The sequence below is a fragment of the Lontra canadensis genome, unplaced genomic scaffold, assembly GCF_010015895.1.
Source record: "Lontra canadensis isolate GAN:19392208 unplaced genomic scaffold, GSC_riverotter_1.0 scaffold65, whole genome shotgun sequence".
NCBI classification, from domain to species: domain Eukaryota; kingdom Metazoa; phylum Chordata; class Mammalia; order Carnivora; family Mustelidae; genus Lontra; species Lontra canadensis.
Window position 1 is genome coordinate 1,183,044 of NW_022631059.1, and position 68,676 is coordinate 1,251,719.

Genomic DNA, 68,676 nt, shown 5'->3' on the forward strand with positions numbered 1-68,676 from the left:
AACACATATAAAACCACCGAACTCTGCAAATTCATGGAAACAAAACATATTGGACCGAGAGATAGGTTTTAAATATTAAAATATATTTATACACACATCATTTTAACTGAGGACACCCGCCAACAGACACTCCGCGAAGTCCCATGTGACCTGCGGCCGCGTTCCCATGAGCCTACTGAGGGCGCCACTGGGGTCAGAAACAAACCCTGCGCACGGGCTGATGCCAAACACGGGTCCGTAAATGTCTGCTTACGCACCGAGCTCCCATCCCGCTGCCGCTCTGAGGACGGGAGGGGAGCTGGCTGGACACCCCGAGAAGGTGGCTCCCGCGGGCCCACACCCCTGCGGATGGCCTCACACCTGTACCCCATTCTCAGGAGGAACCGGGACGTCAGGCCCGGCGGGCTGGCAGGGTGTCGTGGACAGAAGCCGCTGGGAAGCGCGGCCGTCGGTCAGCCCCGCGGCGGGGGCCAGAGCATTCTTTCATCCAGTGCTTTCGATGGAGCCACGCATAAGGCCCATGTGCGTGGGGAAGGTGGGGGCAGGGGGCTGCTCCCCAGGCTCTGGGACAGGACGGTGACCTCCGGGAGCCACGCCCAGGCCTGCAGGCCACTTTGCATCTTCTACAAGGAGCAGCTCAGGTAAGGTTGCAGAGATGGTTCTGACGTGTTGGGGGAAATTCAGTGGCTCGTGGCTGTGTCCTTCACGGGGCGGGAAGTGGGAAGGGAATAGCTGCTGGGCCTGGTCCTTCCTGAGCTGGAGGGACCGTCACCCGGGTCCCCCGGGTCTGGGCCGGAGGTGTGCCATTCTCCACGTGCCCTGCTTGCTCTCTCCCTGGTGTCTGTGACTCACACGCGTCCGCCACCAGCTCAGGACCCCTGGAATCCAATGGGAGGTTTCTGGGGGGTCCTCAGAACGGAAGGGGACCAACCGGTGAGGGGCCAGCCCTTCTGGGGAGAAATCCCACAGCGTTCTTGGGAAGTGCCCGTGGGTGGAGGGGTGGGCCGTCAGACGTCGCTCTGCAGCCGCGGGGCCGAGCGGGTGCCCTGGAGGTCCACGGGGCTGTCCGAGGCTGAGGACTGGCTGGGCAGAGAAGCTGCCAGGCCATCGGGAGACCCCGAGGGGGACTTGTACAAGAGGCAGGCGGTGGTGAAGAACAGGAAACCCAGCACCTGGGGGAGAGGAGGAGCTCACTGGACCGCGCCAGAGCGGCCCGCCCCGCCCTAGCCCCGGGCACCCCGTCTGATGAGCACCCTGCTTCCCTGCAGAACCCTTGTGAGGACCCCAATGCTCGTGGTGAGGGAACGAAAACACCATTTGACTAAAAGCAGGACCCAGAGGAGGCGGAGGGCTTCAGGGGCTGAACGGCGCCCAGCAGAGATGCCCCAGCCCCGATCCTCAGAACCTGCCGCTGGACACAGGTCTTCGCGGATGTCCCTTCAGTTAAGGATCTTGAGATGAAATCACCCTGGATTTGGGGTGTGTCCACCTGGCATGCCAGGTGCCCTTATAGGAACAAGGAGACACACAAGGAGAAGGCCACGTGACCCGGGGGTTGGGGCCGAGAAGACGCAGCCCAGATCACTCCCCCACCTCCACCCGCCGCCCCAGCAGAGCTCCCTGAGGGAACGGACCCCTGTGGGTGTGGGGCCTCTGACCTCTAGAGCCAAGGAAACAGTAAATATTTGCAGTTTTCAGCCCCGCGTTTGTGGCCCTCGCTCAGCGTTGCCGAGGCTGCTTTACCAGGCCCCAGGCGCACGGAGCTCACGGCCCCACAGGGCTCCCACGTGGAGGGCACTGGGCACGCAAGCTGGCCCCCGGGTACACGCGTGCGTTTTAACGTGTAAATGCCGGGTTTCAGTGGGAACGCCCATGCTGCTTGTTGGAGTGTCACTCGGCCTGACAGGCCTGAAGCCGCTTCCACTTTGGGATGGTGACCGGCTGGGACGCAAGAACCTGTCTGCTCCTCCGGCTGAAACTACCCCAGACGTTCCAGCCCTCGTGCCGACGCCCAGGTGTGGTTGTCTGGGTGGATGGACGTCCCAGGTCTGGCCCGCTGCTCTGGGCAGAGGGACCACAGGGCACAGAAGCAAGGAGCAGCCCCCTGAACCGGGTGTGACTTCACAGCTGACCAGTGCTGACCTCCAGAGCTGCACAAACCCTGCTCACACCCGGCGACATCAACCCAGGGGCCTGAGGAGCCTCCAGCATCCTCAAGGCCCTTGGAGAAAAGCTCGAGGCAAGAGCACCCTGGAGCAGCCCTCCCCCCACAGAAGGAAATCAAAACGCCCTTACGGACTGGCCTGAGCATTTCCCGTTAGTTTGAAGGTTTTGGGCCTTTTCCTCCAGTCGGGCAAAATTCAAACTATTAACAATACGCTTGTCCCCAGGCATCGTGAGCCAAGGGTCCCAGCAGGAGTTTCTCCTAACGGGGTCGAGCTGAGGAGAGGGACAGCAGCCTAAGGCCCAGGAAGGCTAGACGAAGAGGGAGCCGCTCCTGGATGGACCCAGCAGGCCGCCCCTGCCGAGCCGGGAACAGGCCTGCCAGAACGCACTCACACAACAAGCTGGCTTTCGTTTCTGCAGAGCCGCAGCTGACCGGAGCCCCAGGGCTGCCCACCAAGCTGTGGGGTGAAGGCCGGACAGTGGGGCCGGGGAGTGTCCCCAGCAGCCCGGCTTGGTGGCCCCAACCACGACTGCTCTAACTTGGAAAGGACCCTGCTCCTGGACACAAGCCCGGCAGGGTCGAGCAGGGGGTCTGAGCTGCAGAAAGGCCCCCGTGGGGCGCCTGGAGCCCTGAGCTAGCTGGAGAAGACACTCGGCCTCCTGGAGCAGACTCTGGAGCTCCCTCGGGGCTGCGCGGGCCAGCTGCCGCCTCTCTCACCTTGTACACCAGCCCAGTGATGAGCATGTAGCGGCTCATGGCCGAGTTCTGGTACAAGAAGCAGGAGCCTTGCTGCCCACACTGGTCCTGCCAGAGCATGCATGCCTTGTCAATCACCCAGCCGAAGGCGATGGGCCCTGGGATGCCCCCTGCAAAGAGAGGCCCGTCAGTCCTGGGCATGCGCCGGGCAGGCAGGGCAGGCGGGCCACACCGAGACCCCGACTGTGTGGGTTCTCAGAAAGGGGGCCTCGGTCTTCAGTGATCTCAGGGGTGCAAAGTGGGCTTCAAAGCTCCCTTCTGGGGGGACCTCTGTGCCCTGTGTGTTAAGGAGAAGCCACCCTCTGGGCAAATCAATGACCATGGGTCCCTCTAGTGGACTGTTAGGGAATGGCGTCCTTCGCTCACTGGGCAAAGGCCACCTGGGATGCACACCAGCCAGGTGAGGAGACACATGGTGGGTGCCCTTGTGCAGTGAACACACTGTGCAACTGTATCACTCCACAACGCAGTGCACAATACCTAGAGTTCTAACCACAATCCACTGGATTCCCAGTGCAAAGGATCTCTGCCGGTCACAGACACACCTGAAACGGAAGACAGCAGCATCAGCACTCAGCGGAGGGTGGCGGTGTACCATGTCACACCCCCACGCCTGCAGCCAGGTCCTGGCCCAGCCCCCGGCTGCGTCACTGCCTCCCGGGGTGGGAAACCCGGCACAGAGGCAGCTCGCGCTCGTGGGGCCCCGCACGTACCCTGCGGGATCTGCAGAGCTCCACTGCAGCGTGCTGCAAGGGAAGGTTCTGGACCAGAGAGAAACCCAGGCCCGGGGCTTACCGTAAGGTTGCCGTCAGTGCAGGAATGCTGCTGAGGAATGTAAAGATAATTACAACGAATATGAAAACCAGAAGGAGGGGCTTTCTTTGACAAGTTGAAGTGCATTTCCCTGCAGTAGCATGGCCAAAACCAGAGGATAAATTCTGAGGGACACAGCTACAGTCTCGGTATACCTGGGGAGCGCAACAATAGCGCAGATTACCGGAGGGAGGGGCAGGGGCCCTCCCGGAGCGCGGCGCCCTCGGCTCGCGGGCAGCAGCCGGACTCACCTTCCGGCCGTCCGCGCCGGGCGCTGCCTCTCCGGGGCAGCCCGCGTGGCAGGGGGAGTAGTAGGTGAGGCCGTTGGAGCCGCACACGGGGCTGTAGTGCTCGGGGCGACAGGCGCACAGGGCGTTGCAGGCGGCCGTCAGCTCCAGGTGGCCTTCGGGCAGGGGGCTGCGGGCGGGAGACAAGGCGGCGGTGGGATGGGGGCTGGCACTGGAGGCGGGCGGGGGGGGGGGTGTCCCGCCTCAGGACTCGTCCAGGCGGCCACATGGGCTCCAGCCGAGGAAGGCGCTTCCCACACGCGGCATCGCTGGGAACGCTCACGCCACACGCGCCACGCCCTGTTCTGCTGCGACTCCCCGGCCGCGTGCGCGTCCCTGACTTGGTCACAGCAGAGGCAGTGTGTGCCTGGGGCTCGGAACACAAACACCACGAGAGAACCCAGGCCAAAGCCCTCCGCTGTGGCGCCAGCCCCCCAGGCCGCGGCCGCATGTTTGCACAGATAGGGGTGTGCACACACAGCAGCGATCACGGACACAGACGTTTTCCTCTTTTCCACTCAAACAGGAAACACCATCCCGCCATCTGGTTCTTCCTGCTTGCCCTCGGGCACTATAACCTGCCGCCAGCCGCAGGCCCAGCTCCCGCCTCCCTCCCATGGTGGCAGAGCCCTCGTGGGGGGACACGGCGGTGGAGCCGGTCCCTCTCCACCAGCCCCGAGAGGACCGTCCCACCACGGCACGCTTGCGCTCTGCGCGACCTGTCCACTCGGCAGGAAACCCCGGGAGGGGCCCGCCCAGCCCACGGCAGGCCATCCACACCTGCTTATGCTCTTCCCCAAGGGCCACCGGAGGGCTGTTGCTCTCACATCCCTATGACAGGGGACACGTGAGAGCTGACCCTGGGCCACTTTCCGTGTGCACACGTGGAGGGGAGCTGGGCAATCACGGTCTCACTTTCCAGACCAGAACACTGGGCTCAGGGCTTCTTAAGGGCTGACGCTGGGCTGTCTCTGAGTGACCGTGAGCCGATGTCTTGCTGCTGTGACCCTCTCGAACAGTGACCAACGGCCAACCCCACCTTCCCCATCCCTCACGGCCACTGGTGCCCCCGACAGGTTCCCCCAACCCCCAGTGCCGCCCGGCCCTGACCTGCCGTTGTAGTTGGCCGTGACCCCCGCCACGGGCGCGCTGGGGCACTGGGCGAAGAACACAAAGGTGGCCAGCAGGCTGGTCAGGGTGCAGAGCGCACACAGCTTGACGACACCCGCACCGCGGAGCCCGCACTTGTTCACAAGGAAGCCGCCCAGAAACGTCCCACCGCCGCCTGCTGGCACCACCAGGTACCCTGCCAGAGAGAGGGGCTCAGCGTGGTCCTGGGGGTGCAGGACGGGGCCGGCAACCACTGGCTCTTCTTGTCCCCAGGCTACGGGCGGGGAGACAGAGGCCCAGAGCTGTCCATCTGTCCATGCAGCAGCCGCTGGATGGGGGCCGCTGGGGGAGCTTTGGTCCTGGGACCCCAGGAAGGACACTCGGCCACCTGGAGGCGGAAGGACGCAGGGGCAGGGCAGGTCTGGGAGGAGGAGAGCCCAATGGCCCCTGCCCGCCTGATGGGGCGGCCAGGACAGCGTGTTCCCTGGCCCACCCAGGCTCACGGGCATGGCCAAGCCCGAGTGTCCAGCTCTTCAGGGGGGCACCACCGCCTAAACCCTTTCTGCAGTGAGCCAGGGACGATGAAGGCTCAGGCCCTGGGGGGAGCACAGACAAGCTGCCCCCCCCCCAGAGCAGATCCCCTCCAGGAGGGTCTGCCGAGAGAACTGGCGGGCACGCTGTAGTCGGCACCCCCACCTCTCGGGAAGGACCATCGGGTCCACGTGACGGCACCACTGACTGGCCCACTCCTGCTCCCGGGGCGTTCCCTGCGGGACCACAGGCCCCACGAGCCCACACGCTAGAGCTGGACTTCCCAAAGATACTGCAAAGACCCCTCACCCATCTGAGAACTCACGACAAGGCAGAGGACCCTCCAAGATGCCACAAGTGTTCTCACCAAACAAGGTGGCAGCTTCTGAGGCGCTCAGGCTAAGCTGGGACTCCAGGAACTTGGGGCCAAAGGTGGACATGCCGGCGACAAGCGTAGCCTCGGTGGCCCCAGCCAGACACAGCAGGACGAATGCAGGGTTTTTCAGGAGGAGCCAGATGGAGCTGGATGGAGAAGAGAGAAGAGACAGAGGGTCAAAGTGGGCAAGAGCAGGGTGTGTGGAAGTACTGTTCCCGGGGGCCGTGGTCCCATCCACCTGAGTATAGAGAGGCCCTGGGTCTGAGAGGGGAGTGGAATGGGCTGTGAGCTGTGACCACTCTGCATTCATCCCAGAGAAACTGAGAGAGGTCGTGAGGCTGGGCTTTGGCTGGTGAGGAACGGGCTCTAGGAAACAGCTGCTAAACTGGGGAAGAGCCTTATCAGTGTTCTCCCCCTCCAGTGGGGGGAGACCCCAAGTGCATGCTTCAGTCACCTGCGGGGCAGCTGTGACGACCCAGGCAGATGGCCTGAACCAGGAGCCGAGGGCTGGGGGAGGTGCCGTCCCACGTCCAGGACTCGCCAGGCCCCCACGGAAAGGGAATGGGCACTGGGGGGTGGGGCCCCTTCCCAACTACCAGCCCTGGAGAAGGGGGGACAGAGGAGCCCCTCCAAGGAGGCTCCGGGTGGACATGGCCGGTCCCCCTGTTCCTCTTGGTGCATACTTGGTGGGGGCGGTATTGCCGGGTCCCGAGGGAGGATCTTGGCATTGCCCCCCCAGACCTGACCCACTGATTCCCCAGGGAAGCTGGCCTCACTCCCTCGCTGTGGACAGGGAGTGGGACCCCTGCATGGCCCTGGGGGACACTTGGCCTCAGGTCTCACTGTGGCCAACTCTGTGAGTGTCAGGTGTGAGCTCTGGTTGCTGTACCCCCATGTCCCTGCCGAAGGACGGGCTGGGCACCGAGGCCTGCCCCACACTGCCTGGCCTTGGGATGGACACCAAGTTTCTTTGAGGTCCACTTGCTCTAGCTAAACTGGGGTTCTGCATCTTGGGGTTCAGGCCTAGCAGGGCCTGAGTGTGCTGATCACTGCCGAGGAAATGTCAAGAATGGCACAGAATGGGGCACCTGGGGGGCTCAGTGGGTTAAAGCCTCTGCCTTCGGCTCTGGTCATGATCCCGGGGTCCTGGAATCAAGCCCCACATCGGGGGGGGGTCCCTGCTCGGCGGGGAGTCTGCTTCCTCCTCTCTCTCTCTGCCTGCCGCTCTGCCTACTTGTGATCTCCGCGTGTCAAATAAATAAATAAAATCTTAAAAAAAAAAAAAAAGACTGGCACAGAACAAGAGAGACTCCTTACAGAGTCTTTCCTCTGAGCGGAAAACATGGAAATCCCAGCTGTGGGGGCTGGAAGTAAAGACGTTCAGCCTCTGTGGGGGGCCCTCCCGCCTGCCTGTCCCGACTCCCTGAGCCGTCCCCAGCCATCTGGCCACTGAGCAGCAGGTGCCTGGACTAGGGCCCCAAGGTGTTTGCGGGTACGGTTGTCCCTGACCCCGGGGCTGGTGAGCGAGGTGGGCTGGGGGCAGAGGTCTCTCTGGAGCCCCCGGTCCTGGCACGCCGGGCCGTCTCACTCCTGCACCGAGGGAAAAGCAGATTGTGGCCATAAAGGAAACCATCCAACTGCGGCTGGGGGCAGCTCTGAGTGGCCCCCCTGGGCTGAAATTCTCAAGCCTGTAGCTCAGAGCTGTTCTCTGAAGAGAGCAGGTGCCAGTGCTGTCCTCGGGAGCCCCAGCCCCAGAGACTCAGCTTCCAGGGGTGCCTCTGGTCACCCCTGCGCCAGCCGGGAGATGGGCACTCTCATCTCAGTGCACTTGTCACAGCAGCTGCAAACACCTTCATGCTCAAACTCTCTTTTTAGGACGCAGGCTGACAGTAAACTGGACGTTGGAACCTGAAGCTATGATTAGCCTTTGCACGGAGGCCTGGAGCAGCGGCCAGGAGGGAGTTAAGGACAGACACTCCCCTGGGCCCGGCATCTCACAGGGGGCGGTGCTCACACTCACCCCGGCGCCATCCCCCACCCTGGTTCTCAGCAAAATTGATTTTCAGGCTTGAAGACTGATAACAATTCTCTTTTGTTTGGCACTTGGGTCCCACGTCCAGGAAGGGAAGGAGATGCCCCCAGAGTGGGTGCTGGGGGACAGGGGCTTGGCTGGGTTCTGCACCTGACCCGGCCCCGGACCTCGTCTGCTGGGCTCTTAGGTGTGGGGGATGCCCTGGGTTGGGCTGGTCCCCTCCCCGGGCCTTGCTCAGACCCACCCAGGCTTGGGGCGCTCGGCTGGGCTCGAGGAGGAGGCCACTCCCACCTGTGGCGTGCACACATCTGAGTCTCTTCATCCTGTGAAGCTAATAGGATGTCTTACCAATAGCTGGTTTGGCGAGCTAAGCCTGGGCACAAACCTCTCGGCCGCCATCCCCGGGGCTTCTGACCCGCTGGGGCCCCAGCGCCGGGTGCAGGGAATGGAGGTTCTGCTCCGGTGCGGGCAGACTGGCTGGGCTGGCCCCACACAGACGGTCTCGTACCCCTGGCCCCTGCGGCCCTGGGCCAGCTCAGCCTGCTCTGGGGGCGCCCTCAGGAGTGGGCAACGCTATGCTGGTCTCACAGGAAGTGGGAAGCTGGAGAACCAAGCCCTAAATGGGTCAGGGACCAACCCCCAACCCGTAGCAGGACAGCCCTGATTCCTCTGCATGAGGGAAGCAAAGCAGCAGACAGTGGACAGCGTGGGGCCCTCCCCGGAGGCCACTTTTGATCCTGATACCCCTTCACATCGCCATGGCAAACACAGGCAAAAGGGACTCATTCCCGCCACTAAGAGCCCCCAGCCCCCTGAGGCTGGTTAGACACGACTGTTCCTGAGCTCAGGCCCCGGAGTCCTGGAGGGGCAGGCAGCATGCAGTGACCCCGAGGACCCAGGCTGGCCACCGTCCAGGGGGCTCCTTTCCCACCCGCGGGAGAGGCCTGCTACAAAATGCCTGGGCCCGTGAAGAGGGGTGCTGGGCAGCCAGGAGCCGCCGACCCGCATCTCTCTGAGACCAGAGCAGGCCAGGGATCTTCCATCCCGACTGTATGTGCGGACCGCAAAGCCGGGCCAGGTCACACACAAGGAGGAAGGGAGAAGCACAGGAGGGCAGGGGCCGGTGCAGGGCCGTGAGGGCAGAGCCGGGGACAATCCTGTCCTCCCAGGGTCCTCAGCGACCTTGAGGCACAGGGGGGCACGAGCCTGGAGCCCAGCAAGTGACACTTCCTGAATGGTCAGAGAACACAGAGGAGGGAGGAGCTGGTGCTCCCACAGGACAAGCCCTAGGAGGAGGGCTCCGGCTGCTGCTCCCTAGTCTCCATTTTGGGACAGAGACCTGAAGTGCCCCGGGTCATGCAGGAGTTTTAGGATCTGTGCGCTGACCACGTGGCCCTGGACGGCTCACACGGACTCTCCTAGCTTGGGCTCAAGATGTGGCAGGTGCAGACCTCCCCAAGGGTCCTCAGGACACGGGACACAGATGAGAGGCACACATCACCCCCCGTAAGGGACTTACAGAGGCAGATCTCTGATGGTTTTCCCGAAGTCGGGGTTGCTGGCAGCCTTGTGACTGCCGTCCTCTAACTGGTGTGTTTCAGACACTCTCATGACCACGTAGCGTTGGGAGCCTGGAAGGACAGAGAGGTCAGGGGGAGTCAGAGACCGAGGGCGTGGCTTGAAGCCCCTCCCCACTCCCAGGTCTGGGAAGGTCCCCTGGATGAAGGGCGCAGGGACAGATGTGGTCCGGGGCTGCAGCACGGTGGCCGCTGACCTGCTGGCTGAGAAGAGAGAGGTGGGAGAGAGCCAGCAGCAGGACACACCCCAGGACCAGGGGGAGCAGAAGGAGCTTCTGACATGGAGAAGCCGCGGGGGGATGGTGCCCGTGGCCAGTGGCAGGGGCCAGGCCAGCCCTGCAGGATGGGGGCCCCGCCCGGACGGTCCCGGGTTCCCCGCCAGCCCAGAGGAGGAGGAGAGGGGCGCACCCACCTGGCAGCTGCCGGGGGTAGCCGAGGATGGGGATGGCGGTGAGGAAGGCGGCGGCCCCCGCCCCCAGGAAGCCCACCCACCAGGCGCCGACCCACAGTGGGTTCTCGGTGGTCAGCTCCGTCCTGTGAGGAGAGGCACGTGGGGTCAGCGTCCCATCCACGGGCACTCAGGGCACCCGCGCCGGCCATCCTTCTGCACGCGGGTCCGTGAAAACCTAAGCCTCCAGGTGGGTGGCCGTGGGGTGTGGAGTGACTGGAACCCGCACCCCCCACCTGCCCTCCTCCAGCTGGCCGCTCCGGGCCTGTAATCTGTCTAATAAACGGGTCATCTAGTGAGTGAGGCACCTTCCCGAGTCCCGTGAGCTGTTCTAGTGGCTCATCTCGCCCAAGGACGGGGTCGTGGAGCCAGGCCGGACGGAGGCTGCGGGCACCCGGCACCCGAGGCTGGTATTGGCCACGGGGGGTCTCTTACGGGCTCTGCACTGACTCTGGGAAGTCTGTCAGAACTGGGTTGAATTTGGGGTGCCCGGCCAGCGTCAGGGAGACCCCCACAGGGAGGAGTCACCCTGGCAGCTCAGAAGTCCACAGCCGCCCCGCACTGGGCCTCAGAGAGACGGCTCCCGGTGTCGCCTGGCTCCGGGGAGCCGCCGATCCGCCACGCCGTCCCTGCCCCCAGGCCCCCAGTCCACCAAAGGCCAGGGAGGCCCCTCGGCCCCCATGGCGCCATGCTGTCCCTGGGGGCAGGCAGAGTCAGGACACTCACCGGCGGCCAATTTCGGTGTAAACGTTCAGCAGGGCGCCTCCGATCAGGTAGCCGGCGGCTGGGCCGAGGATGGCGGCCGTGTAGAAGACGGCTGCGGAGAGAGGAGGAGCTGTGGAGGGGCCTCGTCGTGCGGGCTGGGGGCTCCGCTCAGCGCCGCCAGTGCCCCATCGCAGTGACGGGACCCCGTGTCCCTGGGTCGGCACTGCTGAGCCGCTTGGAGGGACAGAGCCCAAAGTGAAAAGGAGGAGGCCAGAGTCGGCGGACGAGGTGTGGCCAGGCCCCGGGTGCCGGCTGGTCTCCCTCGAATGTCCCTGAGCGCCTGTCCCTGGCAAAGCCTGGCCTGGCAGGAGGGACGCGGGGACGTGGTGGGCACGTGGCCAAAACCCAGAAACTTCACTCCATGTAAACGTGGGGATCTTGGCAGGAGCGGGAGTCTCGGGCCCAGCTCCTTCGGACAGCGAGGGGCTGGCTGACCCTGGCCCCGGGGGAAGGCCCGCGCGCACCTGCGGCCTCACCCGTGACCACGCGTGGCCAGCGAGGAGTGAGGACGTGCCTGCCCCATGCCCCCCGCAGCTGCACTCACCGATGTAGACCGGGGAGTAGCTGGACTTGACGTTCTCGTCCAGGTAGGTGACGCCCAGCGTGTAGAGTGGTGTGGCGCCCACGCCGTGCAGGAACTGGCCCAGCATGAAGACCAGCCGGTATCCGGACAGGCCCGAGGCGCGGTCCCGGCACACCACGCTGCGGTTGGCCCGGCACATCCCCACGCCCTCGGCCCCCTCGGCCTCGTAGGCGCCCGCGGTGAAGTGTGGCAGTGCGAACAGCAGCGAGCCGGCGCCCAGGACCAGCACACCCCAGCCCAGCCAGCGGGGCTTGTGTCCGCCGCCCCCGAAGTAGCTGACGAAGGTGAGGCACAGGCAGGCGGCCACGTCGTAGCAGCTGGCGATGAGGCCGCTCTGGTGGCTGTGCAGGTCGAAGCGGCGCTCGATGGAGGTGACCACGGTGTTGACGAAGCCGTTCACGGTCATGCCCTGCAGGAAGGCCGCCGCACACAGGAAGAGCAGGAAGCCGCGGGGCGTGTTGAAGGCCTGCAGGCACCTGGGAGCGAAGGCCCCCCAGCCGCACGCCGCGCTCTGCGGCCTGGCCGCCACGTAGCGCATCTCGGGGGGCGCCCGGGGGCCGTGCTTCTCAGCCTGTGGCGGGCACAGTGGCTGGCTGCAGGCGTCCAGGGGGCTGCGCATGGCAGGACCCAGGGCGCCGTGGCTCCGGGGTGAGCCGAGGGATGCCAGCCTGCTGGGGGGTCCGTGGCTGCACCCGCCGTCCGCGGCTGAGGGTTGGCTTGGGAAGACCAGCTGAGGCTTGTCCCCCATCGAGTGCCGAGGCATCTCTGCCTGGGGGGCGCAGGGGGCAGCTACAGAAGCCTCCCGGTGGTAGTCCAGTGGCTGGTTTGTTCTGCGAGAAGAGCTTCTGGTTAGAAAACTTACGTGGACGCTTGACCACACCAACATCTCAGAGAGAACACGCCCCGTCCTGGGCCTGGTCCCTCGGGGCAGCCGGTGGCTCCGCTGCCCACTCCCCAGTCTCATGGGGCTGACCTTCTGCCCCACCTGCATCCAGGGCCACACCTCCCAGACCCACACACCTGAACCAGGCCACAGTCGATGCCCGTGGTGGCCCCGGGACCACCCTGACCCACCCAGTCCTCTGTGGCCTCTGCTCGGTGGGTGTGAGCTGTGCTCGCTGCTCTGGAGGGACCGCCCTGGTGGACAGGGCCCCCATGCTGTCAGCCTCAGGTCCTCATTAAACTCACAGGCTTCCAGCACTCGTTTTAGTCGAGTCTGGAGGGCAATGAGGGAAGGGGTGGCAGCAGGGTCGCAGCACTTGCTGCCACGGCAGGTTTTCAAGATGTCACTTCGAGACACGTGTGCGGCGACATGGACAAGTTAGGAAGAAAAGGCGCCCGTGCTCCCTCTGTCTGCCGCTCCCTACCCAGCCCCGTTCCGGGGGCCCTGCCTGGGCTGGGGTTGGGTAATCCTGCCTCCCGAGGCTCCAGGGGCCCTGTCAGAAAGCGCAGCACCGACGTGGGTACACGGCTGCCTCCGCACGTCCCAGGCAGCTGGTTCTCCCACCAGAAACCAAGCAGCAGCGCGCTCGCACGCGCGGTGGGAGAAGACATCCGACCTTCGCTGTAGGCGCGCGGCTCCTGGGCCCTCTCCGCCAGGGTCTTCTGCAAAGCCCACCGTACTTCCCCCCGAGTGACCTCTGGTTATGGGCTGAGCTGTGTCCCCCTGGAGGAGACACTCTGGAGCTGTCAGCCATGAGAGTGCGGGGACACGGCGCCTTTGGAGAGGTGAAATCCATCAGCATGGGCCCCGATTCGCTGGGACTGGGGTCATAGGGAAAGGGGAGGCCTGGGCACAGGCGCTCGCACAGGTGGACAGCATGTGAGAACGCCGTCCACCAGCAAGGACAGAGCCTGGAGCAGGGGCTCCTGCGTGGCCACCCCTCCCCCTCAGGCATCCCGTTCCAGAGCTAGGATAGTCAAGGCCTGGAGTTTCAGCCACGGGTCTGTGGTCCTTTGTCTGGCAGCCCCAGGACTCTGACACACCCTTCCCCCTTTGCGTTGGGCCACTTCATGCTCAGAGGCTCCCAGCAGGTGTGAAGCCTGGCTTTGTCCAGAGCCCTTCTCCGGGAGCCGCGGAAACAGCACAGGCTTGAGCTCTGAGGTTTGGGGAGCAGCCCAAGGCAGGGACCCCGTTGGTGGTGACTCAGGACCACGAAGTGTCCTGAGACCCAGGTTCACCAGGCCAGCCCTGCCCCCACCGTGCACAGTCCAGGGTGTTGGGTGGACGCCGGCAGGGGCTCCTGCCATCCCGTTCTGTCAGCAGAGGCTCCTTCCTGCAGCCTAGCAACGCTCGGCTTTGTTGGGCCCTGGAGAGGCCTGGAGGGGATCGAATGGTGGTCTCCCCAAAAGACAGGTGCACCCAGACACTCAGTGTGACCTTATTTGGAAGAAATGTCTTTGCTGATGTGATTAATGGGTTGAAATGAGGTCATCTGGGTTTGGGTGGGTCCTAATCCAGGGACAAGTGTCCATAGTAGACAAGACACAGAGAAGTCGCATGACAACAGAGGCCGAGACCGGGCGGACACAGCCACGAGGAAGCCGGGGGGTGGGGGGGACAGGAGCTGGACACGCGGAAGGACCCCAGCTGGAGCATCTAGAGGGAGCGCGGCCCCATTGACACCCTGGTCTCAGGCTCTGGCCCCCAGCGCTGGGAGAAGCGCCCGGTTCACAGAGCTCTTTTTGGCGGCTGTGGGAAACTCACCAGCCTCTGGGGACGCCATGAGCTGTCCCGTGTGGCCCGGTTTCCAGGAGGCCACAGGCCTGAGGGGAGGTGGCCGCTGAGCTTAACAGACCCCTCAGAGCCTGTGGGCGTGCGACTGGCCGTCCCCCCGACACCGCAGTGAAGGAACCGGGACCAAGCCCGCGGTGTCCGTGTCCGGAGCCGGCCGCTCACCACGGACACGGGTCCCCACAGGCTACCTGCGGCCAAGTGCCGAGGCCGTGCGTGTCTGCAGAATTCCATGGCTGCCGTCCCCGTTGGCCATGAGAGCACTAGGGTCTTATCACAGAGCCGCAAGGCCAGCAGGTTCGAACATGGGCAGAGCTGGGGGGCCGCTCCTGGAAGAAGCTCTGGCCGGCTGGCAGCCCCGCACGCACAGAGACCCAGCTGCTGGAGCCTGTGGTCACAGAGGCCACCTCCAGCACGCACCACATCTGCACCCGACCACGGCAGAGCCCCGCAGACCACAGCCCCCAGCACGAGCCCCAGCACCACCCAGCCCCATGGCTCAGGCAGGCTGCCAAAACAGCACACGGAGAAGCACCGCAAAGGTTCGATGTTACCCCAGATTCCAAGGCCCAGAGGCCACCCTGTGCTTACGGCACCACCGTGTGTTTTCCTCTAGATGCGTGCTCGTGTGCACACACGCATGTGCAGACCCACACGCCCACGTACGGCCATCTGCAACCCCCCACACACAAACACCTGCTTGCACGTAAACCACACACGCGATGCAGGCCCAAGAGCTGGGACGGGCCCTGGAGCCCCGGAACCTCAACCAGGCCGGGGCCGTGGGAGCCACGGGAGCTCCGGGAAACCCCCGCAGACTGTGGCGGGTGAAAGGTCAGTATTGGGCCCGTGGGAACGACTCATGGGTCGGTGTCCCCAGTAAGTGGTTGCAACACCAGCCGCCATCAGACACCTGCTCATCAGCACCCGGCTTGCCTGGCACACTGGGCTCTAACCGTTGGTCCTGCCTCTGCAGGAGCGAGGGCTCAGGAGGGGGCCGGGCAGCTGGCTTCTGTGACTACGGACGGCCACAGCAAAGTTCTCCCTTTAGAAACCGGGAGCCACAGGAGCACAGCACTGTGCGGCTCCAAGTCAGTGGCGAAGTTTCCCTGCACCGACTGCTGAGGGTCTTGGACGTGAACATACGATGCTTACGCCGGCGCGCCGCATTATTTAAGGCAGAAATCCAGTCCGGGGTACCCTCAGCTGCATGACGCACTGGTGGCCGCCGCCTGTGCCTCAGAACTGAACAGCAGCCCTCGGAGCTGTGGGCCGCGAGCCTCCTCCCGGGCGGCCTCCTCCAGCGGCTCTGGTCAGCAGCCTGACTGGCGTGCGCCCCCTCCCCACTGTGCGGTCCCCTGGCAGCTTGGCAGCCAGGACGGAGCCTCTGCAAACTGTCCGTACGCCTGGAGTCCTGCCGCTGCCCTGCCTGGTCTGGAAGGCTCTTGGTCAGACACGGGATGGTGGGCCCCCTGGGGACACGGCGTAAGGAGGGGGGTGGTGCCCAGAATCGTCCCCTCCATCTGTAGACTGGTGGCAGAGCCCAAACGAGTCTGGAGACCTGTGACACTTGGAGTCTCCTAGCCACCAGGATGGTCCCTAGAGTTGTGGGACATTTCTGAGTTTGCACCAGGATCTCAGGTGGATCTGGTGCCAACATGTGCGCGGGGTGCCAGAGACAGCTCTGGACGAGGGTGCGCCGATGGTCATGCCAACGCTGGGTCTGAGGTCAAAGGAAATGCTGTGTGCCCAAGGACACCATCTCCCGTAGAGGCCTGTTGGGGGGCCCGGCCCACGGGGGGCCAGCAGCCCTGCCTGAGAGCCTCACAGCTGTAGTGGCCAAGCCCAGCGGCACACACCGGGACGTGCGGGTCCAGTGGGCACAGAGCTGCTCTGTCTCCGTCTCCTGGCCCTCAGGTCCCTTGTGAGAGGTCCTTTGGGATGTGGGCATGTGACCCAGGTTCATCATGGGCACTTTCTTTCCAGGATCTGCTCCCAAGATGGGCAGAGGGACACCCAGGTGGTCAGTGTGGTCACCCGGGAGAAGGTGACTTCCCGGCTGCCCTTCCTGTTGACCACCCAGGCAGTGTCAGCTGACCCACATTAAGGCCAGGCCGGTGGCTCTATGGACACTGTCTCTTGTTTGTATCTTAGGCCCCAGCGGGGAGGATGGGCAGAAGGTGTCAGGGGCTAGAGGACCCAGCGGCCCACCACACGGGGAGGGACTGGCCCCTCCGCGGAGGACTGGGCACCACTGTGCTTTCTCCTGGAGCCCTGAGAGCATGTCCATCACAAACCAGTCTGGACCAAATGTGTGCCTGCTTTCCACCTGCTGATGAAGCCTGGTGGGCACCTTCTGTAGGGGCCAACATCACGGTCAGTGGGTGCTGAGCCGAGCTGGAGTAGCGGGCCGGGCAATGCAGCAGGAGGCAGAGGCAGGAGGCAGACCCATGGGGAGCCAAGGGTCCCAGACAGTGCTTAGCAGGAAGGACAGGCCGAGAGGCTGCCCCTACCCCTTGGGGACTCCAGGTACCATCCGCTGGTATCCTCCCCTGAGAGAGCCCCGGGGCCTCTCCCACCTGGCGACCCCTTCTCAGTCCTCAGCCCGGAGCTACTGCTGATGCAGCCGGATGGTGGGCCCACCTGTCAGTCTGGTGGGCAACGCATTCCTGGTGTGTCTGCAAGGGTGTTTCTAGAAAGATTAGTACTTGAATTGGCGTACTCAGTGCAGGTGGGCCTCGTCCGATCAGTTGAACGCTGAGAGAGAGTAAAAGGGCTAACCCTTCCCCGAATTTCTCCTGCCTAACTACCTTGGAACCAGGACATCATTTTTCCCAGGTCTTGAACCGGCGCTCAGGTCCAGACGACCAGCGCACGTCTACCTCTCCTCTCCACGGCCCCCAGCTCACCGCCGCAGACAGCGGACCCGCCAACTCCTAACTGCATGGGCCAGGTTTCTAGTAATAAATCTTTATCTGATAAATAACCTATAAATATATAAAATATGTGTATTTATATATGTAATATATAAATTTATATAAATATATAATATTCATAACACATTATTTGTATTTTATAATATATAATATATTAACTTATATATAATATAATTACACAATATATATTTATATATTATATCAATAAGTTATAATATAATAATATAAATACATATAAACTCATATAAATAATTATAGAGATATAAAAACATGCATAGAAAGATCTAAGTACATACAGATACATATGTATCTCTCTGTGTGTCTGTCTCTCCTCCTGATAATTTCTGCGGAGAATCCCGAGGGACGCAGCGGGTAGTTTCACACCGGCACCTGCTGTCCGCAAGGCCCGTGCCGGGCAGTGGCGTTTGGGGACCTCCAGGACCCGGTCCTATTCGTGAAGCGCTCGCAGCCCCCTACGCCCAGGGAAGTCATGTTGGCGCCAGCGGCCAGCGGTCCTGGGGCAGTGAGGACAGCAGAGCCAGCAGACGCAAGAGGCAGAGCTGGCCTGCAGGGGCCCCAGTCGCCCTGGCCCCGTCGCCGTTCACAAGCATTCTGTGGCCGAGTCCTCAGCCACGCGCCCGTCTCGGGGGGGCGGGTCCTCCCCACGGAGCCAGGGTGTGGCCCCAGGATGAGGGACAAGGCCTCCACGGGAATGCCAGCAGCAGGAAGGAGCCCCCTACCTCCCCATGATTTGAGCAGGCTGGGGGCTCTGTCTGGGGTGCAGCTCACACGTCGGGCCGGCCCTTCCCTGCTGCCGTCCCCGTCGTGGGGGAACAGCGAGGCTGTGAGCTACCCTGCAGGAGCCCCGGCTGGCTTTCCAGACCCGAGACGCACACACTGGACGGCCTCCCCCTCCTCCAGCTCCTTCCCAGGGAGCCCGGGGTCCTGGGACCTTATCCCACCCTCCAGACCTGTCCCTGGTCCCACCGCAGGGAGGAGCCCTCCGTCTGTTCCAGCCGGGAGAGGAGCCCTTGGGGATTAGGCGCCCAGGATTAGCCTCCAGAATAATGTGTTCCCTGGAGCCTCCCGCCAGACGCTCTGCACCTGGGGCTGCAGTGGGAGGGGCAAGGGCGTGTGTGCGCATGAGCACGTGTGTGTGTGTGTGTGCGTGTGTGTGTGCGCATGAGCACGTGTGTGTGTGCGTGTGCGTGTGTGTGTGCGCATGTGCACGCGGGCATGCAGGCTCACTCAGGAGGAGACCACGGGTCTACATTGGCCTGGCCGTCAGCCACACCTCCAGAGTCTGAGCCACTAGGCTCCTAGAAATCCAGGTCCCACTTCCTCCTCCCCCACCCCCTCCCATAGCCCCCCCCACTCCGACAGCCGCTGTGTGAGAAGCCAGTGGGCCCCTGGGTGGGTCACCATAGCCCCGTCTCCGAGAGCTGGGCCCTGGTCTCAGTCCAGGGGGGCCCCCCTCTGCTCGCCACAGATGCCTGCACAGGGCTGTCTGCAGACCTAGCAGGTGGGAGGGACACAGGGTCCCTTGACGCCACGATATCGGGTCCTCCTCTGCCGGGCTCCCAGGAACAGTCTGGCTCTGGCCCAGCAAACGCCCCCAGGGAGGCCCGGGGCCAGGGTGGGGGAAGCAGGGCCCCTCCATGTCAGGACCAGGGCGCCCCCAGTCTCCCTCCGGAACCCCACTGGCTGGGGTTGTGGCAGCTGGGGGCATAGATGGGTTTCATTTCTGCTTCCTCTCTACACTCCGGCCAGTAGGACCCCTTCCGACTGCACCGGTCGCTCTGAGGTTGACAGCCACAGCCCATGTCACGGTGACATGTGCCACACGCCACATGGCAGCCCGGCCTGAGCTCCCACACCACAGGGCCCCACCCTCTCCTCCATCCTTCTCCTGCCCTCGCCCCCTCACACCCTGGGTGCTTCCCCTACTCTGTGACCCCGGGTCCTTCCCCGGCCCTGCCTGTGACCCTGGTTCCTTGCCCCACACCCCATGTGTGACCCTGGGTCCTTACCCCCCATGAACCTGGGTCCTTCCCCAACCCCTCCCCGTGACCTTGGGTCCTCCCACCCCTTTAACCCTGGGTACTTTCCCCCCTTACTGTGACCTTGGGTCTCCACCCCAGCCCCAACCCCACGCCACGACGCTGGGTCCTTCTCTCCGTGACCCATGGAGGTCGTTCAGGCACCTCTCTTCTCCTGCCTCCAAGGCCCATCCTGGTGTCTCTCCCTCTGACTGAGGGAGCGGGGCGGGGGGCTTTCGCTTGTTGAAGAAGGGGCTCGAAGCTACTTAGAGAGCGGATACCGGGTGGCAGGATCTGGGGTGACTACAGCAGTGCCTGGCCCCCCGTATTTGCATGCCTAGTGACCATGCAGAGCTGAATGGGCGGGAAGCTGGCCACTTTGCATGGAGGCCAACAATGAAGGACTGTCCGAGAGAGAGACGGAGGACCTGCCCCTCGGCGGGTGTCTCGCCCAGACGTCCTGCCCCCCACCCAGTCTCCACCAGCAAGCAGACACATGGGGAGGGCAGGACGAGCCAGAGAGAGGCACACGCAGGTTCACTCGTCTTCCCCACCCATAACGACTGCTCCGAGGAGGGGACGGAGAGAGGCTGCGCTGTGGCCAGGCAGCTGTTCCCATCTCGGGCAGGTGGTGGGCCTCTCTGTGCCTGCGTTTCTCCGATCCCAACAAGAATGTGGCATCGTGGGGAGGAGGGAGATAGCCCCTCTCCTCTCAGTGGGTCTGGGCACCACGTGGAGCTCATGGGACATGGAGACCTACAGAAGGGCCTCACAGGGTTTAGAGCAGCGGGGGCACTGGCTTGGCCCCGTAATGGGCCTATCTGGGCACAGGGGTCAGCCAGGTCCGGGTGGCTTCTTAGGCCCGTGGGTCCAAGGACCAGCCCCAGGGCATCTGTGAGAGGCCGACCACCAGGAAGCACATAAACGTGGGGCAGGAATGGGTGACACTCAGACCAGCAGATCCCAAGTCCTAAAAGGCGTTGGGCCAAGGAGCAGTACCTTGGGGGCCCCCAAGTCTCCGTGGAGAAAAAGCCACCTCTGGGTGGAGAGGACATGTGGGCAATTCCCTGGCCCAGGAGGCTGTGACCCTCCCGACCCTGTGCTTGGTCCTCAGGGGGCCTCGCCTGCCGCAAAGGGACCACCTTTGCCAAAGGGCACATGGTTTGTGAAACGTGTCCACCAGCCCCCAGAAATGTGGTTCGAGAGGCTAATTCCGTGTCAGGCTGGTGGGAGGGGCCTGCACCATGGCCACCAACGGGAAATGAGGGGTGTCTGAGGACAGCGGGCCGAGGGCCTGCGGCAGGAAGAGTCCCCGTGACCAGCCAAGGAGGGGAGGTGACTTGGGGCCCAGCAGGCCAGTTTCTTCTCCTGCTGACAGGACCCAGGGCCCGCGCCCCCAGCCCCCACAAAAGCCCTGGTTGCCAGAGACCAAGCTGGTGCCTCCTGCCCGCTCATTGGGGTGGGGTCCGGAGGGGCCTGGGGACCACCTGTCGTGGGGGAAACCGGGTCCTGTCCCAGAGTGGGCCTCCACACATCACCCTCACGCTGAGGTCAGACAGGCAGCTCAGTGTCCCAGAACAAAAGCAGCTGGGAGTGTCTCAGGATTATTGTGTGTCCCCTTCCAAAAGCAGACAATGGGCTCTTCGCCACACCTGAAAACAGGAGGCCACGTGGCTCAGGAGGGAATGTTTCTGTGGCCTCTGTCCCCGACGGAGAAAGCGCGGCCGAGAGAGTCTGCCAGGTACCCGTCGGGGTGCCAGATGCACCGCTCCCTTTTGACCCACGCCGGGGCCTTGGGGACCAAAACTGCCACAATCAGCATGAGTCCACAAAGCCAGAAACTGACACGGGCTCAGCCCTGTTGAACTGGGATCTAGATGAACGCGCTCTGACCCTTTGAGGTCGCTCAGAAGCCAGACAGAGACCAAGAGCTCAGGATGCTGCAGCGGCTTGTTGAGGCAAGGATCCGCCGGAGACCAGGGACAGCCAGACGAGTCCAGTGGAGTCACTCAGAACTGGGTGCTCTGACAAGGACGGAACATCAGCCCCCAAACCCCCCTTCACTTGGCCATTGTCGAGCCCAACCTCCGGACACCCAGCCACCTCACCACAGACTGGGAGGGACTTGGTTGGGACCTGCTCAGGGACCGGCTCGAGGGGCCACACCCCGGGCAGATTAGGCCATGGCCAGCCTTGAGGGAAGCAGCCCCATAAACAATGTCCAGGCAGTGCCCAACCCCTCTGCCCAGCAGGAAACAGCACTGAGGCAGGGCCGCCATGGGGCTCTGACCCCAAGGACCTGCTGTCCCCTCCCCGCGCAGCTCCTTCGAAAGCTGGCTGTGTGGGCTCACTCCCCAGAGGCTCCCTCCCTGTATCCCGCGGGCATCGGCCCTCCGGGCCAACGGCCCCAGCCTCCCCAGCCCTGGGTCCACCTGTTGCGTTGCTGCTGTCCGTCAGGCCTGGCTCACAGGGTTGTCTTCTCCCCACCAGGAACAGAACTGCAGTGTCAGGAGTCACCCAAAGCTGGGTTGAACCCTCTCCAGCACATACTAGCTGTGTGCCCGCGGGTGCGTGCCCCGTCTCTTCTTGCCTTGGTTTACTCCCCTGTGAGACCGGAGCAAGAGCGGGGCCTCGAATGCTGTGCGGGGCTTAGCTGAGAGCTCCCAGCACTTAGCTGCCCTGGCGGCCGGTCCACCTGCTCCCTGAGCAGCTCTGCCTCGGCTCCTACTACCAACCCGCCACAACCAGAGGCTTCCTCTCCTGGGAACCCCGCCGCTCCGCGCCCCCGCCAACGACAGAAATTTCCCAGCACGTCCCCGTCTGGGTTCACTGAGTAAAGCCAGTTTCCGATTAGTGGGCGGGGGGGGGGGGGGGGGCCCAGCCCCCAAAAAGCACGGTGTGGTGTAGCGATGGGAAGCGGTTCCTTTGGGCGGAAAAGTACTGAGGCGCCCCCGCGCCTGCAGAACAGGCCCCGCCACCAGGTCCCCCGCGCACGAGGGAGCGCGTGCTCGCTGCCCGTCTCTGCCCTCGTGGCGCTGACCCCGCAGGGCCCCGCAGGCTCCACTCGGTCCGCCCTGCCGGCGCCCGCCGCAAAGGTAGGAGGCCGGCGTCCGCCTCGGGCTTCCCGGTCCGGAGCCAAGGGCCTAAAGCGGGTCGGCATCTTCGCTTCCGTCCTTCCCCGCCCTCTGCCCGCACCCGGGCGCCCGGGTCCCCCAGCCCCGCTCTGCGCCGGCTGCCCGCGGCGGGGCTGGAACAGGCGCCGGCCGGCGTGGCCCCGCGCGCGGGGAAGGTTCCGCCCGCGCCCCCGGCGCGAACAAAGCCAGGCCGCCCGCGAGAAACTTCTGCGCCTGACGCTTTCCTCCTGGACTCCGCCGCAGCCGATCCGCCGCAGGTGGAGGCCGCGCCCCTCTGCACCCCGGGGAGCCGCGTCCGTCCCTGCCCTGACCCGGGGGGCCTGCGCCTGCGCGCGCGCCCAGCCACCTGCCCTGGCCACCAGCCCCGCCGCCCCTCCCGGCCCTCCGCCGCCAGTCGCCCGCCTCCTCCCGGGCCGCTGGCGGCGACGGAGGCGCGTTTTCCCCCGATTTCCCAGAGGCGGCCGGGCCGCGGGGCGCACCGCCCGTGCCCTGCGTCCAGCCCCGCCGGCGCGGCGCCACCTGGAGCCCGCTGGCCCCAGCCCGGCGTCAGCGGGCACCTGCCGCCCTCCTGACGTCAGCAGGCCGGGGCCGGCGCGCCCGGGCGGCGCCCCGCGATGGCGCCCCGAGCCCCGCGCCCGCGCCCGCCGGAGCACTCACCTTCCCGACTCGCGGCCGCCGCGCTGAGCCCCGCGCTCTGGCGGCTGCGGGCGCGGGGCTCGGGCTCCATTCATCCCCGCCGGGGCCGGCCGGCCCCGCAGCCACCGCTGGCCCCGCCCACCCCGGCCAATGGCTGCGCCGCGCGGGGTTGGACCGGCCCCCCTGCGCCCCGGGCCCGCCCCCGAAGCGACGGCCTCAGGCGCGCGCGGCGGGGGCGGCGGGGGCGGGCGGGTCCCCAGGTCTCCGCGGGCCCCGGCTCAGCGCCTGCCCCTGACGGATCCCTCGGCAGCCCCGAGACGCTCCAAGACACCGCAGCCCCAAGCTGCAGGCCGGAAGCCGAGAGCCGAGCGGTGGCGTCCCCAGGCCTGTGGCGACTCGGTCTCTGAGTCAGAGCTGAGACGAGGGTGAGAGGAAGTGAAGTTTCCCGCCAGCCCTTCGGAAAGGGCCCCCGGGGCCAGTGGGGGCCGGGCAGCGGCGCGGGGGTGCCGGCCGGGGTGCGCCTCCCCGACGCCTCCTGCGGTCCCGGGAACTGGGGGGATGCCTGTTGGGGGCCCACCCTGGCTCGCGGTGAGGCCAGCACTCTCGCCTGGGGAACCCAGCCCTTACTGCCCGCAGCCTCCTGGCTAGAATGACCGTCCCTGTGACCGGCGCAGCAGGGTGGGACGCATAGGCGGCCGGCCCCCCAGAAGGAGGTCCTGTCCGAACCTCACACTGTCCTCCCCTGTGTGACTTCCAACACGTTGCTTAATGTCTCTGGGTCTAGTTACATCATCTGTACAACGGGGGCGATGACAACACTTCCTCCGAGGTCCCTGATGGCAGTAGGTGGACTAAGGCAGGGGCCGGGTCGAGCCACAGAGAAGGCCTCCCAGGGTTGCCCAGTTAGTACAGCAACAGCAGATCACACTGATGCCCCACAAACCTTCCCTTTTAGTGTCCACAAAATGAATTCATTTTAGAAAAAGTCTATCTAGGGGCTCCTGCGGCAGGGTGGGGGGTCTGTCTGTTAAGAGACCACCCTGTGATCTCAGCTCAAGGTTCTGATCTCAGGGTCATGAGATGGAGCCCGAGCTGGGCTCGTCGCCGAGCATGGAGCCTGCGTGGGATTCTCTTCCTCTCTCTCTGCCCCTCCACCGCGCTCATACGTGCGTGTGCTCTCTCTCTCTCAAAATACAGGAAAAAAGAAAAGGAAAGGAAAGAAGTCTACAAAAGTCAGCCGCGTGTGTGTGTTCAAATCCTGATGGCAGTTGGGTTTGGATAAGGAAGACACGACCAAAGCATGACCTGGGGCCTCTGGGGGGGCACACACGGAGCCTGAGGCCTACGCAGCCACCGAGGAGACGTGGGGCTGACCTCTTCCTGTGGGGGCTGGGGAGGGGCAGTGCTGGGGCTCATGGACGCATCCACATTTGCTCGGTTATTTTTTAAATGCTCTGCCTTCAGAGGGTTGGCTGCTGCCCACTCGTGCCAGGCCCCGGGGGCCCCCGGTTTTGTCCTTGCCTCCATGCACACATCCACACCTGGAAGCTGGGGCGAGGTCTGGCCACTCCTGGAATATTGGCCTCCATTCCTGGCCCCACCGTGTAAGAGGAAAAACCACCAACAGCGTTCCCAGGAGAAGTCCTCTCTGAGGATGAGGGACTCACGGGAGGACCTACTGTCCGCCTGGAAGAGGCTTTTGAGCTTCTCAGCAGACCTGGCCTCGGGGAGGAGCCCGCTGGGAGCAGCATTTCCCAGAGGAGCTGACTAGAGATAACTTTGGTACGTAGTGAGCTCCCTGTCACAGGAAGTGTGTGAACAGAGCTGGTTGACCTTCCGGTACTGATGGTGGGAAAGCATTTCACGTGTCAGTAGCAGCACTGGACTCACTATTTCCAAACTTCACTTTGGATTTTATTCCTTGAGACGTATCTACATGAACAATTCACACATTTTACTAGAAGAGTACGTTTCTTTCTAAAGAAGTAAATCCGTGTCTTTATGCTAGAGAGGCTAGCATTGACCAGATAAAGGACAAGAGTTCACCTCTAGCCTAACCCTAACCTGGGAGCTCTGAGCCTGGGACCTGCTCCTTCCTTGTTTGCCAAAGGGCTGGTGTCAGAAAGCATCAGGGACGGGCTGTCGCCGAGGGACAGGAGACTGTCCACCAGTAAGTGGGGTGAGGAGGGAGGGAAGGAGCAGCTTCCCTGCGACTCACTGCTGTTCCCGGTTCTTTGGGTCCAGTCTCCATCCATCGTCCTGGCGACGGGGCCCTCATCCACCTCCTGGAAACGCCAGCCCCTGGCAAGCCTGGGCTCAGGGCCCTTCCCCGTCAGCACTGCCAGGCTGAGCCTCCCACTGGACAGGCTCTGCCCCGGGAATCCTCCGGAGGCACTCACCCACGGGCACGATTTGAAAGGTAAATCAGGAGCAAACATTTCAGACATATTAATGCAAACCGCAGCCATCGGTTCTCCGAAGCTAACGAGTGTGTAGGCACCTCGAGAGGCCTGGGGAGCACCCGTGTGCCCAAGACCCACCCCGTACAGCCTGCCCCTAGGGACGGGGTGGGGCCTCGGGTTGGGTGCCGGCCCGGACTCCAGGCCCCTGGAGCCTTGGGAGTGGGCTGCAGCCTGCTGTCCACCAGCCACCCCACCTTAGAGAGGCGGGGAGGAGGCTGGTGAGAGGTCACACGCGGAGCCCAGCAGGCTTTGAGAACCAGAGCAGCCCGATAAAATGCCCTGGAACATTCTGAACTCAATAATGTGTATCCCGGCAGGGTCTTGTCTGGAGCGGAAGTAATTAAAAGGAAAAGAAAGAAAGAACCCAAGTTCCACTGGCTCCCCTGCGGTCCTTCAGGGGATGCCTGGCCGTGCATCAGGACACCTCCAGGGACTCTGAACAAGCCAGGTTCATGTTCATGGTCAATTGTTCTCCTCGGCTACCATCTCTGGAGGCACCCAAAACCCCAAAGCACTGAAGTGTGCAGGCTTCTGCTGCCACCGCCCTCTCCGTGGACGTTTGCCGGCTCTCCGCTCATCTCACGTCTGGGCCAGACGTCTCCTCCCGAGCTCGGAAGCGAAGAGAGAAAGAAACTCTCTCTGGGTCTTGGGACAGGCTCATGGCCAAACTGCAGGTGTCCTGGTACTCCCCCAGTGGACAGAGGAGACGCCGCATTCTTCGCAGAGGCCACCAGCAGACCCGTCACTGCTCAGAGACCGGTCACGGAGACGAGGGTCTGGGTGGGGGAGGATGGACCACACAGCCCCGAGCTCTGAGGACCTCATCTGAGGACACGGGGGGCACTCTCAGTTCCAGGAAAGGCAGGCCCCGCAGAGTGGGGGGAACACCTCTGTGCCGGCGGCCCCATAGCCGGGCATTTCTAGAGCGGCGGGGAGACAGCGGCCAGGCCCCCGTTGCCCGTGGAGCCCCGCCCTTGTCCGACCCGGGGCCGCTGCCCAGCATTTCCCTAGAAGGATCATTTGACCTTCGTAAGAATCCCCTTTCGGCACTCGCTTCTGTAAAGAGACAGCTGTGTTTGCCAGCCAGAGGGCATCCGCACTGCCCGGGCCTGGCCCCCGGCTGGGAGCGGGTGGGGTCAGAGGTGCACTGGCAGAGCCCTTCCTTCCGGAGCGACCTCATGCTAGGGCAATTGTTGGCAGCTTCACAGGTGTGTGCGCAGGGCCCCCCGGACGAGGCCCGAGAGGGTCGGGCCTTCCAGCTTGCTCTCCCGGGGACCCACAGAACCCTCGTCACTCGTGAATCCTGACCTTGCCTTGACCAGCAAGGTTGTTTGCATCGAAGGTGCTTCTGTGTTGCGTGCACTTAAGGCAAACGTGCACAGAGCCAACAATTACGCACAGGCCTGCTCCGGCCTTCCTTCACAGTTTACTGCCGGGAACCACCGCCGATGGTGCGGGTGGGCGCTCTCCCCAACACCTGGGCCCGCCCTCCGCATCTTCGTCCCCTCAAGCCACGGCTGCTCCCCAGGACGTTGACCAAACAGGAGCGAAAGACCCCAGGAACGGAAAGACACAGGGGCCTCCACACCCACCGTGAAGCTGGGGGGCCTGTCCCCATGCCTGTGGACACCCCGGTGTCCTACTGGCCCTGGCCCGGCCTCATCCAATGTCCCTGACCTGTGTGTCCCACCGGCCTGGGGCTGGAGCTCGCACTGCTTGCCTGGCGCCCGGCCCCTTGCCCTGCCCTCCTGCCCGCTCCGGTCACCTTCCCCATGCCAGGCGGCCCTGCCGACCCCGCAGACACCCCGCGGGTCATCCCACCCCCGTGCCTTACACACCACCGTGTTCTTCCTGAAAATTCCTTCTTTGCCGAATGTGGATGTCTCCAGCCCACCTCCTCCAGGAAGTCTCTCCCCGCCCCTGGAAGCTGGCTTTCTGAGTCCTGTAGGTCTTTGTCTGTGGGCCTAGGCCTCACCCTGGTGTTTCCCAGGTGGCACGCCTTCCAGCAATCGGGCCACGCAGCATCTGACCCCCCAGGCTGCGAGCGAGGCACCCGGGGTGAGAAAGAGGGGACGCACCTTCCTGAGACATGATTGCAAGGGGCTGCCTCAGTTTCCCCAGAGCTGGGAGACATCCTGGACATCCACAGCCTGGCACCGGCCCCAGGTCCCCTCTGCTCCCAGAACTGATTCCGGCCAGGTGGTTCTGGTCACTGGGTCACCCAGACACGGGTCTGGCTAAACCAGAGCAGTCGGTGACCTGAGCCGTTGGGTCATCTTCCTCCCCCATCCATGACCCCAACCTTTGTCCTGGACAACATTGCTCCCTCCCACAGGGGAGCTGTCGTGTGGGGGAGGCCTGCTCTCCCACCATGAACCCCGCTCTGGGGTAGCTGGGGAGGGCAAAGCCGGCGGGTGCGGGTGGCAGAGGCAGGCTGACCTCAGGTGACAGACCGCATGCCGCTGTCCCTGGGAACCAGTGGCCCCTGTGGAGGAAGGGCAGAGGGGCTGCAGTCCCACGGAGGAGGGGCCGCGCTCTGCAGGGAGACAGGACCGTGGCGTCAGGAGCTGGCCAGGCGTGAGTCTGGGGGAGCAAGGGGCACAGGCAGAGAGAAGACCCCTCTAGCCCAGAGCAACCCTCTACCCTCGTGGGACGAGCTGACTTGGGGACTTGGCCCGAGAGGCCGTGTGTCCCAGGAGAGCCTCGCATGGGGGCAGAGGGATGGGAGACTCTCCCAGCGCGGTTGTGAGCAGAGAGCGGCTGGCGGATGCCCCCAGAAGGACCCCTGCGGGGAGTGGGGAGAGAGAGTCCTGCCCCAGCGTCCCGGGTGCCCCTGGACCCGTCAGCCGGTATCTTCTTGCCCCAAGCCGGGGCAGGCTGGACCAGGGGGCTGGGTGGGCTCGGGTGGGTCCTCGGGGAAGGTGAGCGACAACCCCCGAGACCCCTTAGTGGTGAGGAGATCTTCCCAAAGTCCCCGAGATTTGGGAGTCCGTGGCTGCCGAGCCCTTTCCCCAGCCCAGGGTACTCTCTGGCCCGCGGAGAAGACTGGATGTCCTCTTAAACCCCAGGAACACAGAGACCCCGAGGGGATTTGAAGATCTGGCTTAATTTCCGGATCCCAGATGGCCTGTCCCGTCACAGGAAAGGGGTGGCTCGAGGTTCTGCAGGGCCTGCAGGGGCACCCGGCCTCCCTCGCCCCTCCCCTGGGGGCTCCTCCCCCCTCTCGGGTCCCCACCAGGGCGGGCCTGCAGGGCCCCTGTCTGCAGTCACACAAGCTATCTCCCCCAGAGATGCTTCTCACAAACCCCCCCTCCAGCTCCCCACTGGGTCCACCGAGGTCACCTCCGAACCTGGGCCCCACATCCTCTGGTGCAGCCCCCGCCATGCTCCCCCCTTGGAACACGGACCCCTGCCCTCTGAGACCGGACATGCCCGACGTCCTTCTCTACTCCCTCCACCCACTCAGCCTGGGAGGCAGGCTCGCCGGGGCTCCAGCTCCAAACCCCGGTCCGCACCAGGTGTCCTCCCGGCTCTGCCTCCCAAGACCCGCCACTGACCTCCGCGTGTTCCCCAGGAGGACACCCGTGTGGGTCTTTCCGGCTGAATCCCGACCTCAGCCTTGGCCCAGGGCCGCCTCCTTGGATCCCGGCGTGCTCCCTCCCGGTGTCCCCGTCTTACATAGGGACCTGTGGGCCCACTTGTTCCCGTCCCCCAGTCTCCCCTCACCCCTGCCTGCTGCCTTCCCCGCTGGTCCCCCGGTGGACCTCCCAGATGTCGGTCAGGGGCCGGGCTGGGCACCCGTGCAGGCAGCCCCTGCGCATCTCAGCGTGTCGGGAGAGTGACCGGCGCCGCTCCCTCCATCTTGTCTCACTGCGTGTTGCCCACATCCGTGTCCCTCCCCAGTGTCCCACTCCATGGCTGCCTGGACCCCCCAGACCCCTCAGCCAGGATGTCCCACAGCCTCCTTAGGGGCAGTTCTGTTTGCCCCCTCCCGGGTCCCACTGCCCTTCCTCCCTGCCAGGGTTTTTGTCCCCTTCCTCTGTGACCCACTCTCTGCCTCCGTCTCTCTGTCTCTCCATCTCTGTCTCTGACTCTCTGTCTCTCACTATTTCGTCTCTCTTGCTCTCTGCCTTCTCTCGTTTTAGGAATTTTATTTATTGCAAAAGCAACATTACGACAGCATTACAGGAAATGTTTAAAGGAGAAACGTTTGCTCCCGGCCCAACAACCTGAGCCCAGTGGCTGCTTTCCCTGTTTTTCTTGTTTTCTCCTGGCCTTGGGCAGCAACAGCATGGGCTCCACGCAGCTCCAGAGGCCACTGTCCTCGGTTAACACTGTGTCCACATCTCCCATGCTGACCCCTCCTCATCACCAGTGCTGTCACTGTCCTTCCGCTGACGGCCACAACTGGTGCAGACAGGGGGCTGGGCCATCGTCCCAGGCTGGTCGACGCAGAGACCACAGATTGTCCCCTGCTTTTCTCTGTCCCGAGGGAGCCGGCACAGGGGACACTGGCCCTGGCCGTGGGCTCCCTGCCACAGCCGTTGGGGGAACAGCCTTGGGCGCATGCTTCCTGAGGCCTGGACCGAGGAGGCACAGACGAGCAGAGGGACGTCAGGGGGGAACTGCCCGCGGCCGTCACACGGGAGCTGGGCCTTTGTCACACGAGTGTCCGTGCAAGTACTGTGCACGGCAGCTGCGTCCCTCCGATGTGGCACCTGCTTTAGTGAGAGGTGGGGAGGGCGCCTGCTGTGGGCACGGGGGCTGCAGGTGGAGGGGAAGTGCTGGCTTTTCCTGGACGCCCTCCCTTGGTCCTCAAAGCACACAGTCCTCTGTCTTGAGAAATGCGCTGGGGCCCGGGCACCCCAGAAGCCAACCGCCTCCCATCTGGTGCCCTGGGAGCAGCCGGAGATGGGAACTTGGTGAACTGCCTGGCTCAGGAGGACGCCCGGCCATGACACTGCACCTCTGAGGATGGGCTCCATCCTCCCCCTTGGTGCCAACTCCCTGGGTGGGCCCTGGCACCCAGCAATTACCCCCTCAGTCCCTCCCGCACGCCTTCGTCCTGAGCCAGGCTGGCCACCGTCCTCGGTCAACACACCACCCACAAGGGGGGGGCTGGCTTCCTGCTTCTAGCCCCCTCCTCAAACAGGCTGCTCCCCCTCCTCCTTGCCTCCCTCCCTCCTCCACCTTTCCTCTTCTCTCCCTCCTCCCTCCTACCTCTTCCACCCTCCTTCTCTCCCTCCTTCCTCCCTCTTTTTGCCCTCCTCCTTCCTCTTTCCCCCCTCCTCTCTTCCCCCTCCCTCCTCCACCTTTCCTCTTCTCTCCCTCCTCCCCCCTCTCCCTCTCTACCCTGCTCCTCACTAGAGCTCTGCCCCAGGTGTGCTGGTGCCCCACCCCCACCTTTATCTCCCAGCTCGGGTCTCCTGATCTGCTGTGACCACAGCCTCCGACACGTTCCCCCCATCTCAACTCCAACACGGGCTGCCCTGGGACCCTGGGCCTCCACAGGACGAGGTTCGCTTCTCCCTAAGGACCCCCAGAGAAGGTGCCCACCTCACCCCTTCCCCTATGGGAGGTTCTGGCAGCTTCTGGATGGGTCGAGGTGTAACTCCCTGGAGAGGGGCTGATCCAGATGGGCAGGCAGGCTCAAGTCACATGGAGCACGCCCACGTTCAAGGCAGCCCCATTCACACCAGCCAGCGGGGGGGAGGGGAGGGAAGCAGCCCAACGGTCTCCACAGACAGACGGACGAACAAGGTGTGTATGTCTATGCAGAGGAATAGTCAGGCTTAGGGGCTGGTATGCGGCGGTGGCGCTGGGTGGGGTTCCGGACAGCAGGCAGCACACTTGGCTGAGTGAGACCGGGGCCGCCCAACTTAACTCAACTTCTAGTGATGAGTGACTCATAGCTAGTTGCCTCAGATCAGGGAAATGGAAAAACCCCAAGAGTGTTAATAAATATTTTCCTTATACACTTCATTAATTGTGTCTCTACATGGCCTGGGAGATGTTAATTTCCTTCTGTCCAGGTCTTACTCACAGTGACAGAAACACTCTCTGGGCGTGTCTCTGCTTCCTGGATCCCACTTGGAGGGGGATGCTCCCTCTCTTTATAGACAAGCCATGATGATGATAGTGGTGGTGGTGATGGTGGTGGTGGTGGTGATGGTGGTGGTGATGGTGGTTGATGGTGGTGATGAAGATGATGGTGGTGATGGTGGTTATGAAGGTGATGAAGATGATGGTTGTGATGGTGGTGATGATGGTGATGATGGTTTGTGGTGATGGTGATGGTGGTAATGATGGTGATGATGAAGGTGGTGGTGGTGATGATGATGGTGACGAAGATGGTGGTGATGATGGTGATGATGATAGTGGTGGTGGTGATGATGGTGATGGTGGTGATGGTGGTGATGACTGTAGGTCAGAAGCTGGATATACAGCTCTGGGTTTTGAGGATAGTCAGGCCTGGAGGTGAAAAATGGAATGTTATCTGTGATAATTAGGTGGCATTTATCTGAGACCAGAGCTGGGGGCCCTCTGTGTGGGCTTGGCAGGGAGGAGACTGGGAAGGAGGGGGCGTTGGGCACATGGTCTTTCTAGTCTCTTGTAACATCCCGCTTTATGATCCTGTGTCTCAAGCCCGGCTTGCCCTTAGCCGCATGCATGCCCAGTCACAGCAGGGTGGCTGGCCTCCTCCTTCCCTTCTTTGGCACCGTTTTCCCATGCCAACCACACCCTCGGCAGGACCAGACCCCACAAGGAAATTCATTCCAGCAGCTGTTGTCCCAGGCACTGAGGCTGGTGGGCAGGAAGGTAGCCTGCCCAGGGCGGGTTTTCACAGTTGCGTTTTGTTCTGTCTTGGTTCAGGGTGACATTCAGCTCTAAACCAAAGGATGGAAACCGTGGGATTCCATTGCGCATGGTGGAGCAGAAAGCGCTCGCAGGCCCCAGCCGCTGCCCCTCGGTGCCTGGCCCGCTCCCCCTCACTGGCCCCAGACAATGGCCTGGCTCTGCTCCCTGCGGCCTAGGGCACACACCAGGAATGCGCTTTCTGTACTTCCGCTCTGTATCACAGGCAGTCAGTTACCTGGACATGGGGAAACTGAGCTCCTACCATGGGATTTGCATTAAACATTCTCTGACCTCATTTCTGGGGAGGAAGTAAAGGCTGGGGCCTCTGCATGCGTGAATCCGAAGCATGTGCCTGGGCCCTGCTGACCCGCGTGGACCCCGCGGATTTTGTGCAGACCAGCCGGAGGCTTTCAGCTGCTGGCGGGATGCCGTCCTCCCTGTTCTCACGTGTCGCAGCCACGGAGCCATCGTGCCCGTCTCTGGGAGGCAGGAGGACAGTCTTGCCGTATCTGCAGTGAGGGCTCCCTGTGCCCTCCCCACCCCAGTCCTGGCGCCATCTGCTCTTTCTGATGAAACCGGAAAGAGTTGTGGTGTGGATGGGCATTTCCCTTTTTTTGATAGTGACTTATTGGGATAATAATAAAGAACTTCCCTTAAAAATATCCAAATGCAAAAAAAGAAATATCCAAAAACAGAATTGCCTGGAGGTTTCTTAGACGAGGAAGCTTGCTTCCGGGAGCTTCTGGGGCTGAGCCCACCTCTGAGGTGGTGGCACGGGCCCAGGCATGAACGCCCAGGGCCCAGGGCCCAGGCTTCGTACCTGGCAGCCCCTGGGGGTGCCCTGGGGAGGCTGAACTTGTCGCTGCCAGGCCAGTGGAAGAGGAGCCAGTGAGCTACCCGCCGCGGGCTCAGGTCTGCCACCTGCACCAGAGACCGTCACTTCCAGTCCCTCTCTCTGCAGTCCCTCTGCCCACCCCGGGCAGGAGGAGACCGCCTGCCATGCGCCTGAAGGTAGAGAAGGACCACCTCGCTTGGCAAGCACATCTGCTTTGGTCTGGCTCAGGGAAGTGGGGCGGAGCTCAGCCCCCCAGCCCCTGCCAGCGCGCACCGTGAGCCAGGGTCCCAAGACCTTCGGCTGCAAGGAGACTGCGTCCTCTGACACTTGTCTCCCCTGGATCGTCCACCAAATGGGACCCGGGAATAAGTTACGTCTGCTGTCCTCTCTAGCACCTTCAACTAGGGTCCTAAGTCCTTGGCCACTTGGACCTCCTCCCTGGAACGTTCTGTCCCTAGTCAGGGACGCTCACATGTGGCCAGGGGTGTGCATGGTCTGAAGGTGGGGGACAGCCTGACGGCCTGGCACCCCACCCGCCATGGCTCCGGATGTGTCTCTGCCGGCGGCTCCCCCAGCGGCAGCTGCCCCCGCTTCGCCTCACAGAGCACCCCCCACTCTGCTGGCGTCCTTTCCGCTGCCGTGTCCCATCCAGGATCCCGCTCTGGGCGCCAGTGTTTCTGGTTGAGCTGTCAGTGGCTGAATGTCCTTCCTGTCTCTGGACAGGAAAATTTCGACTCTGGAAAATTACCAGGCCGGGAAGCAAGGGAAGCTTCTGCCCTGGCCGGTCGAGGGAGAAGTTTCCCAGGCTGGTTTCAGCCTGCGAGGAGAAGCATTGACTCCTGGTAACCTTGATTACTACCAATCTCCTAACAAACAAACAAACCCAACCAACCAATTTCCGGATTTGGTGCAGCTGGGAAAGCTGTGTCCCAGGCTGTCCCCACAGACACCAGCCGGCTTGTGCTGGAGAAACTCTGTCCTCCATGAGAGGAGGACCTGTGTATTTGGACATACGTGGGCCCCTTCTGGAAGTCTCGGGAAACCCCAGTGACCAGCTGAATTGACTAAAACAGCAGCCGCACCCCTGCCCCTGCCCTTCCCTAGGTACACCGCCCTGCGAAAGCACCTGCTGTCAGGTACACAGCAGTGACAGGTAAAGGTCAGTCATGCGAACAGAAGTCACCATCCCCGAGCGGCTGGCTCAGCCTGGAGGCTTTGGGAGGGGCGGGCCCAGAACTGCCCCCAGGGTGCAACTTTGCGGCTCTGCGACCCCGCACCCGCCACCCGGCTGTAAGATGGGCACCGGCCGCACCGTAGCCAGAGTGGTGCCACCATGTGCTGGGGCCGTGTGCGCCCCGGGCTGCCCTGGGGCCACCATCCTAGCATGTGCCTACAGTCAGGGAGCACCAATTAGACTGTGATCTCTTCCCTGCTTCAAGCCCTCCACGGTCCCCGTGACCTTACTGTCCTTTCCGCAGAGGCCGTGAGAGCTTTCCAGTGCTGCTGTGACAGATCACCGTGACTCCAGGGCTGAGAATGACCCACACCCATGGTCTTACAGCCCCAGGCCAAAGTTCAGCCCGGGCCTCCGGGCTGAGGTGTGCACAGGTTGGGGCTCCTTCTGGAGGCTCCGGGGAGAATCCAAGCCCTTGTCTATTCTGGCTCCTGGGAGGGTTGCTTTCCTTGTCTGGGGGCAGAGGCCTGGGGTGGGGGTCATGGACTTGCCGCAGAAGCAGAGGAGATGAAGAAAGAAGGGCAGAATCGGGGCTCCTGGGGCTCCTGCCACGCCTCTCCCTGCAGGACTTGTCAGGTCCTCTGGAACCCCACTGAGTGGGTCTCCTAGGGTGGCCGGCCCCACTGGGTACCCCAGCTCGTGTGGTCTTGGGGCCCTTGCTTGTCCCTCAGAATGCCAATAATGTCACCTCATGGCCACTAACTCAGGTGGGCTGCCTGTAGGTGGGGGTCGGTGACCTGGCCTTTCACACCTGGGGCCATCTGGCAGCCACAGCTGCTTTAATTCAACCTTAATTCAGTTAGACTTTTAAAAAGATTTTTATTTATTCATGACAGAGACAGCGAGAGGTGGGGCACAAGCAGGGGGAGCTGGCGAGGGGAAGCAGGCTCCCCACCAAGCAGGGAGCCCGTGCAGGGCTCGATCCCAGGGCCCCGGGATCACGGCTTGAGCCGAAGGCAGATGCTCAACGATGGAGCCTCCCACGTGCCCCCTATGTTAGATCTAAATTTTAATGGTGGTTCGGTTACGAGAATGTCTAAGGATGTTTGGAATAACTTCAGCAAAGGAATGTCCTTTTCTACGTTCCGGGACGTCCGAGCAGGATCGGCGATTTCCGGCAAGAACTCAGCGGTGAGTGGAGACCAGCCGCTGCCCTGTGACGGGGGAGCTCGACGGCTGGAGGGGGGCTCACCCCGCGGCTCCTCAGATCCATGACGCGCGGCAGTGGCACATTCTGGCTACACTGGACGAAACAGGACGTACCATTGAGATCAGTTTGGCCTGTTTCCTGCAAAATGACATGCGTGTCTCCTGCTTTTATGGCCTGGGCTCCCTAGGCGCTGGGGGCCTCCTGATCCCAGCCCAGCCCCGGGGGTGTCCCTGCGCCACCTGGTGGAAGTGTATTGCCTGTGCGGGTTGGGCCTTGCTTTGGCTTGGGTCGCGGCCGCGGGTTGGGGGTTCCGTGGGGGCTGGAGGCCTCTCCTCGAAACCCCGAAACCCCAAAGAGAATTCCTGGTAAAGAACGAGGGTGCTGCGCTGGGGACCAGCAGCATGGAGGGGGACCCCGCCAACCCCTCCTTTGTGACCCCCGCTGGCCCCCAGCTGGCCGAGTGCAGGGAGGTGGGGGGGCCACCCCGCTCCCTTCCCCCTTGTGGGGTACTTCTGGGAGAGGGGGACTCATCTGTGCCACATGGGCCCTTGGGGAAGGGGCTGGGCTTGGCCTCATCTCCCTCACATCAAGGCCACTTCCGGGGGCACCGTGACACCAGCATGACTCAGAGCCCAGGCCTCCATGCTCAGGAAACAGCAGGTCATGTGGGGTCACCGTGGTTTCTCCGTGACCATCACCAGGACCTGGAGTGGAAACATTTGATAAGCCATAAATCTTTCCCTGGGAAACTCCTCAGTCTTTGTGGGGCAGCTGTGCCATCAGACCTCTGGCCTCTGCCCCCATTTGCCTGTGGCCAGGCAGGGTGGATGGGGAGACTGAGGCACAGGGCCTGCTGTCCCAGGCTGGGACAGGCTTCGAGGGGGTGGGCGGCAAGAGGACACAGGGCTGAGGGCTGTGCCCATCCGGAGAGCAGCCGGAACGCGCTGGCGACATGGTGCCCGTGTCCCAGGTCCGCTGAGGTGCCCAGCCCTCCCGTGTCCCCCGGAGGCCAGCCGGCCCGTGGAAGCGCCAGGAAGGCGCCGGCAGCCCTCCCTGCAGCCCTGACTCTGGGTAAATGAGAAAGAAGGTGGCTTTCTACTCACGTTCCTAAAGCATCTCCTTCTGGAGCGCGCGTCACACACCCCTACAGGCAGAGGCCCATCTCATTCCCAAGCTCGCCACCTGGCTGTGCGCTGGCGCAGTTTCTGTCACCGTTGTGTTTCCCTTTCCATGTCCCGCACTGGCCCAGACCGCGGGCTGAGACGCGCAGACTAGCACCCAGAGCTGCGAGCAGGGCCGCGGCACCCAGAGCTGCGAGCAGGGCCGCGGCGAGTGCGTCTGGCGTCCCAGGCGCCTCCCGCAGGCCGAGCCTCTGCCAGCCTCCCACCCCGTCGGGCTCGGAAAACCACGAACCTGTGCAAATATGCAGGGGAGAGCACAAGGCCCCTGGAGAGCCGGTGACCGGCTTCAGCACTGCCAGCGCAGACCCCACCGCACTCCGCGCAGGCCCTCCTGGCCCGAGTCCACACAGGAAACTCAGCCTCGAGGCCTTGCCTTTAAAAAAAAGAAAGAAACATTTATTATTATTATTTTAATTTTTTAGAGGGGGAGGGGCAGAGGGACAGAGAACCTTCAGCAGACTCCCCCGGAACACGGAGCCCGATGCGGGGCTCAATCTCACGACCCTGAGATCACGACCTGAGCTGGAACCAAGAGTCAGACGCTCAGGCAGACTGAGCCGCCCAGGCGCCCGAGACGTTTTCTAAAAACAGACCATGGGTCAGTCCCTTTGTTTGAGTTTGTTGTCACCGTCAGGGACGCAGGGACGTGGGAGTCTCCAGGCAGCAGACGAGACCCTGGGGGCCGGTGCCCTCCCTGCTGTGCAGACCGGCCTCCCGTCCTCTCTTCCCGCCCATCTGTGGGCTCCTGACCCAGGCGAGCCAAGCTGCCCGGCCTCTCGGGGGACTGCGCTCCCGGCTCAGAGGGCACCACATGGAGGTCTGGCCCTGGTGCCCCCCCACCCTCCAGCTCAGACCCCTCTCTGCTGGGGACGCCTCTCCCACAGGGGACGCCTGCAACCCCCGTGGACCGGGTGAGCCCTCCAGTTCCCGCGCGAGCCCTGTCTTTCCCACGGGCTGAGGGAGAGTTGCAGGAAAGGCCGACAGCCAGGTCCCAGTTGGTGTCAGGGGCCCTTCCCAGGCTCGCTCATGAGACACGCAACCAGGCTGCCAGGGGGAGGAACTGGGAGGACCCACTGCCCAACGTGGGCCACTGCTGAGGTCCAAGCACAGTGAGGGGGGCCCTGGACGGCTGGCCACGGAGCCGGCTGGGAACGTCCCAGGAGCACCGCAGCCTCTTTGCCACTGTGGAGGGAAGTTCCCAGGCAGGCCCAGCCCTGGGGCCGGTGTCTCTCAGTAACTGGTCTGACCGGGCTCCACCGAGACAGACATTGCTCCCGGAGCGCTTTCCCGGCTGCCGAGCCAGGGCGCCCGTGGCCTGGCGGGTTGCACAGTGTCTCGAGGGCGGGAGACGCCGATTCTAGCGGACGCTCTACCCAGCCAGTCGGGCCGCCCCGGCCCCACCGGCGCACGGGTACTGTTGACACAGACGACTGCGCTGCCCCATTTGATCCAGAGCTGCGTGGACGTCCTGGGCAAGCGGAGGTCCGGTCCCAGCCGCACTAGTGATGACGTGAGCCTCTGACGGTCGTGGCGGGGCTGGCGTGCAGGCCGCTCAGCGGGTCGGGAGCGAGCGGAGGCTCTGGGGCTGGTGTCAGTGAGTGACCACTGCAGACCCACGTGTCTCCCACCACTTGCCACAGCCACACGGTCACTGGGCCCGGGAAGCTAGCGGTGCGTGCACATCCGTGCTAGAGGCCCCCGGGGCTGTGGCCAGTCACGTCCCAAGCAGTGATGCCCAGTGCCGTCCTGACCCTTGGCCGCTGACCTGTGTCCACAGCACGCTTGGGCCCTGTGCCAACACCTCACTTTCTCTCCCGGCCCCGCCTGTCCTGAACCAGCACCAGAACTTTCCCCAACCCTGCAGGGGTGCCCTGCTCCTCCCAGTCTTGGTTTCCCTACCTTGCAAATGAGGCAGTTGGACGCTGACATCCCATTGTCTTTTAACATTTGCTGTCCTGTCGTAACAACACAGGGTCCCAGTGGCACAGAGAACCCCACAGAGCCACGCTGAGCGCCAGTCAGGGTCTTCCTGGGACCCTCCGCCCCAGCAGCCTGCATCTCTCCAGTTGTAGGGGGCAGGAGGTCTCGGATTCGTTGTGGCCCCCACGGCCCTGGCTACACCCCCTAGTAGAGACATGGGACCAGAGACTGAGGGACGCCAGGCACAGGGACCTGCCATCTGCAGGCGAGCTCTCCTTCTCTCTCGGCATGAGTCAGCGGGGACCCTGGACACACGGCCTCTCTGTGCCACTGAAACGGAGCAGGTGCCTGTGGACGACACGGCTGGACTCTGAGAAGGCAGACGACACTCAGGAGGGTGGGAAAGCAGCTGGCCAGCCATGGTGGGGCCGCCCAAAGCAGCTAAGGACACGGGGCAGGATGGACAGTGCCCAGGGCTGGACCTCCCCTGTCTCCCTGTCACCACCGTCTTCTCCCTTCCTTCCTGTTCCAGAAAGCGTTCTAGGGAGTTGTGGCTGAGAAGGTAGCTGCCCTCGAAGGAAGGGGCTTGTGTCCACGGGGCAGGGCCCAGCTTCTCTGTGCTCCTGGCTCAGGGGCACACTGGTGGCCCTGGGCCTCACGGCTTGTTGAGAAAGGCTGCCTGGGCCGGGGGTCCTGCTCTGGGCCCCTCTGGCTCCAGCAGCCCCAGGATCCTGGGGTATCTTTGCTGGTGTCTGCAGGTGTCCCGCAGGGAGCAGGTCAGCAAAGAGAGGGGCCCAGAGCGCAGGCCCTGAGCGGAAGCCCAGAGGCGTCCGGCTGGTCGGGGGCTGCACCCTGCTGAGCTCAGCAGCCGTGGCTTCCCCCGAGTGCTGTGGACAGAGGGTGACCTTGCTCTGTAACCTTGGGAGCGCGGGGCTCACACATGTGTCTGTGTTTGGCTAACTCCACTCACAAGACTGTCTTCAAGCTCCAGCCACGTGGTTGTGGGTCAGTCTTTTTTTTTTTTTTAAGATTTTATTTATTTATTTGGCAGAGAGAGATCACAAGTAGGCAGAGAGGCAGGCAGAGAGAGAGGAGGAAGCAGGCCTCCCGCTGAGCAGAGCCGGATGTGGGGCTCGATCCCAGGACCCTGAGATCATGACCTGAGCCGAAGGCAGAGGCTTAACCCACTGAGCCACCCAGGCGCCCTGTGGATCAATCTTTTTAAACTGAATTATATTCCATCGTGCAGACAGACCACATGGGTCCCTTCCTGCCCCGATGTCCCCCTGGACTGTGTCTGCCTCTCGGCTCCGGGAACGGCTGCTGTGCACACAGCCGGGGCACGCGGACCGCCCCTCCAGACTCCCGTCCGTTCTTCCGGGGGTTATGCCCGTCAGTCCAGCAGCCGGGTAAGACGGGGACTCTGCACCTGACTCGGACTCTATGAGGGACGGCCACCTGTTTCCTAGTACCACCTGTCTCGTGCTGTCCTCTGGGAGGGCTTGTCCAGAGCTTGCTGGCACGGCTGGCTTCTTGCCAGTAATGCCCTGTTCTGAAGACGCACGTGGTCCTCGCACCCAGCTGAAGCCTGTTTACTGGCCTCGCAGTGCCGTATGCCCTCGGACAGACACACAGCCGTCTCCTTGTGCAGCCGCTCACGGGCGTTTGGCCTGCAGCCTGCTCGGGCTGTTAGGAACGGCGCCGCCACGCCCATCGGAGCAGGTGCCCTGTGAGCCCGCATGTGTGCTTCCCATGGGTACAACGTGTGGGCTCCGGGACGCACACACGCCCTAGCGGGGCTTCTGTAACCAGCACCAAGCAAGATTCCCTGGGAAGGAGAGCAAACTCGGCTGTGATACCAAGGTTAACTGTCGTCCAAGCAGTCACCGAATGTTTCCACCGGGGACCCTCACGCTGGGCGGCGCGTCCGTGAGGCAGACGCGATTATTTCTCCGACCTTACGGGTCAGGATAAAACAAGGAAGTTAGACGGCCCGCCCTGGGTCCACGGCTGTGGGTGCAGAGCCCGGGGCTCAACCCTGGGGGCAGGGGCGCTGGTCCCACGGTGTAAGTCTTTATCCCTGCCTTCTGCTTCTTGCTTGCCAGTGTTTCTGTTTTAAGAATTAGCGTCAAGACAACTATCATATGATCTCCCTGATATGAGGGAGAGGAGATGCAACATGGGGGGTTAAGGGGGTAGGAGAAGAGTAAATGAAGCAAGTTGGGATTGGGAGGGAGACAAACCATAAGTGACTCTTAATCTCACAAAACAAACTGAGGGTTGCTGGGGGGAGGGGGTTTGGGAGAGGGGGTGGGGTTATGGACATTGGGGAGGGTATGTGCTATGGTGAGTGCTGTGAAGTGTGTAAACCTGGAGATTCACAGACCTGTACCCCTGGGGAAAAAATATATGTTTATAAAAAATAAAATTTAAAAAAAAAAAAGAATTAGCGTCAATGGCAAGGGAGATTTTGCGCCTGTCGTCCCGCCCCAGCTCCCCGGCTCTGTCCTCCTCTGTTACGACAGCTGGCTTGCCAGGAGGCTGGTGCCCGTCCGTGTTTGTGATCCCGTGTCTGTTCGAGCGCGCCTCTTCAAATGAGGATCCCAAAGGACTCAACTCAAGGTGTTTGTAGACAAGATCAATGGGAACGGAAAGAGGAGTGGACGGCGGGAGTCGAGGAAACTGACTGGCTTGTCTTGTCATTTCTTGTGATTTGCAGTAAGTTTATGAAGGCCCCTTGGGCACCAGAGAGCATGTGCACCGGTGACCCGTGCCCATGTGCCCTTGGCCTCCGTGTTTTCGCTCTCCACTCCTCTCTTCTGCAACAGCGTTTGTCCGCTGTTTGCCTAACTCCCGGCCGTGCTTGTGCTCACACTCCTTGTCAATGAACAATGCTTCTGCAGCGTTTTCGGGGCCGCACACGGTTCTCCCGTGATCTGACCGCATGTGTAGACGGTTTCCAGCGCTAGCGGTGTCGTGACTACCGCGTGCAAATCTTCATGCAGGGACGTATGTGGTTGGGACGTATTTCCATGAATTTGATCGGGCTCTTGGCTCCTTGCCTCCAAGCACACCCCATTGCCCGTCTGCCCACGTTCCCGAAGCACCAACCACACTCCTTCCGGCGGGCATGGAGGCTCCTTTCCTGTTCTTTGGCCAGAACTGGTTTTATGATTTAAAACATTACCTGCCAGTCTGACAGAGGATTAGCCGAGAGCCGTCAATGCTTTCATGGGGTCTCTGTTTCCAGTGAGGGGAAGCGCTGGTCGCCGGCTCCCTGGCTGCGGGGTGACTTGCGCGATGCCTGTGCAGGTCTTTTGCCCATTTTCTGTGGCCGTGCTCGTCCTTTAGAACGTATTGCTTTACGAGATCACCATCAACCCTTTGTGGCACACACTGAAACACTTTCTCCTGGTTTGCCGTTTGCTTTTACTTTTGGTCCATGGTATCTTTAACCATCAGCTGTTTTAAATTCTTATGTGGTCGATATGCCTGTCTTCTGTGGCGCTTGGGAAGGACTCACCATCCCAGAACAAAAACGCGGTTCATCCACATTCCCGCTATTTCCTCTGACTGGTGGGTCTGGGTTCACAGTGATGTGAAGTTTCTAAGCTTTGGTTCAAATTGCTTACGTCAGTAATCAGCGTAGTGACCGGAGTCGGCAGATGGAATGCAATTACGTGGTTAAAAATGGGTAAAGGCTACTTTTTCTACAGATCTTCATCAACCGCCCAGAGCAAACTTGTTTGGCCTCAGTCCGTGGGGTTGGAGAGAATGATTTTCCCCCAACTGGTGATCTCTCGCCTCCTAGGCAGTGACCTTGGGGGCTGGGGTCCCTCACAGGGCCTCTGCGAACCGCCATATGTGCACGCAAGGTCTCTGACGAAGGTAAGAAGAGCCTGGGACAGCATCCTCTTCCCCACGTGGGGTGTGGCTGGGGCTTCGGGGCTGTGGCTGGAGGTCCACCCAGCGGGCCGGGGAGCGGCGGGTGCCCGGGAGGGTCGTGGGCCAGACGAAAGGCTGCCTCACACCAGGCAAGGACGCCCCTGCTCACAGTGCTGGCCGGCGTGGAGAAGACCTGACTTGCAGGATTTCTTACGTCAAGACTATTTTTGTTTTGAGGCTTGAAAATCGATTAACGTCTGAGCTGTCACGTGTCCTGTGGATCCGGGAGGCCGGTCTCGCTCTCGTGCTCTTTGCCGGGGTCCCCAGCACCAGCAGCTTTCCGGAAAGCTGTCTTTATGTTTAGTGTTGGAGCCGATGCCTGGGCTGCGGGCGGCAGCAGAGGGCCCGGCAGGCAGGGGATGGTGAGGGGCCGCTGGGACCGGTGTTTGTCCTGCTCCCGGTGTGCTCCGATCCTAAAAATCTTGGCCGATGGGGAATCTTGGCGCTTTGGGCCGATGCTGAGGTGTCTTGGCTGGACCCTCACGACCACGAAGCCCCCATTGTCCATGGGAACAGCCCCCTGCGGCGGGGACTCACCAGCAGCAGCTCACTGTGCCCCAGTTTGCACCTACCGGGGGCGGGGAGCCTCTTAGCGGCCCTTCTTAATGGACATCTCCACCATAGAGTGGGTCCTCTTTTCGCCCATGAGGAAAGTACAGCAGCATCGCTCCCCGTACCGTGAGTGGGGCTGCGGCGGGAGGCGTTTCCGTCCTCGTCCATTAGCCAGGGAGATGTTGGCGGACGTGACCCAAGCGAAGGCCTGAATTGTGTGTAGGTGCCGGGTTTGTGTTCTCGTGCGTGTGTGTCACTCCCACGCGGCCTGGCCGGGAGCACCCGCCGGTCCCGGAAGAGTAAGCCACACGGGGGTAGAGCCCAGCCCACAGCCTGGACCCAGCTGCGTCGGCCCTGCCCCGCCGACCTCAGACTCGGGAGTGAGAAGGAAATGCTCCTTGCCTCCTGCCCCTGGGGCTGCTTGTCACACAGCAGCGACTGACTGACACGGTGCGTGACAGCCGGGAGGTCTCTCGGATTCAGGTGTCGGCCAACGTCTCCCTCCCTCCTCCCTTCCCCTCCAGGGCAAAGCGCACTGACAGCTCTCCTTTGCTCTCAGAAGCTGACCCCCACGGTGGCCTGGTCCACATCCCTCGGCAGGGCCACACTGCCTCCCGCGCAGAGCTGCTGGCTCTGCCCAAGGTCTTCCTTCCAGTGGGGCGGGAGAGGCCACAGTCCTCACAGCCCCTCGCCCTGAGTTTCTGCCAACCCTGTGATCTTCCCCAGTGTCCTGAGCCACGAGGGGCAGGGGCACAGGCTCTGGTCCACACAGGCCAGCAGCACCCGGTACTGCCTGCACAGTCCGGCCCCACGGCAGCTCAGCGGAGCAGCGAGCTGCGAAGGGCATGTGGCGGAGCTCCTGTTTGCCCGGAGAGGCACCGGGCTGCGAGCAAGGAAGTGCCCTTCCCAGCTGGCTTCTCCCCCACCCCTACCCCAACCCTCAGGAGATGCTGGGACCTCCCCTGCCTCCTCCTCCCTGCCCTGCCTCCTCCCTTTCCCTGTCTCCTCCCCCACCTTCTCCCCTACCTACCCCCCACCCCACCTCCTCCCCCACTCTTCTCTGCACAACAGCCATGAATTTAAACTCATGTCTACTGTGGCCAAAGGCTCTCAACCCCTGCCTAGTAAGTCTGCCTAAAACCCGGTGTGCGCCCACCCATCCCACGGGCCCGGGCACCTGTATGCTTCCTGCTGTGGGGTTCTGTGGTTGTTGGGCCACTCGCACCCACAACAAGGCGTCAGACCCACGTGGGGCCACACAGCCCTCAAGCCCCTCCCTTCCAGAGCTGCGGCAGGAGCACCACACGCACGGACTGCCTTGTCTCTTCTGCAGGGAACGCTCAGATACTGATTTATTTTTCTCGTTTCTTTTCTGAATACGCTTTGAAATTCAGAAGAGTTTTGGATCTACGGAAACATTGCAAAGAGAGTGTGCGGGGTCCCCACATGCCCCACACCACCCGGCGGCTCCCATCTCACACCGAGGTGGAACACTTGTCACCACAAAGGAACACGGGTTGGGAACCGGCTTCACTACGGTCCTCGTGTCCTCTTTCCCCCCCAGGACCCACAGGACACTGGGTCAGCATGTCCCCTTGGGCTCCTCTCAGCTGGGATGCTCTCTCTCTCAGACTGTCCTTTCTCTGGTGACCTGACAGGTGGGAGGACAACTGGCCCAGTGTTTTGTAGAATGCCCCTCAGTTTGGATTTGTCTAAGGCTTTTCTCATGATGGGCTCTTCGTGTCTTCTCTGCTGCCCGAGGCAGGTCGCACGAGGCCAGTGCCACACCACCCCAGCCCACTGCTTCAGCCTGAACGCGGGCCGGCCTCCTTCAGTGGCAGGTGACAGAGGACACAGCCTGGAAGTTCAGAGCACGCTTGTTTCAGGTATGGCTTGATCAAGGGTTTAAAAGGTATTGCTAAGATGAGATTTCTCTTCTCTGTGCCTCACCTGCACTGGCTCTGTCCTCATGAGTCCACCTCACCAGCACGGACACAACCCCAGAATCCCACCTCCTGGAACCGACTCACACTGATCTTCCAGGGCTGCATGCTCCAGCGTGGACGGCAGCCAACGGGCCGTGCCAGGAGTGCATGGGCTAGAAGATAACAGCAGTAGATGCCCAAGGTAAAAACAGCCCACCACCGCAGGAAGAGGGGGCTGGGTCCCCCATGAATGTCTTCTGAGACAGAGAAGAGGTCCTGAGCAGACACAGGCCCTGGAGCCCCGTGGAGGGGTATTAGGGCTCGGCAGTGTGCCCTCAGCCCCAGCGCCGATCACTACACAGTGTGAGATGCGGTGTCGGTGCCCCCACGGTGATATTCCGGGTGAGTGACCATGGAGCGATGAGGCCACCATTGCCTGGTTTGGGAGCAGCCCCCGCACGTGGGGCCGAGTGACATGGGGCCACAAAGAGGCGTCTGCAGTGTGAGAAAAGTCGTTTTGGGGCCCAGTGTAGATGAGGCCCGTGTTGTCCATCAGGAGCTCGTCTGGGGAGGCGACAGTTTGCTCCTTCCCTCGAAGGGGATTTATGGCAGAACTTCATTTTTACGATGACCTGAATGACCATGGCCTGTGATGGACACAGTGGCCCTCACCGTCTTCAGCGGGAGGCGGGCTGGGACTCGGGCTGGCATGCCACGCAGAGGGTCTGCTCCAGTGGTGATGCGGACAAGAGGGGCCCGGGGCCGATGCCCGCAGCGCGGCTTTGCTCGGGTGTTGGTCCCCTGTGGTAGGGGACACGCAAGGGATGCTGGGGATCTTTGACCCCCCCCCCCCGCCGGCTGTCGCCAATCCAGGGATCCGCCCTCAGACCCCACCCAAATTCTCAGAGAGTCGGAGCTGGTGGCCCACTTCGGCATGGTGCCCTTCTGTGGGCGGGCCTGGGGAGCAGCACCCCCCAGGACAGGGCCCTGAGCACCGAGAGGAAGCTGCAGCATGGGGCGCCCTCCCCGGCCTGCGTCCCACTGCCAGGGACCTACAAACAGGCTCGCAGCTCCCGCCCAGCACTACCCAGCTCAGGGTCCACGTGAGGGTCCCCGGGGAGCAGGGAGGGCCAGGCCTTGCCGGCTGCCCCCTTGCTGTGGCGGGAGGGCTGGCCGTCTGTCACTTGCTGGCTGTCCCCAGCTCCGGCTCTCCGGCTCTCCGGCTCTCTCTGACTGAGCAGTGTGCTCCCCTCCCCGCGGCCATCAGGTCACGTCCTCCACTGGTGGGGCCGTTGTCCCGTCGAAGAAGGGGCGTCACCTGGGAGCGCTGTGAGCCTCACTGAGGAAACCAGGGTGCAGAGCTGCTTGCAGGGGTGCAAGCAGGTGCCTCCGAGAGGTGGGCTCCTGCCTGCCACTCCCCAAAGGGGCAGCGTTGAAATTTCCCTGGGACGCCGGGCCCCATTACTGACCAAGCCATAGAGCGGCCTCAGAGAAGCGCTCGTGCTCAATCCGCGAGGGCCACTGGGGCTCTGCCGGCGCTCACCGCACTCACTCATACTCAGACCCGCAGGCCCGCTGGCCATGAGGGCCGGAGCCGCCCCGCGCCCCATGAGGACGGGGACCGGGACTGGCCTGCGGAACAGCCTTCCTGCCCTGCCCCGACGGCCAGAGCCCACCGCAGCAGCGAACACCCAAGCTGCCCCCAGAGAGGCTGAAATGCAGAGGAACCTGGGGGGGTGGTGGTACTCCAAAGGGGTCCCAGGGGGGGCCTGAGGGGGGCAGTGTCTGGAGCAGAGTGTCCTGGAAGCCCTGTCTTCCCTCTCAGGGCCCGCGCCCCCAGCCTCTGCCCATCCTGCCTCACCACTCCCCTGCCACTTGCCCCCCCCAGCTCCCCGGACCCCTCCCCAAACACTTACCTTCTGCAGACAGGGCTGTGCCGCAGAGCCTGGAGCTGGCTGCCCTGGGTCTGTGCCAGCATGAGGCGCTGTCCTGCAGGGGGTTTGGCTCTGAGACAAGGTCAGATGCGCTCTGAGCAGAAGCCTGCTGAGGGGGAGCAGTGGGGAGCGAGGGAGAGGGGCTCCTGCCGGCTGGAGGGTCACAGGGGGCGTGGCCGGGCAGTGCAGGGGCTCCCCGGAGGTCCTGCACCCTGCCTGTCCTGAACCCTTCCAGCCGGTATCCCCAGGACATAGGCCGACAGGCTTTCCTCCTCCCCGACCAGCGGACCAGCCGCTCCCTCTGCTCTCTGCAGCCCGGTGGGGAGGGGCTGGCGTCCCTGGAGCAGGTGTGAGGGCCCCACTGGGCAGGGATCTCAGAGACTGGAAGGGGAGCCCCGAGAGGGAGGCCTGGAGCCCCCGGTCTGGCTGGGGGGGGCGCTGCTCAGTGAGCCGGGAGGGAGCAGGCTGGGGCAGGGGTGAGGGCTGCCCCTGCGATTGCTAGCATCACTAGTGGACAGGTCAGTAGGAGCTGGATGCTTGGGTGTTGAGTTCAGAGGCAGGAGTGACTGGGAGAACGGGGGGATAGATGGTGGCCACTGCGCATGGGGAGTGACAGGGTTGCAGCAGTAGAGAAGGGCCCGCCCTGTCCCCAAGGGGAGCTCTTGCTGCTGCTGATCTGCTCTTACTCTAGGCTCTTTGGGGGATATGCCCAGGTCCCTTCTGACCTCATCGTTCTTCCCAAACAAGGCACACCAGATCTGGAAGGACCCAAGCGTGTGGGCCGGACTGAAGCCCCAGGTGGCAAGGGTTGGGTCTGGGGCCCTCAGCCCCCCGCAGCCCCCCACCTCTCAGCTCCTGTGGGTGGGTCCTGAGAGGCTCCCCCCAGGTTAGTGGGAGTCCCAGGGAGCAGGCAGGGAGGAGCCCAGTTTCATGGCCACCTGGGTGTGGCCAGATGGTCCACACGCCAGCACATACCCTCCTTCCCAGCCCACTGTGCCACTGAGCAGGGGGCGGGGGGCAGCAGGGGCCCTGGAACGTGTGCTACACTCCCCTCCCAGCCTGGCTGGCCAGGGGACGGCCATCGTGCGTCTCAGCCCAAGCCTCACCTGGTGCTGGCATGCTCGGGACACGTTTTAGCCAAAGGAGCTGTCACGAGGCTTGGGTCTTGTGTCTCCGTTCCTGCCCCGTGCTGAAGGGCCAGGCGCGTATGAGAAGCCTCTGCTCCCGTCTCCTCCTATCCACTGAGTCACAGCTGCTCAGCCAGACTGACCCTCTCCCCCAGGCTCAGTGCTCACCAGCTCTGCCATCAGCGATCTGTCCCCAGAGCTGGGGCGTGGCGCCAAGGAAACCTGGGTCCCATGCGGGCTCTGCTGCACCAAGCGGTGGGAGTGTCTCCGAGAATGCCAGGCGGGGCCTCCGCGTGGTGGGGAACATGGTCCTGAGGCCCCGGCTCTGCTGCTTCTGTCCCTACGGCTGCCGGTCGACCGGCAGCGACTCCAACTACTGCCTGTGTCTGAGGAGCTCAGTCCGACTTGGAAGGAAAAGGAAGACGCTGTGTCCCCACAACGATGACATTCCCTTCCGCCTGATCTGGCCACAGCCGCCCCTGCCAGATTCAGGACAGCTCCAACCAGCACCCCAGAAAAGAGCCCCCCGCAGAGTCCTCACCACCTGCCGGGGCTACGGGCTCAGCCTGGCCCGGGGCCTGGCACACAGCAGGGGCCACACGCCCCCTCGGGGCTCACGGCAATCTCACCACCAAGCCTCGCTCTCAGGAAACCCTTGAGGCCCTGGTGCGGACTGGGCTCTGGCCCATCCCTCCACTAATCATGACTAAAATCTGGACAAGATGCAAACGGCGAGTGCTGCTGAGGACACACCGACACAGAGGAACAACCCGAAAGGCGTTTTGGGGTCTTTCCTGCGGTTCTGCCCAGGGGGCAAGCCCCGGCCTCAAACCAGCCTGTCCGCACAGGAGACTAGACGCAGAGAGACACCGGGAAGGGAGAGAGCCAGACAAGAGGGTCTCCCCATTGTGAGCACGGCTCTGCGCACACCTCAGAACGGCCCTGCAGGGTACACGTGAAGCCCGGTCCACGGAAGGCGAGACGGGCCCGTGCACGGCACAGCATCTCCGAGAACGGAGGCAGGACCCGCAGTCTGTACTGCACTGCGTCCCAGGACGTAAAACAGAATCACTCAACAGAAACCAGGGAAAAGGACCCATCCTCTGGAGGAGGCACGAGGGCCAAGCAGCCTCAGGCTGACCCGCGGCTTCCAGAGGGTGTCCTAACTATGTTTGTGAGACCGTGCCCCGTCTCTCTTACAGAAAGGACAGAACAGGATTTGAAATGAATGTAAGAATTCTCAGCAGAGACGTAGGTAATATAAGAAGTGAACAAATGAGTATATCCGAATCCCCAAATACAGTATCTGAGATTTAAAAAAAAAAAAAATTCACTGTTGGACTCAGAGCAGAGCAGAGATGAAGGAGAAAGTCAGTGAACTTGAAGGTAAAGGGGAAATATGACGTCTACAGAAGAGGGATAGGGAGAGGAAGCGGAGGGAGCCTCAGGGATTGGGGACGACGGCAGAGACCGGCGCACGCTCGGAGTTCCGGGAAGAGAGGAGAACGGTGGGCAAGTATTTGAAGGAAAAACGAAGGAAACATCCTAAAATTGGTGAGAGAAATAAGTGAAAACATTCAGGAAGCTCAAAGAATCCCAAAGAGGATAAACTTAAAGAAAACCACACTGAGAAACATAATTCTATACCCCCGGCTGGCTCGCTCGGTTACGCGTCTGACTCGGTCTCCGCTCAGGCCTTGACTGCTACAGAACATTCTGCTGTTTTTTCTTCTGTTTGGATTTGCGCTGGCTCTGTGGGCCAGTTTGAGGGAAGGAAATGCAAGCAATCCATGAACATGGTTCGCCTCTCCGTTTGTGTGCGTCGTAGCTGAGTTCCACAGTCAGGGTTTTGTGGGCTTCAGCTGACCAAACGTAGGCTCATTTCACTAGATTTCTAAGTATTTCATATGTACTCGGCGCCATCAGAGATGGAACTGGTTTTAATCCCAGTTTGCAGGAGTTCGCCGCCAGTAACAAACATAGAACTGATTTTCATGTAGTGACTCTGTATCTGAGGAACTTGCAGAACTCACTTATTGCTTCCTGCAGCTTTTTGTCCGTTCTCTGGGGCTGTCTCCGCAGACTCGCGTCATCGTGGGTAGAGACGGCTCTGCGGGTCTCTCCCGCTGGTAGGGTAGGTCGTACACCGGCTTGCTCATTGTCTTATTACGCTGTCCAGGCCTTTCACCATCCAATGAGGTTGGGTGTGGGTTTCTTGTTCGTCGTTATTATCTCGCAGATGCCTGGCACCCGGTGGAGGAGTCCCCTTCTACTCCGTGTGCGCTGAGGGCTTTCATCATGAGCAGACGTCAAGTATTCTCCAATTCTCTTACAGCATCGGAGATGTTCTCAGGGCTCCTGCTCTCTGAACTGTCCATGTGGCGACCGCAGGACTCAATACCGCACGAGCCGCGCGTCGTTGCGTTAACTCCGCTGGGTCAAGAGAGCGTTTATTTTTATTCTTGCTGGATTCGGTTTCCCGGTATTTGTTGAAGGATTTTGTATCTGTAATGCACTGCATGTTTATGTCCCCCACCCCAAAGCCTCTCAGAATTCAGACGCTGAAACCCTAACTCCAGCGTGACGGTGTGCGGAGGCGGGAGTGATTAGGGGTGGATGGGGCCGTCCTGGGGGGATTCCGGGCCCTATAGGACGGGTCAACCTGTCCACGGGCACGTCACAGAGGGGCCATCGGAGAAGAGTGACGGGATGCGGTCTGCAAAGCAGGAGAAGGCCCTCGCCCAGAACCGGACGGCCCTGGCACCCTGATCTCAGAGTTCCAGCCTCCGGAAGCCCGACAGGAGGGGTTTCTGTTGCCGAAGCAGCCAGTCTACTGGACGGTTTGGGCCGCCTGAGCTGGCCTGATGCTCACGTGGCCCAGCCTTCCCTTCCGCCTGCCCAGGGACGCCCCCACTGTCTCTCCAGCGCCCACAGCTGGTCAGAGCGAGGCGGACACAGCCAGAGCTCCCAGTGGCTGTCTGGGCATGCTGTCATGTGCTTCAGACCCCCACCCAGAGTCAGCCCTTCCTCCCACATGCCCCACGGGGGGCTGGCAGGGAGGGACGCTCAGAGCTCGATGACATAGCTGGCCCAGGTGGCCACTGGCCCTGTCTCCCCTCCTGGCTCTCGAAGGCTTAAGGTCATTGCCTTCCCGAGATGACTTCAGGGAGCTCATCTCTGCCAGATCTGAGTGCTGGGAGCCAGCACGGGCCGGGTGCCGGGCCTGCCATGTGTTGTCCTCATGCCTCCCCCTGCCTGGGGCCCCCCCGGCCTATGGGGACCTCTGTGTCCTCTCCTGAGCAGGGGGCCTGCCCTGTATCCACCGTGAGGATGGTCCAGGGTAGATGCCCAGGGAGGCCCTCCTAGGCCCCACTGATGGCATTGGTAAGGCCCCGGCCCATGCCGTCCCCACGGAGCCCCTCTGCAGGTGAGCTGGTGCCGAGATGGCCGGGGCAGGTGTCAGCGAGGCGTATAGAGCCGGGCATCCCTGTCCACACGCTTGTCTCTCTGCAGTCCACAAGCTACCCCACACCTTTGCCATCTGTCTCAGGGCCTCCACAAGGTAAAGAGGAGAGACGGAGCCCCACCTCCCTCGCGCTGGCCCCCGCCCAGCCTGGGAAGGCCTGGCCCCACACGGGGCTCTCTCGGAGGCTGGGACTGGCTCCTAGGCACCGCTGAGAGCTGGTGTAGGAAAGGCCGGTTCAGCGCGGACCATACTATGCCTGTCACCTGCGCTTTGGTCCTTTGCCAAACCTTTGCTTCGCAGGCACCAGCAGACACCTTTGTGACCAAGGCCCAGGGCACCGGCTGGTTTCAAACCCTCGCTGTTTGCTGGACGTCAGGGTGACGGATGGGTTGAGTCATTGTCCCAGGATGAGCAAGGCCTGGAAGGACGGCCGGACACGTTGACTCGGGACCTGAGCCTCCCACCCAGGGAGGCCCCAGGTGCTGCCTCGGACATGGACGTCCCCAGCCTCACCTCTCCTCTCCTCCTTCCGGGGTTTTTAACTGATGGTTAGTATCAGGCTGGGGGAGGGGACATGGTCATCCCCGTGCGGGCAGAGCTGTCTTCGGAGGGTCTGGACACTAATAAGCCAAAAGAGAAGACAGAGAGGTGACTCTGAGGGAAGGGGTGGGGCCCCCCCTGCTCTGGCTGGCGCCCTCTCGGGCCTCCCCCTGCGGCAGGCTGGAGGCGGTTCTGTGCGTCCGTCTGAGCATGCGGTGCCGTCCGACCGCCTGTTTCTCGCTGGGTCTCACAGTTTGTCCCACGGATCCCCGATGATCCTGTCCACAGCCCCAGCCCCAGGCCTTCCTGGGGGGCTCTGGACGGCAGTCCTGGCATCTGCTCGCACAAAGGCCCCTCGCTGGGTCCTCCTCTCAGATGACCTAGAAGCACTGACCGGCTCCCCCTCTGAGGTCCTCACCAGGCTGGACCCACCAGAGAGCAGAACTCGGGAAGATTGTCTCGATACCCCTGGTCCCCTCCCCCTGCTTTCCCCAGACTGACGCAGTGGGTTGGCGAGGGGACAGGCTGTTTTTACAGCTCAGCTCAGCCGGTGATTTAATACGCAGGCCAGGGAGGAACCTTCGAGTCAGTGGTTCTCAAACCAGGGTACCAGACCAGCTGCATCACAGAAATGTGTGTTCTCAGTGCCCCGGACCCGCTGAGCTCTGGATTTGACAAGCGCTCTGGATGCACCCGCCGGGAGTGAGAACCGCTGCCCCGTCCACCCCTTCCTTCTCTGGGCCAGCGAGGCCCTCAGCAAGCTCAGGGTCCTGGGGGTCCCAGGCTGTGCTCATCCGTACAGCCCACATTCTGCAGGCAGGAGGGCACCCTGTGGTCCTGTTGCCCTCGTTCCCTTGAGCCCATCGGGGCTGGGGCTGTGCTGAAGGCGCTGCCTCGGAAGACAGCCATGTTAGGCAGACTGGCTGGGAGGACGGAGGTGCAGGGGTGCGAGGGTGTGGGGGTGCAGGCAGGGGTGCGGGGGTGCGGGGCATTCTGGAGGCTTCAGACAGCAGCTCGCCCACCGCTGCACACAGACCAGCAACGCACTCCTCACCTTCTCACGACAAGGTGCTCTGTAAGTTTGGGTTCCCCTGGTGGGAAGGGGAATGTGGAAGCCGCAGGAATCTAAGCTTCTCACGTGTGGACGAGGAGACGGGACTCTGCCCCCACCCCCCACCAGGTTAGCAAACTGGGTCACCCCCAGGGCTCGTGGGGGAGAGCACCGGCCAGGGCAAAGGTCCCGTCAAATGCTGCAGTCGGTGACCTGAGCCTCAGTTTCCCTTTGCAGACAATGGGACGCTGCCATGGAGATGGTGCGGGAATGAACGGCGGGGGCCACCATGAGTGACGCTGGCACAAGCTTGGGCCCTTGGTCACCTCCTCAGCCCCATGAGGGCCCAGCAGGCTGCCCAGGCTCTGTGAGGCGAGGCAGCACTGTCCACAGCCGCCCCCAGGCTCAGGTCGCCCCAGGCCCTGCCACTGATGCCTCAGAGTCTGGGTGTCTCCCGCAGAGACTCCTCCCCCACGACCACCCACTCAGCAGCCCATGGCTTCACCTTCCAAATAAATCTGAAATTCCCCTTCTTGTGCCACTGCATGACCCAAGGGATCAGCTTGAAACCCAGCCTCCTCACTGCCCTCAGGCGCCACACACCCACGTCCCTCCCCAGAGAAAACCAAAGGAGTCTTATGAGCACGGGGATCAGGTCCAGCCTCCCGCCCTCCCCCTGCATTCAGAATAAGCTCCGGCTCCATAGTGGGACCCAAGAGGCCCCTGAGAGTGACCGCTGGCCCCGTCAGCCTGGGCCGTGGCCAGGAGGGCCTCTCTTCAGGGCATGGACCATCCATCCCGTCCCACCCACCCCAGGGCCTTTGCACCTGCTGCTCCTGTCTCTGCAATGTTTCTCCCACACAAGGCTGTGCAGCTGCTCCTTCCCTTGGCGCAGGCACCATTTCACATAGTTCTTCCTTGGAGCGGTCTTCCTTGACCTGTCCGGCCCATTCCGTATGCTCCCGAGACACCCGACCGCCCCTCAGCTGCTCATTGACACAACTGCCCCCTGACCCCTCCTCTAGGTGGTGACCCATGGATGCAGCAAGCTCCTCGGGCTTGTTCACTGAGCCCTGCTGCATACCATGCTACAGAGAGACCTTCGGGCACACACAGCGGAGGGAGGGAGCAGGATCAGAACCTGGCCCGGGGGAGTTCGGGGCTGACTCCTGGCTGCCTGCGGGCAGGCCCCGTGGGGCCTCTGGATGACACAGACCGGGGTTCCGGGGGCCACGCGTGGCCCGTGAAGGCTCTGGGCAGCCGCTGGGTCTGACAAGGCTCCTGCGGGGCAGGGCAGGGCCCCCCAGGAAAGGGGCTGGAGCAGGGGTCCCAGGCTGGCCCAGCTACACCCAAGCCCGGTCCCAGAGCCCCCTCCCAGGCAGGGGTGGTGAGCCCACAGGCAGAGCTGCTGGCCTGGTGACCCCCGTGCCTGGGGGTGTGGCAGCTCCCGAGGGGCAGGGCTCCGCTTGGGGCCAGTCTCCTGGCTGTGGCCAAAGAGGAACGAGGAACGAGGCTTAGCCTGGGAGCTCTGCAGAGGCCCTCTTGGCCTCAGTTTCCCTGGCTCTAAAGCAATCCCGGCTTGCCGGGGTGCACGGAGCAGGTGCGCCCCTCCCGTCCGTCTGCCCTTCGTGGGCCACCAGGAGCCCGCCCTGCCTGCTTCCTGTCTGGGTCAGGCTGCTGAATTATTCATTCGGCGCGGGGCAGGCCCTGGCAGGACGGGCAGGGGGAGCGCGCTCCTGGACCGCGTCCCATCCCTCCAAGGCTCTGACTCATCTCTGGCTCCAGCCGTCCTGTTAATGGAACCACAGTCCGGGCCGCCTCCGACAGCCCGACAGCCCGGCCGCCCCTCCCTACCCGCGGCCGCTCCTCCCGGCTCCCCGCCTGCAGGCTGGCTTGGGGGGCGCGAGGGCCACACTCACTGGTCCACGAGATCAGACATTTGCAAACCCAGGCTCCAGCCAGCCGCTGTGCTGACCCCCGAACGCCACTGTCCCCCAAGCAAGGGATGAAGACGTCCTGCGAGACGCCCCTTGGCTGGGGCTACTGACGGCCTCGCCTTGTTTCCTCACAAAGTATTTCCCAGGGGCGTGGAAGGGGCTGTCACAGGATTGCTCTGGGGCGTGTGCGTGTGTGAGAGTGTGCAGAAACATGAGTGTGCACGCGTGCCTTGTGAGTGTGCGTGTCACACGTCTGACACTTGCACACATGGGACCCATTGCCCTTTGACTCCCCTGTGTGTGCACATGGGTGCAAAGGCCCTGACTGAGTGGGAGTTGGGGTTCGGGTCCCCTGTGCCGCAGGCCCGTCAGCCTTGGTGCTCCGAGACTTGGTTTAGGACTTACCGTCACTTGTCATTCCTGCTGGTTTGCCGCAGAATCCCCACAACCAGTGCATCTGGGTCCCTGTAAACCATCGGCACCAGGTCTGCGAGACAAGGGTCCCGGTGCACCCTCAGGCCCCTGCCAGGCCAGTCCTGGTCCCTTCTGCAAGGAGAGGGTCTCTCTGCCGAGAGGGCCAGGAGTTCCCAGAGCAAGACCCTCAGGAAAGGGCTTGTCCGGGGATGGGCAGCGTCCCTGGGGGGTCAGGGAAGGACGTCCTCCTTCCTTGTGCCTCAGGCTGCCAGGAAAGCCAGGTGAGGGGACTCTGGGCAGACTTGGAACAGCCCCCGAGGGTCTAGTGCAGGGGTCGGGACTGCAGCGTGCCCGGAGGGAGAGTCCCACTTCAGGGTCTGCCATCCCGGGCCCTCATCACCCCCAGCCTACCCGCCGCCGCTGCTCCCAGGGAGTCTCCCAGCTCAGCTGCTGTCCTGACTGCTGATGTCTCATAGAAGCAAACCTCATTTGGTTGCCCTCAGGGAGCAGAAAGCTCTTCAGGGAAAGCTCCCTTCTGGCCAGGGAGTCAGAGTTCCTTGAACAGGGCAGCTAAGAGGGGGACAAAGGTCAGGAGGGGCCTGCTGGCCTCCCCAGGGCCTCAAGTTGCAAAAGCAGGAGAGCAGGCTCCAGGAGGAAGACCAGGGGTGCAGACGGGGTGATAGGTGGGTCCCAGATGGGGTCCCCAACCCCCTACCATAGGGAGGGGCAGATGCTGCCCAGGGTCCGAGTTCCGGCTGCACCTGCACCCAGCCAGCTGGCCCAGGCACTGGGTCATATGTGGCAGAACCTCCCTCGGACGGGCCCCCAGGCTGGCGCACTTGGGGCCCCACCAACTCGGATGCCCTGGTCTCAGGGGGGCATCAGAGCTCCCTACAGCCCACCCATCAGCACTAGGGCCCCCGTTCCCAGCAGGGATGGTAGATGTCAGCCATCAAACCCATGCAGTACCCCCACCCCGTGCAGCAGCCCCACCCCGTGCAGCACCCCCACCCTGTGCAGCCGGCCCCCTGGAGGCAGATCCCTTTAAGCCCAGGTGCTGATGGAGCACCTGACTCAAACCACAGGAGTCCCACCCTGCATGCGGTATCACTTCCCCTTGGTCTCTCTCTCTCCATCTGTGACATGGGGATGTCAGGGGGAGCCTGTCCCGCTGTGTGTGCTGGGATAAAGTGAGGGGCGTGGGTGCTGAGAACAGGGCCTACAATGCCCAGCAGTTGTCTCTGCAGAAACCATGCCCCTCTGCCCCCTCCGTCCCCCAGATGCTTTCTCCAAGCTCGGCAGACCCAGGGCCCCCACCTCAGACTCCTGACACTGTGGGGCCCCCCCCCCGTGCTGGACCCAGAGGCCGGTTCAAACCCCAGCTCTGTCTCCCACACGGCCCGACCTCTCCGGTCCTCCAGCTCTGTCTACGCCTTGGGGACGCCAGCCCCACCCAGCTGGAGCCACAGCGAGGATGTAGGGAGCTGACCTCCGGCACAGGCTAAGTCTGAGGTCACCTTTCCACCGGTAGAGCCCGACTCCCAGCTGTGTGTGGGGAAGGCGATGTGCAAACTCCCAGCCCCCGAGGGCCAGGCTGAGCTGCCAGCCAAACCAGCAGCCCCAGAACGGGCTTCTGGAGACCAAGAGGCGGTCATTCAGCCCAGAGAGCATCCCAGAGAAGGTGACCTTGAGCCTGACATTGAAAAACAAGTCAATTTCGATAAGCAGAGAGGAGGGTGTTGGGGACAGGGAGGGCATTGCAGGAGGTAGGGAGACACCCACAAGCAGCAGCCCCCTTGGTCCTAGAACCCCTATTCCCCAAAACACAGGTGCTGGGGGGAGCCCAAGCCCCCTGCCCACCTGCGTGGCAGAAGCCGTCCTCTGCCCCAGTCCCTCCCCCAAGCACAGCACACTGACCCCTGGGGACCCACTTCTCTCCTGTTAGTGGTGATGGGACCTGGGCCCCCGGGACACAGAGGCACGCCAGGAAGGACTAGTGTTCGAGCTGCCTGGGGGCCGCACGGTGCCCCCCTCCATGGGAGCGCGACCCGTGACAGCCTCCCTCCCCCAGCTCCTGGGAGCCCCTCGGGCACCGGCTGCCTGTCAACCCCACGCGGCTCACGGGAGCTGAGCGTCCCCAGTAAGAGGCCTTGGAAGATGGATGAGATTCGGTCATTCTTACAGGTAAGCCCGACTCAAAGCCCTGGCAGATTTGTGGGAAGTTGGTTATTCAGGCCCGAAACGAGAGAGTAAATCTGCAGAGCCCTTACTCTCAGCGGCTGCGGCACTTTCTGCCCGGCGGCCCAGGACTCTGCTGTCCGAGTGATTTACAAACCCCAGCCCAGCCGGCCGGCCACCACCCCGGGGCGAGCAGGACTCGGGGGTGAACGCGGCCCCCGGAGTGCGGAGCCGGCGGCCGCTCTCCCAGGGTCTGGAAGCGGCCGGGGCTGGAGGGGCAGCGCAGACGTCCCCTCGGCCCACCCTGGACACCACCTCAGGCCCAGAACCTTCGGCAGGAGAACGTCTGAGGCCGTGAGTGGAACTTGCTGGGGCAGGCTGAGACCGCCGGCGATCCACGCCTCCAGGACACACCCCAGCCAAGATGGGTGGGGGTTGTGGACAAATACCGAGCGTCCCCCTGGGGGCCAGCTCCAAGTGCGCCCACCACCATCAGAGGGACCCCACAGGACCTCTCACGACAGGCTTCCCTCCCCTCCTCCCCACACCTGCTGGCATCACCTCCACACCAACTAGGAGCCCCAAACCTCTGACCCAGGCTCTGACCCAGGGACCCCAGTCAAAGACACCAGTGCACCCCACTTAGACAACCTAGATGCCCAGATCAGGGCTGGCTTTGGAGAGGGTGTCACATCGCCCTGAGTTTTCCTGGAGGGAGAGTGCCCTGCTCTGCCCACTGGCCTCGAAGCCCCCACTTGGCTGGAGCTGCCGGCAGGGCCTGGCCCTGGGGTGAAAGTCTGCAGGACCAGCTCTGGACACTCGGTCCCCCGGGCACCCCGAGAGCTGTGTGGCCAGAGCCTCAGCACACACTTCCCAGAGATGCCCGGGTCAGGGGGCTTGCGGGGCATCCGGGCTAGGGTCTGCAGACGTGGCACTACCCCTGCCAGCCTGTCCCCCCTGCTTTTCTTAGCAGCTCTCAGCTCCCCTGGCCACGGACCAGGTTGCGCCCCGAGATGGGTGTCCCCCACGCATGTAAACAGTGAAGTCACCCCCTTGAGCCCACGTGGGGCCCCAGGAGCACGTAGATCTCATGTCCATGGGATCCTGGGAGCAGGACCTGGGTGGTGCCCTTGTTTGTGGGGCCCCCAGCAGCTCACCAAGCACCAGCAGCAAGGACAAACTACAAGGTCCCACCGGCGTCACCAGGCCTGGGCCGGACAAAGAGTGTGGTGCCACCAGCCTCGCCATCTGCTGCCCCAGTCTGGACCTTGGCCCCATTACCCCAGGGCTCACCGTGGCTGAGCCTGGCTCCCTGCTCTCCAGGGCCACTGGTTCTCTGTCAGCCCCATTTCAGACAGGGAAACGGCCCAGAGAGAGGCAGCGACTTCTCTGGGCCACACAGAATGAGCAGTGTCAGTCTGAGTCCTGGGGCCAGCAGCTCTGGGAGACACAGCTCTGGGCATGGCCGCCTGCTGGCCCCCAAGGGACCGAGAATGTTCCGGAGGCCAGCAGGCTTGGCTGCGTCCGTACAAGACCTGCCCACAGCCAATTCTGAGGGGACAGCCAGGCACCTCGTCTGCGTGGCTGCCTCGTGGGAGTGCGGCTTGTGTGGTATGGCCGTGCGCGTGACGCATGGGGCTGCTCAGGGCACTCCTCATCCTGCAAAGCTCGAGAGCCCTTGGCATCTGCCGCCGTGGAGTCGGAAGGCCACAGTGGCCACAGGTGGATTTCATGTCGACGCCCGGCCTCGGGGCTCACATGTTCTGTCACCAAACACTGGTCTAGAGGTTGTCCTGGAGGCGTTTTCAGACGTGATCAACACTGAAACGGCTGACTCGGGGTAAAGGGGCTGAGCCTTCCACAGGCCTCCGAGGCCTTCACAGCAAAGACACCAGGCCTGTGTGTCCAGCCGGTGGGCCTCCCGGCAGACAGATGGATGGACAGATCTGTCCGTCTTCCCAGCCAGAAAGACAAGCAGGTGACAGCCAATGGGCAGCCGTGGGTAGAGGCACAGACTGAAACAGACAAAGGGGCCGACACCATGTCTGTCTGTCCCCAGGAGCCTGATGGACACAGGCAGACACAATGGCTGTCTCCAGCTTTCCAAGCCTGTCCCACCCTGTCCTCGGAGACAGGAGTCCGGAAGCCCAAGGGGCACAGTCTCACGTTCACCGTTGGACCAACTTAGAACGATGCCGGGTTCCCCAAATTTGTGCCTCCCCCCTTCTCTGCAATCCCAGATCTCCTACAGAGTCCTCAGCGGTCTCCACCTCCCCCTTCTCCATCCGTGCCCCACCAGGCCCCCTGCTGGGTGCCCACCCATGGGGCAGCTGGCCCTGCAGCCCGGCCATGGCCCCGGGCATGGCCAACGTGGGCAGGACAGGCCGGGGAGTGTGGCTACTGGGCGGCTTCTCCTGCGTCTGCCCACGAGCCTGGGGGGCTGGACAAAGGCGATATGTGCAGCCTGGCTCCAGGGGGTGAGTCACAGGACGCTCCCAGGTCGCACCTACACTGCCCTGCAGACTCGGGGCAAAGCCCTCAATGCTTTCTTTTCAGCCGGCCCCGCCGCACAGGGCCAGTAAGAGTCAAGTGAGAGGTCTGTAGCCCTCGTGTGAAGTCCTCCCCAGGGACATGGCCGCCAGCTGTGGGGGCAGGGCGGGCAGCGTGCCCAAGGCCTGATTTCTCTGGGCCTGGGACCTATGCCTCCATCCATGCCTGAGTTTTCTTTCTGAAAATTTTTCAGAGTCTTAAGTAAAACCAACCCTTGCAGCTGCTTAACACCCAGACCTGAGAAGAGCACGGACCTCACCCGGAGCCTCGCCCCCACCCCTACCCCCACCGCCAGCTGCCTTGGCCTCAAGTTCTCCACAGCCTGTGGGGCAGACGGTGTTCAAACCCTGTGCGAGTGTAGACATTCTAAAGCAAGTGGCCCTGGGGCGCCCAGGGGCTCCATAGTGAAGTGTCTGCTTTCGGCCCAGATCATGATCCCAGGGTCCTGGGTCGAGCCCTGCGCTGGGCTCCCCGCTCCTTGGGGAGCTTGCCCCTCCCCCTGCCTCTACCTCACTTGTGCTTTCTCTCTCAGTAAAGAAATAAAATCTTAAAGAAAAAAATAAAGCCAATGACCCCAATGCACCTGCTCTGTGAGCCCTCCCGTGACCTCACGGCCTCTCATCCCGGCCCTCTGGTGACCGCATGGTCCTGTGACCTCACAGCCTCCCATGAGGGCACAGACTCCGCAGACCCACCTGGGTCCGCAGCCGCGGCGGAGAGCTTGGTGCAGCTGGGCTTTGACGCGCGCGCCAGGTGCCCGGGTCCTCATCAGGCCACAGGCCCCACCCTGCCCGGAAGCCGTCCCCCCAGCACCCGCAGGCCTCTGGCTCTGGGGCCCACTGCAGGCCAGGCCCCCTGCCAGCTATCCACTCCCCACCCAAGGGAGCGAGCACTGTGACCCCCGGCGCCCCTCGGTGGCCCGCACAGCGCACGGCCGGCCCCTGTCGCCGACAAAGACACTGAGGTTTGGGGCGTGCTGTCCCTTGCTCAAGGTCACGGCAGGCTCTAGGTCAGGCTGCAGGGGCACCACTCTCAACCCCTCACAAGACTCTGAGCCTTTGCTTTTCCTGGAAAGCCCTCTGCCCCCAAATCCCATCGGGCCTGCAGGGCCCCAAGACTCCCCCTACCTCGGTCCCACAGCAAACCCCGCCTGCTCCCATCCCCACTCTCGCAGCATGGTCGCTGATCCCCACAGGGAAGAGGGTCCTGCGGTCCCCGAGGAGTTGGCCACCGCGCCAGGCTCACGGCAGCCACTGGGAGCACAGCCGGGCTGGAAGGGACCCAGGCCGCCTGTGCTCATACCTAGCACCGCGATGGGCAAAAGGCCTACCCTGGGGGGTGGGCTCAGCGGAGTCCAGCCTCCGCCCAGTCACAAGCCTCCAGGGACAAGTCATTCTCCTCCAAATGAGCCCTAGTCCCATGTCCTCGTGGGGAGGGGACACTTTGCTCAGGGGAGACAGGCCCATTCTGAGATAAGTTGCCAAAGAGGAATAAAGGCAAGTTGTGCGCCTTTTGTTCATTATACCAAGCCCCAGGCCTCGTCTTGCTGCTCCGAAGGTCAAGGACAAGAGCACGTATGAGAAAGTGCAGGGGTGAGGATGCTGAGAGCCCCTGCGCTTGGGGCCAGAGCCCGGAGAAGCTGCAGCAAGGACAGGCCTCACAGGGACCTTTCCAATGACCCTCCCCGAGCCACCATTTCCAGAGGGAGAGACAGAGATAGGAGGGAAGGAGAGACAGTGAGGGAGAGAGACAGGAGGGAAGGAGGGAGCGGCAGAGACACACACAGACAGAGAAGAGGAGAGGAGAGGAAGGGGGAGGAGGAGGGAGGCTGGGGCCACAGGAACCTGCTCTCTGGTTCTGGAACCTTCTGCCTGTGTTTGCAGCCAGCTGGGATCTCCCATGAGACGCGTAACTCGCCGGGGTCTGGAGGTCTGGCTGGAAGCATGGCTGTGGCGGCCGGGGGTCACAGGGTCGGGAGGGCTCCTGGCACCTGCGGGGCCCACACTGTGGACTTCCGCGCTTCCCTGGCTGTTTCCAGCAGGTCTGTCCCTCGCAGTACCAACCCTCCAGATCTTTACTCCAAATCTTCCAGGTTGGGCGGGGGGAGTGGTGCCACAGAGTGCGGCAGTTTCCAGAATCTGCTCCCGAGCTTTCCAAGGACACCCCCAGGGGTAGCAGCTGCTCCAGGTGTGCTCTGGCCAAAGACCCGAGCCCCTGCGGTGAGTGGCGCGGCTGCTGTCCCCAACCCACAGACGGCACCATGGAGCCTCGGAGAGCGGAAGAGGCTGCTCCCGGCCTCATGGCCCGTAAGTGAGGCCCCGGGACCCCAGCCCAAGCTGGCCGCCGTCCCCTATGCCACATCCCTCTTCGCACCCTCCTGCAGGCCGTGCTTCCCAGAGGCCCTTCCTGGCGCTGCCGGCCCCATGGGGGTGCTCCTTCCTCGTCCCGGGGCAGGACCTCACGGGGTGGGGGGTGTGAGTCCACTGCCCTCGACCAGTCGCAGCCACGGATATTAGCACAGTCGTTATTAATTATTAATATATCAATACAATTAATACAGCGCGTGTTAATAATTCATGCCCGCGCTCCAGTGTGTGGAGGGCACATCAGCGGCTTGGCAGGCCTGTGTTCAGATCCGGGAGTCCCCAGCTCTGCGGAGTCTCTGTGTTAACACCGTCCTTCCCAGCTGCGCCAGGAACCATTAGTAAGCAAGCATTTTAATTAACTCACGCAGACTCAAATTAACGGCCCTCATCTTCCAGCTCAAGGTTCCCTGTCTGCCTCTGGCTGGAGGCTTGTTCCTGGGCTCAGGGACACGGGCAGGGAGCCGTCCCCGCACTCGGCCCTGCCCGCCACCACCCCAGGGTGCTCAGGGTGCTGCCCTGGAGGGTGGTGGTGGGAGCTGTCCTGCATCTGGTCCTGCAAAGGCCCCCACGGCGGCCGCACCGTCATGACTGTGTCTCGTCATGGCTCTGTCTCGTCACATGCTGCACTCACGCCCCCCGCCCCACCATCCTTCCCGAGCGAGGTCTGGGCAAGTACAGGGGGCAGAGCGAGGCCCTGAGAGTGCTCCCCAGCCCTCCCGCCCCCGGGTCAGGCTCCCCACACAGGGAGCTCCTGGTCCAGGGGTGGGAGGACCCTCCACGCGGGGCTGACAGGCCACGTGACGTACAGACGCGGTGCCGTGTTATTATGGTGACAGACAGGGTTGATTAGAACCCGTGCCATGCTCAGAGCTAGCACGACCTTTGCCGGGAGTGGCTGGAAGGTCCGTGTTGTGGCCTGGGGCGAGCCCCCTCAGGATGGCTGGAGTTACCAGGAAGGTCTGTCGGAGGGCTCTCTGCTGACCCAGAAGGGGGGCAGCCGTGGGCACGGGGAGCACAGGGGGCCCACAGGTAGGAGCGAGGGGTTCTCAGGGGACCACGGTCATTGTCCCGGCAGTGACAGAACCGTGCTCCTCTGCTCTTGTGTCCCGAGGGGAATTTAAATGTGTAAGTGAGCACGTCCGGCGTCCCAAGGGGCCCCCGAATTCTTCTGCCCCAGATGCCCCACGAACAGCGATTGCTTGTCGGGCTGGATGACATGGAGCAGGGACAGGGATAAAGGCGCACCCCACACAGACCATGTACCCCAGGGACAGCGCCATGGGTCCATTGGCCGCTCCCTGGGAGCCGCGCAAGGCAGTCCCGATTCACAGATGAGAACAGGCTCGGGACATCTTCCCCAAGGTCCCAGACCAGGCCTTCGCAGCCCGGGGCAGCTGGAGGGCAGCACACGGCCTCCTTCGAGGGCTGTGGGCAGGTGGGCTCCTGGCCCTGTTGGGTTCTGTCTGGCACACGCGGCAAGGGGCCGACTGCCTTCAGACTCACAGAGAGGCCTCTTCAGGCGGCCCTGGGGGCACAGCTGCAGCCCTCTCCTCCCCGCCACGGCTCGCCTCTCCCCATGGGACAGCGGCATCAGGGACAGGGGTCTGGCCGCAGCTACCGAGCTGGATGAGGTAGGTGGTGACCTGAAGCCCCCTCACCTCCGTGACTTGCTTGGACCCTCGACCTCCAGGGAGGAAGAGTGACCCCTGCTATCTGACGACAGCAGGAGCTTAAACTGGCTCCTCGCAACAATTTTGTCACCCTGGGTTTGAGGAATTGCTTCACAGGACGCCGCACAGAGAGCCAGGGCCCCGGCGCTCCTCCCCCAGCCCTGTGATGCAGGCCAGGTGTCCTCGGGGCGCGGTTTCCGCCGCAGATGCCAGCAGGCCTGCCCGCGGGCCCCACCATCATTGCTAAAGACCTCAGCGCACCTTTGGGTCTTGGGTGTGTCCTGGGGATGAGGGGGCCAAAGGAGGGTCTGGGGGTCAGACATGGGGTTTCAGTGGCCCCCTTCCCCTCTGTGCTGGCCAGACCCCCTCTCCCCACCAGACGGAAGGAAGCCTCCAACCCCCGAGGGACCCCAGTCCCACCCTGGATAAGTCTTGAAGCAGAGCTTGTCCCTCTGTGTTCTTCTGTCTGCTTGGCCATCTGGGGGACCAGTGTCCCGCGTGTGTGTCCCCCCACCACTCTGCCACCCGCTGAGAGGTCAAGGGGTGACCCTAGCTGCTATCCAGAGGCCAGACTAGGGCAGCAGGGCATCCAGAAAAGGTCAACACAAAGGACAAAATGAGCCCAGGCAGCCCATCGTGGCTGAGCGCTGCCCCCACACCGAGAGTCAGGGTGAGGGACCCTGGGTCTGGGCGTGGCAGCGGCGACCCGGGAGCTTTAGGAAGAGCCCCGTGGGGTCCTCGAGAGAGACCGCAGAATAGAGCAGAGCAGGTGGGCTCCCCAGGCTCTGCCCATGCCTGCCCCCGCGCCCGGCGGGCCGGCCGGAAGACTAAGACCCGACCCAGCAACGAGCCGTTTCTGGAAGACGCGATTCTGCTTCTTTGGGGAGAGAGGCTGGGTATTGGCTTGATACTGTTAGGCATGATGGGGGCACTTTGCAGAAAGAGGGATTAGCAACGACATAAACTTCGTCATCGGTGTCTCTGCACGAGACGCCAGTCTTAGGTTTGAAAATTGCAAATGGCCCCATCCATCACGTGTCCCTGGTTGGTGCTGGAAGACATAGACACCCTCCATCTAGAAATTTCTGTGGGATTCAGCCTTGCTCCCCTACCTGCCACAAGAGATATGGCCCAGATTTGCATGGTGAGAGAGGTCTGGTGAACCGTTGTTTTGCTCTGGGTGGGGGTGTGGGTCCCCGGCCGACTGGGTGGGGGTGCAGGCCCCCGGCTGTCTCCCGCTCAGCCCGCTGACAAGGAAGGCCTGGCTCACACGCAGGAGCAGATGCCCGGGGCAGGCCCCCACCTGCGCCCTCACCCACCCTCTCGGAAAGCGCCCGCGTGGTCAGACAGCGGTCCCATGTGTCGCGGGAGACACACCGCACCCTCGGGGCCTCAGATGGTCCAGCTGGGGGCCCCGTCATGAGCCCCTGGGGCTGCGCAAGTGCCGTCCACCCTGGGCTCGGCTGCCCAGTGTCCGCTAAACGCGTTCCTGGTGCTAGCACCCACAAACTAGTCTCTAGTTCTTCTCCGTTCTACGAATAAAGGAGGGTCAAGGCGGCACAGACAAGCAGCAAACGCTCCCCAGTACCACACAGGTTGGCAGAGCTGGGGACCTGAGCCCCGGGGCAGCGGCCGACCCACGCGTGCATGTCCTCCAGGGCCCAGTGTAGGGCGGCCTTCATCCCTGCCTGCCCCGCATCCTCCTCCTGGTCAGAGGGCCCTGGGTTCTGTCAGGGGAGCCTGAGGGATTCTGGTGGGTGGTCCCCACCGTTGAACATGCAGGTGACCCCCCCTGCCAGAACTCTCAGAATGAGTTCCCTCCCGCCCCCATCTCTCTCGCTCGTGCTGCTGCTGCTGTCCTGGTCGGAGGCATGAGCCCGGAGCTGCTGGGGGCCCCCTTGCCCCCACCTAGGGAGATCCTGCCCCAGAATGAAGCCTGCTCAGAGGGAGGGGCCACGAGACTTCTGATCACACAGTTTGAGGTTCTGGGTCTAGCCCGAGTGGCAGACCTCTCGGCCACAACCCGCTAACGTCCCTGCCTGGCCTACCCTGAACCAGTCTGTCCTGAGGCAGCCCTGCAGCCCGGCCTCCGTGCCCACTTCTCCCCGGGGCCTGCCCCGGTTCCTCCGGCGGCCGGGGAGGGTCTCTGTCCGGCAACGAAGGGAAGCAGAGCGTGGACCCACGCATGTGCCTGAATCGCAGGACGAGTCCGGGAAGGGAGATCCCAAGCAGAGCCGGCCGTGTACGGAGGCCTTCCCCGGAACTCCTGGAGGACACTTGTGAACTCTTTGGTGACAGAGGTAGATTGGGGGAGTGGTGACAGGACCCCAGGCTCTAGGGACTGCCTTGGAGTCCCAGCCAGCTGGCGGAGCACAGGGGTGCGGAGCGGCCGGGGGACCAGGGAAGGGAGCATGGGCTGGGGGCTTCCCTGGAAGAGGGGGGCTGAGTCCTCCTCTTGTGGGGTTACCAAGGAGAGCATAAACCCTGGCTTGATTGCCTCACTCGAAGGCTCGCCCCCACTCGCCCTCACCCCAGGGGCCAGACCGTCCCAGGCACTTCCCCTGCCAAGCACCACCCGCCCTCCCCTCAGCCGCCCCTGCCCACACCAGCCCGCCTCCCAGACTGTGATAGTGAATGGGGTCTGTGTGCTGGGGGCTTTGCGTGCCCGCATGTGTGCACATGTGTTCACACCTGTGCTGTGTGGGTGCCTGCGTGTGTGTGCACGTGTGTGTGAGTTGTGAGCGTGTACGTGCACCCCGGCCTGTGTGTGCACACATATGCTGGGGCCCGGAGAGACCCACACCAGCAGTGGCAAGCAGAAGCGCCCTGGGGCCCCAGCCGCAGGCAGTGTGGGCGTCCCGGCCACGGGAGCGTCCCCGAGAGCAGGAGCGCCTCCCAGAAGGCTCGGGGCAGGCCGTGAGGTAGGCGGCCACATGAGCCCTTCAGAGGTTGTGGAACTGGCAGGGGGCGCTTCCCAGCTTGCAGCCTGGCCTCACCACCCACACACGCCCACCCCATCCCCAGGGCCGAGGACAAGCCCCCTTTCTCACCATCACTCACTGGCCATGGACGAAGGATTTGGGGTCACTTACTGGGACAGCATCTGCATCTTGTCTAAGAAAGAATTTCCTTCAATGGAGCATTTTCTTTTCTTTACTAAAAGGTAACGGGCATTTCGGGGCCCCTAGGAGGAAAGACCTGTCCAGGGCAAGAGCTGGGACTGGGATTCCCCGTGGAAAGCTCCAGGCCCTTGGCCGCTGAGCCAGGATGCCGCCATGGGGGAGGCAGGGGCTCGGGGACTCCAGGGAGTGGGCCTTGGTCTCTTTCTCTCTGAGCTCCAGAGCCACGATTAGAAAGAACCCTGGGCTGCAGCTTGTGGGGAGCACGGACTCGCCAGCGTGAGGGCCCGGCCTCAGATGCAGGTCGTTTTCCCTCCTTCAAGAGCTTCCTGAGCTTAAGGGCTCTACTCGGAAGCCCGAGTTCCCGCTCAGCCCCATCCCAGACCCCACACAGGTTGTCGGAGGGTCATCTGCCTTCACCAACGTTCTCCAGCTTCCTCCACACGCGCACCCAAGGACAGTCATGGCTGGGCACACAAGGGCACGGCGCTGGGGGACAACCCCAACACGGGACCCCGTAGCCAGTGCGAGGGTCCAGAGGCTCTATAAGGACGCACGGCGGTGCCCTGGTCGGCGAGACCAAAGAGGGACAGGGCGCTGAGCCAGGAGGGACAGAGAGGCCTTGGCCAGCAGGCAGGGTGACGCTGAAGGTCTGCAGGTGACCCGGGTCTGTGCCCTGAGTCCCCAGGGAAGTCAGGGGTGTTCAGGAGGGAACGAGTCCCCAGATGATCTTAGGAGCACCTCAGGGAAGAAGTCGTCATTGGAAGGAACCCAGCACGGACGGGCGGCAGTGAGTGGCCTGGACCGCCAGCAGGGAGGGCAAGGCAGGGTCAGCCAGGACAGGCAGGAGACTGCCACGAGCACCCGCTGTGAGCTCGGCAGCTCAGACCCTCCCCCAGTGTGGTGCTCCCTCTCCCACCTCCCTGCTCCCCTACAGCCTTGCCCAAGCGTCCCCCCACCCATGAAGCCCAACGCTCAGCATAGCCAGGACTCAAGGTGGTGACCATCCTAGCGGCCCAAGCTCAGCCCCCTGAGCCCAGCTGGGCTGGGACGGCCATGTGGCCACCACGCTCCCTTCAGCCTCCCCAACCTCCAGGTGTTCAGCCGGTGGCCGCCCCCAACCCCGGGGGGACTCAGACCCGGACCCTGATGAGCAAACAGAGCTTGAGGCTGGAAGAAGTGTGGCCCCCCCAGGGATGAGCCTGTGTCCCCGTGTCCTGCCCCACTTCCTAGGCCCCTGGGGCGGCCTTTGCCCAGCCAGGGCCTGGTTCCCAGCAGACACGTGTTCCAGAAGTTGGCCCAGCTCACGGGCCCATCCACAAGGCTGCCCAGAGGCGG

The 68,676-nt window shown here is 62.9% G+C and overlaps 1 protein-coding gene across 3 annotated transcripts; it reads right to left on the reverse strand.

Annotated features, from left to right (window-relative positions):
• Window positions 1-781: 781 nt before the first annotated feature.
• On the reverse strand, window positions 782-12,476 carry SLCO4A1 (solute carrier organic anion transporter family member 4A1). Of its 3 annotated transcripts, XM_032878843.1 has the most exons (11): window positions 11,407-12,475; window positions 10,824-10,914; window positions 10,062-10,183; window positions 9,592-9,703; window positions 6,032-6,186; window positions 5,134-5,329; window positions 3,988-4,153; window positions 3,719-3,891; window positions 3,404-3,468; window positions 2,885-3,033; window positions 782-1,172 (listed from the first exon to the last, which is right to left on the reverse strand). In XM_032878843.1, exons 1-11 carry the CDS (start codon window positions 12,434-12,436, stop codon window positions 1,008-1,010), a joined length of 2,424 nt encoding a protein of 807 aa, XP_032734734.1. In that variant the 5' UTR covers window positions 12,437-12,475; the 3' UTR covers window positions 782-1,007. The 3 variants fall into 3 exon arrangements, with proteins under 3 accessions (XP_032734734.1, XP_032734736.1, XP_032734735.1); XM_032878845.1 differs by lacking the exon at window positions 782-1,172 and having other exon boundaries at window positions 2,917-3,033; window positions 3,637-3,745; window positions 11,407-12,476; XM_032878844.1 differs by lacking the exon at window positions 782-1,172 and having other exon boundaries at window positions 2,917-3,033; window positions 3,637-3,748; window positions 11,407-12,476.
• Between the last annotated feature and the right edge of the window lie 56,200 nt (window positions 12,477-68,676).

Excerpts from the sequence above, each read along its gene's own strand:
- SLCO4A1 (XM_032878843.1), bottom strand. The coding sequence starts at position 12,436 with ATGCAGGTGGGGCAGAAGGTCAGCCCCATGAGACTGGGGAGTGGGCAG. Across the intron at positions 10,184-10,823 it reads TACACCGAAATTGGCCGCCG|GACGGAGCTGACCACCGAGA; the intron begins GTGAGTGTCCTG and ends CTCTCCTCACAG. Across the intron at positions 5,330-6,031 it reads AGAAGCTGCCACCTTGTTTG|GGTACCTGGTGGTGCCAGCA; the intron begins GTGAGAACACTT and ends TCTCTCTGGCAG.